The sequence below is a fragment of the Glycine max genome, chromosome 2, assembly GCF_000004515.6.
Source record: "Glycine max cultivar Williams 82 chromosome 2, Glycine_max_v4.0, whole genome shotgun sequence".
Lineage (NCBI taxonomy): Eukaryota > Viridiplantae > Streptophyta > Magnoliopsida > Fabales > Fabaceae > Glycine > Glycine max.
The window spans coordinates 10,503,800-10,575,888 of record NC_016089.4 but is presented as its reverse complement, the minus strand read 5'-3'; the positions used below and the strand labels follow the sequence as shown (position 1 = coordinate 10,575,888).

At 32.2% G+C, this 72,089-nt stretch overlaps 3 protein-coding genes across 3 annotated transcripts; all 3 read right to left on the bottom strand.

The window, feature by feature from the left end:
- Positions 1-613: 613 nt before the first annotated feature.
- On the bottom strand, positions 614-2,371 carry LOC100792464 (transcription factor MYB106). Its single transcript, XM_003520039.4, has 3 exons — positions 2,169-2,371; positions 1,670-1,799; positions 614-1,566 (listed from the first exon to the last, which is right to left on the bottom strand). The coding sequence occupies exons 1-3, from the start codon at positions 2,299-2,301 to the stop codon at positions 867-869; spliced, it is 963 nt and encodes a 320-aa protein (XP_003520087.1). The 5' UTR covers positions 2,302-2,371; the 3' UTR covers positions 614-866.
- Positions 2,372-36,613: 34,242 nt separating this feature from the next.
- LOC100790887 (transcription factor MYB106) lies at positions 36,614-38,249 on the bottom strand. Its single transcript, XM_014766454.2, has 3 exons — positions 38,044-38,249; positions 37,632-37,761; positions 36,614-37,506 (listed from the first exon to the last, which is right to left on the bottom strand). The coding sequence occupies exons 1-3, from the start codon at positions 38,174-38,176 to the stop codon at positions 36,861-36,863; spliced, it is 909 nt and encodes a 302-aa protein (XP_014621940.1). The 5' UTR covers positions 38,177-38,249; the 3' UTR covers positions 36,614-36,860.
- A 10,720-nt stretch (positions 38,250-48,969) lies between these two features.
- On the bottom strand, positions 48,970-59,102 carry LOC100790366 (protein SHORT ROOT IN SALT MEDIUM 1). The gene is made up of 21 exons (XM_003520037.5): positions 58,847-59,102; positions 58,653-58,743; positions 58,141-58,335; positions 57,423-57,716; positions 57,167-57,270; positions 56,246-56,920; positions 56,089-56,134; positions 55,311-55,403; positions 55,057-55,112; positions 54,522-54,639; positions 52,893-53,104; positions 52,745-52,808; positions 52,262-52,435; positions 52,123-52,153; positions 50,715-52,012; positions 50,547-50,621; positions 50,346-50,420; positions 49,697-50,245; positions 49,536-49,577; positions 49,398-49,460; positions 48,970-49,262 (listed from the first exon to the last, which is right to left on the bottom strand). Exons 2-21 carry the CDS (start codon positions 58,716-58,718, stop codon positions 49,173-49,175), a joined length of 4,320 nt encoding a protein of 1,439 aa, XP_003520085.1. The 5' UTR covers positions 58,719-58,743; positions 58,847-59,102; the 3' UTR covers positions 48,970-49,172.
- Between the last annotated feature and the right edge of the window lie 12,987 nt (positions 59,103-72,089).

Below are 72,089 nucleotides of genomic sequence, written 5' to 3'. Positions count from 1 at the left end.
CTCACAACTAGCAAATTATGGTCAATATATTTTTTTTTCATAAGCTAGGCAAAACATATTACACATTTTTTTCAAGGAATGTATACAGGTATACATAATTACAAATTTTTAAACTACATACACAAGTAAAAAGGAAATTAATTTAAACAGTTCAATTAAAAAGAATGAAAACAAATTTTGAATATCTAATCATCGTAATATTAAATATCATGATTTACCTGAAAAAATGTAAACACATTTACACCTATAAAATTATATATGCATGTTTCTGAAGCCCCTATTAATTCATCCGAATTGAAGAAAACAGGTAAGTTAACAGAATTGGTGGGGTACGTAATTTTTCTTTCAAAATGCATCTAAATCTGTACCCTGAATACTTGGAACATTTATGTAGGACTACATAGGTGATAGATTGAAAACAATGAATACATCTCTTTCATCACATGAATTTCCATTACAATTAATCACTAGGGACAACGCACGAATAAGGACTATACGTAGGGAAAGAGCTGATAGGTAACACCTCAAAACCTAGGCCATCGCAGAAATTTCTTTTCAATATTACAAACAAATGAAACTAGCTAGATATTAATTAAGAACAAAGAATGTTCAATTAGACTAGAACCGAAACATGAGAATACTACCATAAAAGTTCTTTATCCTGATTACAGAACCAAATTAAACTTCAGCACCTATCATAGTCCAACACACCATGAAGCCAAAAAAATCAACCTCATAAACAACACATTATGAGACACCCAACCCAACATGAAAAAGAAAACCCCACGAAACAGAAGTAACAAAATCACACACTGAAACAACAAGCAAAGCATGAAAATTGAACTTTCCAATATTTCCACACTCTTCTACACATTTCTTTCAAAAGAATCATTGTTTGGACCTTCCACGTCATTGGACCCCCTAAACAATTCTTGAATACTCTCACATCTTGTTGTTCTAAATGCTTCCACGGCCACGATAATATCATCATCTTGCGAGTTTAACATGTAATCTTCTATTATCTTTTGAGTTTGACAACTAGTTTCTGTGATGTTAACATTTTCCTCATAAGAGAGTGAGCTTCCCGTGTCGGTAAATCTTCCAATATTGGTAGAGACTGGCGAAGGAGTCTGCCAATAGGGGATGCTCAATGTAGATACCGGCAATACAGGGTCATGATTTGTTGCAAGCACGAGGGCATACATGTTATACACAGTGTTGCGTTTGGTTGATAGTGAATCTGATGATGAAAAACAAGGTTGAGTTGGGATTTTGCTTAAGATTAGTTGGGGTTGATGTGAGGAGTGAGATCCAGCTTGAAACACAGATCCTCTTGCTTCAGCTTCAATTCGAGCACTCTCCCATTGGGCCATGTGGTTCATATTTATATTATCCTCGGACTGGCCATGGCCACCACCGTATGCTTCAAAAGTATTGGTTTTTATTGGTTTGTGGGTAATGGGATCTAACCCCATTCTGATGAGTCTTTTCTTAACGTTGGTGTTCCAATAGTTCTTTATCTCATTATCTGTTCTCTTTGGCAAGTGAGCTGCTATGATTGACCATCTAACAATGAAAAATGGGGAAACATATAAATAAAATGGCAACTTGATTAACCATTGGATATAACAACAGAAAAATATGAAAACCAAACGAAATTAAAGGTCACTTGTTTCCTAGAAGGGCATGAAGTTGAATAATGGTGTGGTCTTCCTCCATGGTAAAGTTTCCTCGTTTTATATCAGGCTTGAGGTAGTTAATCCACCTAAGTCTGCAACTCTTTCCACATCTTTCAAGACCTAGATATAAATGGATGTAACAAATAAAATTAGGATTTGAACTTTGATTTTTCAACGGATTAAGAACATTTACACTCATTGCTAGCTAGGTTTTAAAAGTTTTTGGAGTATCTGAATATCGCAACTGCAATTGCAACCTTATCGTGTCTGCTACTGCAATTTAAAACATTGATTCATAGATTGAGAAAAAAGTATAAAAAAGTTGTATTACCCGCTTTGGCTGGCACTGAACGCGTGCATGTACGGAACATACAAAATTAGGAATTAAAATTTGATCCATCAAATTAAACTTGAAGTCATTGATGGATCAAGAATATTAAGACTCAGATTGATAAAAAAAAAGAAGCTATACATATGTTGTAATATTACCTGCTTTGGCAGGCACTGAACGCCAGTTTCTATGGCCATGCTTTTCAACATAAGCCACAAGCTTCTTGTCTTCTTCCGATGTCCATGGTCCTTTCTTCAACCCTACCTTTTCACAGCATGGAATCCTTCCCATTTTTAGTGACAAACTGATATAAGGAAACCCGAAAAAAAACCTTGAGCTTGTTGTTTAGCAGTGCCAGTTCAAAAGTTAACCTATAAAGAGAGGATATATATATATATATATATATTTATTTATTTGTATACTCACTTTTTTTTCTCATTTTCAAACTTTATTTTTTTTCTCTTAATTAATTCATCACATTATGTTTTTTTGGGTCACTACAATATTTTTGTTTCTTTTGGAGTATCCAACAGCTTTATCAATGATTAATTTTTGTTAAAAAATTTAATTAATTATCTTAAATCTCTTTTTAAGAATACGATTTTTTCATGTACAAGACTTGATCTTGAAATTTTATTTAAGAATAATAGTTTTAATTAATTCTTGTCATACTAACATGTTAGTTTTGATCACACTGGTTATGTAAAATAAATATTTATTCTATATAATACATATAAATACTAGTCTGATTTCAAAATTATAAAATTTATGATACATATTTTTTAAATAAATTAGAAAATTTCCAATAAAAAGTTTAAATTCTTATAATTTAAAATTAAACTAATATTTTAGCTTGCACATTAGTTACACAAGATAAATGTATATTATATCACAATAGTTATGTAAAATCAGGGCCACATTAATCTCCCTGGCAGTTCTAATACCCGGGCCACCCTCTACACCTGGGGCGGGTTATTGTGCTCAACTTTACCCAATGGTTATGATCACCCCAAATAAAATTCCTCGTGATTATGTCGATCTCATCGCAAACTCCCTATGGCACCACAAGTTTTGCATAGGATAGATTGGGATGAAGTTTAAAACAGATTTTGCTAAGGTTATCCTCCCCGCACAACCTAACAGATTCATATGATCCAACACATAAGCGAAGTCAGTCTTTTTAATTATTCCACATAGAAGCGAGAAACCCCCAGATAGTGCCCCAAATTCATGGTGTGGCCAAAACCAATAATCCCTTGGAACTTGTCCTTCTTGGCTTGAGATATGTTCTTAGAAGCAAGGAATTTTGATTTATGTATATTAAATTTATGGCCTGATGCTATGCAAAAATCATTTAGCACACTTTGCACTAGACACATTTGAGAAGGTTTGGCAAGATGTAAAAAGGAGGCAATCATTGGCAAAATATAATTAAGAAATTGTCGGACCATCTTTACAAATTTTTATAGGCTGCCAGGAATTATGGTGGACCTTGTCCTGAATCATCATTGCCAATTTCTCTATACACAGGACAAAAGAGGTAGGGAGATAAGGAATCAAGCACCTCATTATTCCATCTTAGAGCCAAAGTGGTAGAAGTGGTTAGAGACATAATGGCTTTGATGATTTGAGGGGGAAACCCAAAGTCTTGCAAAGTGATCTCTAAAAATCTCCAATTGACTCAATCATAAGTCTTTTCAAAATCAATCTAGATGACCTGACTTACCTTTTTTCTTGTGAAGAGGATGCACAATATGTTGGGCAATAATCACATTATCCCGATCGAGTCCCCCTGTCGGGAATAAAACTACTCTGAAGAGGACAAACCAGAGATTCCAACAAGGTCCTAACCCTATTGACCAAAACCTTTGAAACAATCTTTAGAATAACATTATACAAACTGATGGAGCGAAACTCTTTCAAGGTTTGAGGCTGATCATTCTTGGGAATGGGAACTATGACAGTAGCAGCTAAACCTTCATTAATGTGGCCAGTAGTCAATGGTTGAGCTACTAATTCCCAAACATCCTGACCAACAATATCCCAAAAAGTATGATAGAAGATGCTTTGAACCCATCCGGTTCGGGAGCTTCATAGGGGCCTGTAGAGAAAACAACCTTTCTAACTTCTTCAATGGAAACAGGAGCAAGGAGGGACATATAACCAACCTGGTCAATTTGAGGAAGGTCACTGATGATCAAGCTATCAGGCTGGCAATCAGTGTGAGACTGAAAGAGACTTCTAAAGAAATTTTGGACTTCATTTTTAAGAACAACTTCATCAGAATACCAAACACATCATTGATCTTCAGACTAGTGATCTTATTCATATGCCTTCTGATGATAGTTTGGGCGTAAAAACTCTTGGTACTTTTGTTCCCAAATTTCACACACTTCTCTTTGGACTTTTGGTACCATAAAAACTCCTTGTGATACAACTCACTTTTTATATAATGAGTTTCGCTCATAATTTTTTAGTTTCTTAAAATTTTTAATCAATAATTAAAAGTGTGATTTAGAGTATATTGCTATAATACTTCTCTTCTAATTAATATACAAAAGTATATTAAAATAACAAGTCACGTGTAGCTAATATATATATATATATATATATATAAAGAAATTGACAATTGTATTATCTAAGGAAACAAGGATAAAGTTGACTTTTCTTCTAAGGTAAAATAAAATTGTGTACTTTCACAGTTACGCTATTCACCTAAATATTTTTCAATTTGTATTATTTACAAAGTTTATGAAAGGTCATGCATAGGAATGGTACGGTGGTAGGTCATTGATACCGTCATAAGTATAAATATTTGTACCCAATGCAATGGTTAGAAAATCAGAAAAAAAAATGACCTAACTTTGAGCAGATTATAGACTGGCACCTCCATTCATTTGTTAAGTTTTCTTTAACAAATTGACTAGCGAGCTAACTCAGATTGCAAGTAATTGGCTCATGAAAATTCAACGGTTAAAATATTGAGACAATCCAAAAGTTAAAACACAAAGGCAACTTAATTTCTTGGTTTATACAGTAGAGATGATTCAGGTGGAAAAAAAAGTAGGCAAAAAAAGTTGTGGAAAGGTTGGAAAATATGGAGAAAGAAATTGTGAAATCCTAATATATATGTGGCACTGAAGATCAAACCAGCCGAGGAAGTAAATGAATAACTATTTGGTATACAATTACCTGAACACAATTTTCTTCTACTGTAATTCTTTTGTGGTTATATTATTTTAGGTTTAATTATTTTGTAAGTTCTCGTACTTTTATCAAATTTTCAATTAGACCCCTAAAGCTTTTTTTTTTCTTTTTCAATTGGGTCATGTATAATTACCTTCATGAGAAATTAACCGTATCTAGACACCAAATTAGAAGTATAGATAGTGGACTTGTGCTTTCAGGGTGTGTTATTTGTGTTGTTAGTACAACCAAATCAATTGTGAGAGATTTTTTTTGCAGAGTTTTAACATATGGTAACAACTAGTTCCATGCAAGCCAAAATTGTCTATAAAAATATACACAAGTCTCTTGTATACAAAGTGTATATACCTTTTAAATAGTTATGAGAGGGGTACAGGAAACAACGAGATCAGTACCTGCATATATGGACTACAAAGGTGATAGATTGAATATTAACAATGGATACATCTCTTTCATATCACATGGCTTTCCATGAAAGTAGCTAAGGACTACATATAGGAACAACAGATGATAATTAGCCAAATAATTTATTCAAAATAAATTAAACCAGATCTTTAACGCAACAAATGCTCAAGACTAGCACCTATAAACATGACAAAACTACAATATAAGTTCAGTATAGTGTATCCTGATTCTGGAACCAACCTGCAGCACCTATCATATAGTCCAACACAGCCTGAAGCCAAAACATCAATAAACAACACATAACGTGAGACACATCATGAAATTTAAACTTTTTTCTTTTATGACAAATGTTACAAAAACACACATTTTAGTGTTTTAGTAGAACTAGTAAAGTATGCAAATTAGTAATTAAAATTTGATTACTCCATGGATCAAGAACATTTAGACTCATTGAGAAAAAGGGTACAAAAGTCTGTATTATTACATGCTTTCGCAGGCCCTGAACGCCAGTTTCCATGGCCATGCTTTTCAACATAAGCCATGAGCTTTTTGTCTTCTTCGGGTGTCCATGGTCCTTTCTTCAACCCTACCTTCTCACAGCATGGCATCCTTCCCATTTTTTAATGACAAAGGAAATTAGTTTGTACTTAAATTGATGTAAACTCAATTTATAAGTAATAGATAAGAAATTTAAAATAAAAGATAAAAGACAAGATAAAGATTTAAATTAAAAAATGATAAAGATAAAAAGAGTTAAAGATAAAATAGATCAAGAAATTTTAATGTAAAAGATAAGAAAAATAAAAGATAAAGATGGTGATAAAAAAAAATAAATTTAGGATGCTCTTCTACAATATTTTCCTCATGAGCTTCAACTTCTACAAAGTTTTCTTCCCTTGTGACCACAAATTTAGCCACTTCTTTTGCTAGCTTACCAAATTCAATTTCCAGATTTTTAATTGTGTGTTGAGTAGATTCATATGTTTCCTTGAATTCCATCAACAAATTATCAAGATTAAAAATTCTTTCTTCTTCATATTGACTGTAGGATTGTAACTCTTGCATCCACTGACAATTTTTCATGGAATAACTCTTGCCAACCTAAATTTCCTGATTATGCATTGAGTTTTGATTGGCTTTGAAGCTAGCTTGGGATGTTTCCATGAATTGCATAAACACATTCTCCAGATTAAAAAGTCTTTTTTCTTATGTTGATTGTAAAGGTGCAACTCTTGTCCCCACCAAGAATTTTACATGGAGTAGAGATGTCTAACCCGTGATCGTGTGCTTTCAAGATGCTTAGTCCACCTATTTAAAATATCTTCCATGGATCAAATTCTTTTGAGGTTCCCCCTCCAAGCATAGACTCACAAGAATATATATATATATATATATATATATATATATATATATATATATATATATATATATATATATATATAAAACTGGTTCTCGTTATAAAGATAAGAAGTTAAAAGATAAAACTGATTGCTTTAAAATTGGAATATGCAAACAACCAAGTACAAAGCTTGTCCAACTTGTACTACTTCTCGTTATAAAGATCCAAATAAAAAAATTTCCCACAAGATTTTGCGATATTTTCCTCTAGCACCAAGGTTACAAAGGTTATATATGACTTCACAAATTGCTAAAGAGATGACGTGGCACAAAGATAGAAAAATTGAAGATGCGAAATTAAGACATCCAGCTGATTCAATTACTTGGATAACTCTTGACTCAAAATATCCATCTTTTGCGGCAGATCCACGTAATGTAAGGCTTGGATTAGCTAGTGATGGTTTTAATCCATTTGTAATTATGAGCTCTTCAAACAGTATTTGGCCAATAGTTTTAGTTCCTTATAACTTGCCACCTTGGATGTGCATGAAAGATCCTTTTTTCATGATGTCACTACTTATTCCAGGTCCTACGACCCCTTGAAATTATATCAATGTGTATTTACAACCTTTAATTGAAGAGCTGAAGGAATTATGGGAGAAAGGTGTAGTGATATATGATGCATCAACCAAAGAAACGTTTAGGTTATATGCATCAATTTTATGGACTGTTAATGATTTTGCGGCATATGGAAATCTATCATGATCGATGGAGCACTAAAGGGCGATATGCTTGTCCTTGTTGTAACATAGATACATGATCTTCATGGTTACTAAATGGAGAAAAATTTTCTTATATAGGAAGTCATCGATTTTTGCCACATGATCATTCTTGGAGAAATAATGCAAAAGCATTTGATGACAATAAAGAAAAACAATCCGCCCCTAAACCATTGTCCAAGGATGATATAATTGAACAATATCAACATTTTGACCAGGTTAGTATTTTTAATTGTTTACCCTAAATTTCAATTGACCGCCATTTACAGTGTATATTAGCTTATTAGTTGACACTCATTCAAATAAAATTATTTTAGCGTTATTTTAAATAAAATTTATATTCACTTTTAAATTAACGGCAACAAATTAGTTATATTAATTTATAGGTTAAGTTATCTATTATATTTATCTAATAAAATTATAAAATTAACATAACTATATTTTAACTTGTGAATTGCATATCAAATTCAATTCTTAAATTTTATAATACAACATATAATAACAATAAAAACAAAATTTTATTCCATTGAACGAGATTACCTATATAGATCACACAATATTATTTGGCTCAGTTGAAAACCAATTTTTTTTAAATTTTTTTATAATTTTTATAGTTATAATTAATTATATAATAAAAAGTAAGACTCTCTAACCAAAATTTGAATTTTTAAATTTTTTTATAATAGTTGAAATTATAATTAATTATATGATAAAAGATAACTCTAAACAAAAATTTAACTTTTCAAAAAATTTATATTAATTAGAATCATAATTAATTATATAATAAATAAATTTAAATCTTGTTAGCATAATAAAATTTTAAACTTACTTATTATACTAACTCTTTAACCATAATATATTGCTATTGTACTAATTCTCTTCCATATGTTGCTAGCGCGTGATAGAAGATAAGACTCTCTAACCAGAATTTGAATTTTTTTTAAAATTTTATAATAGTTGGAATTATAATTAATTATATGATAAAAGATAACTCTAACCAAAATTTTAACTTTTCAAAAAATTTATAATAATTAGAATTATAATTAATTATATAATAAATAAATTTAAATCTTTTTAGAGCAATAAAATTTTAAATTTACTTATCATACTAACTCTTTAACCATGATATATTGATAGCCTAATAAAATTGAAACTACCTAGTCAAATTAAGTTATATTAATTCAAATTCATTCAAAATTCAATTTTTAAAATATTGACAGATGAATAATACATAAATCAAATTAAAAGATACTAGTCGAGAATTCGTGCCTCTCTAATTTTTTTAAATAATAATATAAAAAATAAGAAGTTAAAAAATTAAAAAGATATAAAAAAAAAAGAATTAACAATGGATAGTTATAAATGGTAGAATAAGTATAGAAATGTGGACACCAAAGAGTGATTGCACATAATGTTATCCCTTTTTACATTGTTATTGATAAAAGATAATGCAAAATTATGTAATATTAATCATTTAAAAAAATAAAAATTTTAATAATTAATTTAGTTAGTATTTTATTAGGTGAAAAAGGATCATAGTTATACATAAGTTTAGTTAAATTATAATTTAAAATATTTAAAGATTGAGTATCATTGAATATATAGGTTACGTGAAGTCTGGTAAAATATATATATAATTTTGTATAAAATTCTAATATTTTTTTAAATGTTAGGTGAAGTTTGGTAAATATGAAAAAAAAGGAAGGAAAGATTCAATTGCCTAGGGGAAGAAGAAAAGTATTTTCTTTGAATTGCCTTCTTGGAAATGTTTGAAGTTACGACATAATTTAGATGTCATGCATATTGAAAAAAATGTTTGTGACAACATAATAGGAACACTGATGAATCTTGAAGGGAAGCCAAAAGAAAGTCTCGTTTTGATATAGAGTGTACGGGTATTCGGCCTGAGCTTCATGCAACCATGGTTGAAGAAGGTAAATCTACATTCGAACATGCATGTTACACTATGTCATATTAGGAAAAATGCACCTTTTGCCAATTTTTAGTGGATTTAAAGGTTCCTGATGGTTATTTATCCAATATTTCTCGATGCATAGATGTCCAAGATGAAAAAATATTCGGGATGAAATGTCATGATTCCCACGTGTTTTTACATCATTATCTCCCACTTGCAATACGTGGTGTTCTACGGAAGGAAGTTTGTGAGGCATTAATTGAATTTAGTTTCTTTTTTAGAGAGTTATGCTCTAAGACATTGAGTTTGGAGAACTTGGATTTGCTACAGAGAACAATAGTTCTAACTTTATGCAAGTTAGAGAAAATATTTCCTCCTTCTTTTTTTTGACATAATGGTCCATTTGCCCATTCACTTAGTAGATGAGGCAAGGATTGTTAGGCCAATGCAATACCATTGGATGTATCCTATTGAAAGATACCTATGTAGAGCTTAAATCATATGTCAAAAACAAGGCTTGTCCAAAAGGATCTATTGCTAAAGCATATATTGGCACAATAATATTTGCATTTCTATTCTAGGTACTTACATGGAGTTGAGACAAGATTGAATAGACCTGGAAGAAATTATGAAGGTGATTTAAATCATTTGAAAAATTCAAAGTTGAAAATTTTTTCACAAGTTGGCAAACCATTGCTCAGAAAAAAGTATGTTGAGTTAAGTTTAGTAGAATGCGTGTAAGCAAGGATTTATGTTCTTCAAATTGTGATAAAGTATCACCATTTATTAAGTAATTTTATTAAATTGTATATTTACATTTATTATAATTACATGTAATTCATCATATTTATTATATATGTGTTCAAATGACTAGACTACACAAAGAAAAATTAGAGAAAGCAAATTCTCAAAATGTGGAACAAAGGCATGAGAAGGAATTTTTGCGGGGGTTTAAAAATCATGTAAGTATGATTTTATATATGTTCATTATCTATAATCTATAACAATATATAAAGGGGTACCATTTTATGTAACCACCTTTTGATGTATACATTTTTATATCTATTATACCTTTTATTACTACCCATTTTTAAAGGTGATGAAAATACAGGTAATTTAGATTACTTTGGTGTCTTAATAGATATTATTGAATTGAATTACTTTGGTGGAAACAATGTTGTTTTGTTTAAATGTGATTGGTAGGATGTGTCCTCCAAGAGAGGACACTGGATTGACAAATATGAATTCTTTCTTATTAATAGTAATTGTAAAATGAGGACTAATGAGCCATATGTCTTGACAAGTCAAGCTCAGTAAGTATATTATGTTAAAGATACCAAAGATCCTAATTGGTTAGTTGTTGTGAAAACAAAGCCTCGAGATTTGTATGATGTGCCCGAGAAAGCTACACCTAAGGCTTGTCAAGAAAATGATGATATTGGCTCAATCCCTTTTACATCTAATGCCCTAGATAGTGATCAAGGATTGTCTTTGGATAGAAATGATTTAGCCCGACCCATAGTTGATGGAAAACTGGTGGTACCTTTAGAAGTCGTTTCTTGACATTTACTTTAAATAACAAATTATATGAATACAATTGAATTTAAAATTTTAATTTATATTTTTAGTTTGATAGAAATAATAGATGAAAAAAATGATTTAATAGGCTAATATTAAAAGATAGTTAATATTTTAACTACCCTAAAATCCACCACTACAAGGTGGTTAGTAAAGAAAAAATAGAAGAAAACCATGTGATTAAGATTTTACTCTAACAATATTTTAGTGGTTTATTTTTTCGCACATGGAAGTTAACGGCCCAAAATTTGTTGTTAGTGGTCTCGTGACATTCTATTAAAAAAAATACCCGTACAATCAAAATATAATATTTTATTCTAATAATATTTTAAGATCACAAAAAATTAATATATGTGTTTTAAAACTCCAATAAATAATTTAGAAGATAATAAATAATTTAAAGCTATTTTACAGCAAAAACTTAAAAATTCAAAGGTTAGTGATAATTAATTAATAGAAAATAAATTGAAATTGATGAAGTTTGAATAAATTATGTGATAACCAATATATAATTGAAAGATTTTAATATTTTATATTTTTTTGCATATAATAAACATTTTTAATTACTTATCTCAAATCTTAACACACTGACCATTCTACCATGTTGATTGATATTTGTATTTATGACTAGTAAATAATTTTAAAATTTACATTTACAAGATAACTAATATTTCATTGATTACATTTTATTATTTATATTTGGATCATTATATTTTTTATTATTTATATGATGTTATTTATGTTTTCTTATTTATATTTGCATTATATTTTTATTTATATGTTATTATTTATATATTTCATTTATATTTTTATTATCTTATTTATGTTTTGTTATTTATAAATAATAAAAAATAAATAATATTTTATAACTAAAAAATATAAATAATAAAATACTAATAATGCAATATTAATAATACAATATGCAAATTTATAACATAAATAGAATGTAAATAAATTAATTAATTGTCACTTAATTTACAAGAAACAGAGGTAGTTTAGTGGTTTGGTTTACTTCTCATAGTAAGAGGTTATAGGTCCAACTCTTCTTTCTGCTTTAAATTTTGAATGATGAATAATTTGTCAATTACTTATTATCTCATAATTATTTTAAATTTTTAATGATGAATAATTTTTTAATTGTAATTGAAAACAAGTAGACTAATAAAATATAATATTTATGAAAAACTCATTTCTTTTTCTTTTTGTCATAAATACCTTAATAATGTTGACTACTAGAATGTGCATTAATAACAATTTTAAACATGAAAATAAAATATGTAGATATTAATGATAAATATTTTTTTCACTAATAATAAAATTATAGTGACAACTTCTTTTTTGTCACTATTGTTAATAATATTAGTGACAAAATAAAATTTAGTCACAAATGATATATTATTAGTGACAATTTAAATTTTCGTCACAATTTTTTAGTCACTAAAAATCAAAATTCTTGTAGTGTTTACACTCTATAAGGTTGTTGTAGCATAAAAGAAAATGTGACTATATGCTATGAAAATCTTAATGAATGTTGGTAGGATACATGATATTTATGAATATGATTTGCAAATGCAGTGATATCGTAGCAATGCTATGAAAATAAAAGTATGTGACCCTAGTCTATGTGGGCAAGGTCCACCATGTGAGGAAATGTATGAAAAGCCATGTATATATACCTTATATGTCTCATGAATTATTTCATGATAAAGCTATTTCAAAGGATGTTGTTGAGCTTAATCGAGAAGAACATGATTGATTTGAAACATGACTATGATTTTGGGGGTATTATTCAGTTTAAAATTTTCGTGTGACTTATGTTGATTCCATGAGTTACAATATATATTCTAACAATTAATGTTGGGTAATCCTTGTCGGCAGTCTCATCTAGGTTGAGAGTGTGGTGTTGAATTATTTACGGTATAAAAATTCGTTGACTGCATGTCCTTTCAAGCTTCTTTCACAAGTGTTTTAAATAGTACCATATGCATATAGAGTCGAAATTTGGTTAAGCATGATAATGCATGTGTGTTTACGTGGATGGATGTGATTGTGTCATTTATGCCATGAACAAATGCTTTATTTGTGAATGCATGTCTCTAATTAATTGTGCTTCATTTTTGTATCGTATACATGAGTTTGGATATATCTCACTCCCTTTCTCATTGTGTTGCTTCTGTTTGGATTAATTGTCACTTGCAGCGGAGGTTCCCTTTGGATGTTGTTGATGATTCAAGAGGAGAGGCTTAGGCCTCATTTATAGTTGTTTGTGTTATGTAATATTGTATGAAGTAGTTCTCTAATAGATTGCAACATAGGGGTTGGACTTTATAGTTGTTCTTCGGACTTATATTTAATTTCAAACTCGTAATATTTTAGTTATAGATTTGAATGACATTTGGAGTGTCAAGATGTTTATTTAATTTCTATTTTTTATGCTATATTTGGAAAACAAAAGAATGCGATGCCTTTTCTCCAACCAGTGTGTTATGTTAATAAAGTTTTTTGATAAAAAAATATATTTCAAATATATTTTCTTGTCCCTTTTAATAAGAATAATTGCATATGGGATAAAGCGTATCACATATACTAAGCTTAACTTGCTCTTGAACTTAATTTACATTAATGTAAATTAGTATATGTAGAGACAAAAAAATGCATTTAAGTTTAACATAAAAACAAAAATTAAGTTTAAAGAAAAAACTGTTTTAAAATATCTATTTATGTATCTCATATTTCCATTTATTTAATTATATAAAAATTGAAAAAAAATATAAATAAAAACATCTAATTAATTAAATACCCATCAAATATTTAGTACGGTTATAACTATTTCGAAGGATATGGTACTATTCATTAAATACAACAATTACTATTTCAGTCTTTGAATGTACTATTCATTAAAAAGAAAAATAGAAGAACTGTCGAATTAACTCGATCTGCCCACAACAGCACCGAAGGGTCCATATATGTTCCCGCAACTATGCATAAATAAATGTTGTGGTTCTACTTCAAGGAGATTTCTTCGGTGGACCAAAATAACAAAGTGCAAAAATAGTACAATTAATGTCCTTTTTTTAAGAACAGTTAATGTTATAATGCAAGAATCACCGGGAAAAAAAAGAGAATCTCTAGTTTTAGCACCGTCACTATTCTACTCTCCAATTACTTCGATGAAATGAAGTAAAAAAATAAAATATTCTGCATATTAAATAATACTGTAATAGATAGTATTTCCTCTATCCCAAAATAAGTATTTTCCTATATTATTTTACATATATTAAAAAAACTAATAAATAAATAATAGAAAAACTAATATATTACAAAACTAACATTAATATTAATAACATTATATTAAAAAAATTAAAATAATACTTATTAATAAAGAGTATTAGTGTAAAAATAATTAATATTACATTAAAAAATTAAATACAACACTTATTTTGAGACTTATTTTGGGACGGAGAGAATAATTAAAAAAATATTTTTTTTATAATAAAAATATATTTATGATATACAAAAATTACATTTCATAATGCAAAAAACTAATTATTCATCATCTGAAATTTACAGTAATTTCTGAAAAATCAATGTATTATTTAAGGAATTGAGATTTCTGTTAATATTGGAATTAACCTTATATATTTGTTAACTTAAAATTAATATAGAAAGTACTTTCTGCGTCGATTGTCATAAAAACTTATGTAGAAAGTACTTTTGTAGATACGTTCATTATTAAGCTATATATATTGAGTGTGGACGTTGTCCTCACAATTTTTTAAATTCTTCGCAAAAATTTCTCGCAAGACCTATCTTTTATAATAAATAATTGATTTAAAATAATTAAAAGATTAAATTTATTTGAAAAAAATAATTAAAATTATGTTCTTTCATGTTTGAGTTTTTGCGGAAAATTCTACAGAAATTAAGACTGTATTAATTGCAAGCTAACAATATAGAATTTTGCTGTAAAAGTGAGCAGGCCGATAATCAATTATGATGAGGAATTAATTATAATTAAGCCCTGTAAGAAATCCTGAGAATTCTTATCACTCTTGATTAAAGTAAAATAATTATTTTAATCCAGCTCTTGATACAACTTCAAGAAAAAATTTAGACGGAGAGAAGTTTTTTGAACTTCACAAAAGTATTCCCAACGCGAGACACACTGATATGTTTAAAAGAGTCATGTACGTATTAAATAAAGTCCAGGCATCAAAATTTTATTTAATCCAAGATTATTAAATTCACAGTTTCCCTAAGAATTTTTCTAAGCCTAAATTTTTGTCATAAGCATCCAATTAGAACAAATTATCCTAAGCTACCCTAAGCAAGTAGACATCCACTAACCGACCCCCTCAAACCAAAGAGAAATCAAAACCTAATTATCTAGATGAACATGAACTAAATTCCTATCTAGTTATCCTTATTAGTAATAATTTCTTTTACACATATACTTTGCACTGTACTTAAAAACCACTTGAACCCCTTGTTTTTCTCTCCATAGTCATCCAACCTTAGGTGGTATGAGAGGGCAAATTCTGATTTTTGTTTTTTTTTGTGTGAAACTTGGAGGCCAAGTTTGGAATTTTGCTAATTTATTTTTATATCCCTACTTAGGTTATATTCTAACTTGCCTATATTAGTATTTAACAACACAAATCTACCCTAAACGCTATATGTTCCACTGAAATAACCCTATCCTTCTCTTCCCCGACACTCTTCATTTAAAAAAAAAAATACCTTACACTAAGAGTCCCTCTAGCACTAGCTACACTACTAAAAAAAAAGCCTTCTACATCGGTTCTAACGACCTTTTTACATCGGTTATGACGCGTGGTTGTAAACCGGGGTCGTTGAATCACAACATCGGTTTTATGACCGTCTTTGAAGGGCGGCTTTTCTACATCGGTTGTGTAGCTGCAACCGATGTAGAATGGGTAGGTTTCTACAGCGGTTCTAAAGCGAAAACCGATGTTGAATGGGTATGTTTCTACATCGGTTGGATGATAACCGATGTAGAAAATGAAAGGTTATTACATCGGTTATAGTTCAACCGATGTAGAATGACTAGATATGGTAACGTTGCTACATCGGTTATCAATCAACCGATGTAGAAAATGAAATGTTTCTACATCGTTTATCGTCCAACTGATGTAGAATGACTATTTAATTTTTAAGTATTATTTTGTGCAAGTTGAAGCTTCCTCAGTTCCATAGCACTACTATAGCAACAATGCTTAACTAGACACTCAGAAGTTAAAACAGAAACCTGAACTATTAAGTAATAAAAACCAGTTAACTGTTATAAACACCTTCAGAGTATATCAGTATATTCCATATACCTAGGCTTATTTTTTTGGAGGCAAGAAGTTTCTGGTACTCTGCTGCCTCTGATTTTGCTTTGGCAATTCTCTTCTTCTTATCTGCAATCCTTGCCCTATTTCTTTGGAGGGTCAGGGGAGTGACCAGTCATTGTATCTTAGGAGCTTTGCTCACCTTTTTCCCTACAACCAAACATATGTAACTCAGACTAGAAATCATCACAATCATGCCCAAAAATAATCTCCTTCAATGGGTCCTACCCATCAAACAACAGCATAAATATGCAAAACAAAGTTTTCAAATTTGAACGAGAAGTGATAGATCATAGGAGATAACCTCTTAAGATACATGTACTAATTTTTTAAGATTATAAAAAAGAATGACCTGAAGAAAACACATTTTTATCAGAAGTCCTATTTTTGCTACACACACAACTCTGAATGGATAATTTAGATAAATTCTTACTGCAAACAAAATATATATACAGGACCACAGATAAATTTCAAAAGAAATTTTCAAAAACCAGATAAGCTCTATTAAATTTATATATTTCATAGAATTATATAATTTTTTTGTCTCTATCAATTATATGAAGCTCTATAAGCTTGTTCAATGGTAATAGAGGCAATTAGAAGGTAAGACATGCATGTGTACTTTGTGAGAAACTAACCAACTAATTCATTTGCTGTGACTTTGTTAAAAAAAATAAAAATTGTGAAGAATGGCTTCTCTGCCAACACAACCAACTTTAGTCAATTAGGGTGTGTTGTTTGGAGAAAAAGAGGATAAAAGAAAATAGAAATCAACAAAGTGAGATTCACATTTCTACACTTTAATTTTAAATTTTTATCTCACTTTAATTTTTTTTTTCATTTCTTTCCACTAACAGACCCTTAAAAAATTGAAAAAATAATGTGGACAATTTAATCAACTCACTAACACTATTATAAGCAAGTGGGTTTTAAATTTTGAAAAGCATTACGCAATAAAAAAAATTAAATGTTAAACTGCAAATCATGAACAAAATCATATATGGGATTTACTAGATGAGAAAATCCATTGTTTAATTTCCTTGAAAAGCAATTATTACTCGGGTTTTTTTTCCTAAGCAATTAAGCAAAGAGATATCATTAATAAAAAAAAGCTAGAAGACTGTACAAGATTTACCTAGTCCAAGTCATAAGACAACATACAAAGTTTAGAAGCAAATACATCAGAACATAAAAAATGCAGTAAAAACCAGGATCATCCTTTACCAGTAAAAACCAGGTTCTCATCCAAACTTGGCCTTGTTCCTCTCTTTCTCTTTTCGTGTACCCGTTGCTAACCACGAAGCTTGATGACCATGACATGACCAAAAATAAAATATATCAGAAAACGATAAGGCCGAATAATACGTTAAAGGGCAAGGTTGAAGCTTGATGCTTCATGTTATTTCGCTGAGTCTTGTAATCAAAACCGTTGAGCTGATGCTATAACATAATTGCCAGAAATGACTCACCTTACAAGTAAGCTCTCCTTGGAAGCCACCAGCAACAAGAAGATTTGCAACGAAAGAAGGGCTAGGGTTCTAGTGCTGCTGAAGTCAAGCTACGGAAACGGCAAATAAAACGAAACGAAAGAAGAATAAAAGAGAAGCAAGCACAGGGTTCGATTTGCAACGAAAGAGGGGCTAGGGTTCGATTTGCAATGAAAAGAGAAGCAAACACAGAGAAAGAGGGGCTCAGCTCCTAGCCCCTTATGAGTACTTCGAACACGTGCAAGCCTAATTTTTTCCCCCAATTACGACAGGCTTCAACTTAAACCCGCTGTAAATATTTTTGCATATAACATTCTAAGGCGGTTTTTAATAACCGCCTTAGAAAGTGCGTCGTAAAATGTAAATTTTTTACCAATAATTACAAAAATGCCACCGCCCCAGCTTTTACATCAGGTCTACAATAACCGATGTAGATCAGCAGTCGTAAAAAGTACTTTTTTTAGTAGTGATTGATCTTACTTTTATTTTTTTTCACAAAAAAAAAAGAAAAATTATATATGTAATTTGTGAAAATTCACAAGAAGTGAGCCAGTTCACAAACAGTTGAAACATTACATAGATATATATAAGAATCCCCTGCACTCAACCTGCAGTGGTAAATACCTATAGCACATGTTTACTGATTAACATATATAGTCAATTCCCAAATCACCTATAAATTAACCATTGGCCCGCCAATAAAAGCACAAGGATTTATATAGCATGTATGTGTTGAACGTGCTATATAAATGGCTTAGTATACACTTGGATTGCTCTGAAAAGATGCCGCCAAATTTGCCATTGTGGCTGTGAATAGATGAGTCTGTCATATTTGAATTGGGATTCATTAATACTACCCAAGCACCCTTCAAAGCATTGGTGAATTTTTTTTATCCATACATATTAATTATTAATTTGGTAGTTTTTATTAACGAGAAACATTCAAACTCATAACTTCTTTTTTACCTTTTTCCTTTAACCATCAGATTGATCTTATAACACCGTGATATGTACTATTGACAAGGTACTCATCCCTAATATCATAATACAACGAGTCTTTGAGGAATTGAATTCTAGAATGGATTTCATAAGCCATAACATATATTTTTTATAGTAGTGTCAATGCAACGGTTTAAAACCTCATCAAAATAGAAGCATTCGTGTCTCATGAATCATGTATATATGTTAATCTCGAACCATTTATGAAGTTGCACATATGCATTTGTTTTTGGATAAGCAAAATGAACTTCATACCGAAAGATTCCCAACCTTAACCACAAGAGTGCCAGAGACTACACAAAATAGTTAAAGCAAACAGCAACATGGGGAAAGCAAAATCGAGGCAATAAAACGTCTCACCAGACTCTCTTGAAGTACGATCCTTTAAAGTAAAGTGGCAAAACAAAAGAGCTGTTGAAAATTGTGATCCAAGGATGATGAAGAGAACTTTAGTTTGAGATCACTGAGATCTTTTCAGGTGTGTCAAAAATGTTTTGGTGTGAGAGTTCAACTAACCAGCCATTGAAATGACTATTTACCGATGCAATATTTTCCTTAAGACAACTGACTTAAGGAGGAGATTTAATTTATTTTTCGATTGGGTTCCTAGTTCATTCCCAAGAGATTTCTAGAAGTTGTAAAATTGAAGTTGGCTACGTACATTACTCTTGTACAATATAGAAAGTGTTGTAAATTATGAAAGATAAAAATTCTAGAAATGATAAATTTGATTGATTGTGGTCGAGGAGGACCTTAATTATATTGTAAAAGCTCTTATTTATTGAGGCAATAGAATCAACCTTTTTCCTACATGATAACTACCCACTTCCTGACATTTTTAAGGGACCATGGCTCTGCCAATTGCTGGCTACCTTTGTTTAATTTGCTTCCCCCATTCAAATCTTCAGCCTGTAATTATTAAGCTTGATCCAAATCTTGGCCCATATTGAGCACCACTTTTATTTGGATGCAGGCTCTAGATCAGATACCATCTCCTGCAAACTTAATATATATCATTCTATCTAATGAAGTTATATGTAAAGGTTTCTAGGGAAGCTGAAAATGTTCTTTAATTTGCAAGTGAATTCTATTCAAAAGTACATTTGGGTTGAATTGAATGCTTGAGGTGGTGGGAAATTATTTCCACATTACGTAATAATATTCAAGTTAATTATCTTCAATTTATGAGTATGATTAATTCTGATTCTCATAACCGAATCCAATGGCAAGTTGTGCGGTTTGCAATGGTGAGGTCTATATATATGGTTAACCAGTCTTAACTGTTCTCAAACAAAAGAAGAAATGCGAGTGAAATGGTAGAATATATTGGTCAAACTGTATTGTTGACAGTGAATTATTGCTACTTGTGTTCCTAATTAATTAAATACCCTTTTGTTTGGTAGTTAATTTTTAACCCCTGCAGTGTGCTGACTGCAATGATATGCATGGTGTGGGGCAATTAGATATGTGTGTGTTGTCGTTGTTGTATAAAGTTTATTATTAAAAGAATATAATTTTGTGTTCATTACATTAACAAAATTATGGTTATATACCACAGTTACAAGAGAGATCCTAGGCTATAATAAGGAAACTAGGTGTAGGTTGGGCAGCAAGTTGCGGGTTGGGTAAGACCTATTAGGTCGGTTGGTTTGGGCCCGGCGGAGAAGTCAAATGGTGGACCACATAAAGGGAGGGCCTGTCATCCATAAAACCATAAGTGTGAGGTTGTGGAGTGTGCAACTTAACAAAAAGGAATTGGGTTTCACAAAAAATGACATGGCAACTTAGTATGATTTTACAAGAGGACACGCAATGATTAGAAGGATACTCCAAAAAAACACACGAGGAGGAATGAGCTTGAAGTTTGTTTATGGTAGTAAAGGAAAAAAGTGGATAGCATAAACACTCAAACACTCAAAGATGACAGTAGGAAGGGTCCTTTTGATAAAGAACCTTGAGAGGTAATTGATAGGCTAATTGTTTACTTGGAAGAATGTTGAGAAGATATGTTGTCATTTGCAAAGCATGATGCCAAAAGGAAGGTGGTAAAGATGCATGGACTAGTAGAGTACGAATAATGTTGTTAATGATATTGATTTTTCTCTCGACTTTCCCATTTTGTGATGATGTATGTAGACAAGAGAGACGAAAAACTAACCTATTTACTTTACAAAATTCCCCAAAGGGTCCATTATCACATTGAATGTTTTTTACTTCCTGTTCAAACTAAGTGTGGATGAAAGCTCTAAAAGATAGAAATGTGGAAAAAAAAAACTTGAAACTTCTTAGACAATGGAAATGTCCACAAAAAATTAGAGTAATCATCCAACAACAAAACATAATATTGATGGCCCGAAAAGCTCAAAACGAGAGATGTCCAAATATCACTATGGATAATATCAAGAGGCATAATAGTGCAAGAATGAGAAGAAACAAATGGTAACTTAACATGTTTTTCAAGAGAAAAAGAGTGACAAACATGAGAATTACAAGTTTGATTACACTCATTAAATTTATTTAGCCTAAAGGAGTAAAAAATAGGTGCTCCCGGATGACCCAAACAAGAATACCATGACGATGGTGCTAAAGAGGCAAAAGTAAATGGTGAAGTGGCTTCATTGGTGGTGATGGGATAAAGGTCGCCCTGATTCTCACATCTCATGAGATGTATCCCCATCTGGAAATCCTTCACAGAAAAACCAAAAGGGTCAAATTCAACATAAACTGAGTTATCAGCTGTAAACTTTCGAACCGACACTAAGTTCTTAATATGTTAAGGGGCATGAAAGACATTTTTCAAGGCAAAGGGTGGATTCAAGAGAGACAAATTGGTGTGACCTTAACCACGAATTGGAATTGAATGTCCATTACCAAAAATTATACCATGATTATTACTCAAATTAAGCCCAAAAGTGTGCATTGTTGATGTCTATCGGAGTAGGTGGAGCTGCTGTCATCGTGTAGGCTTGTGGTGGTTTTGGCCCAAGGATGCATGTCTAGCACTGTTGGGCTTTCTGAAAATTGGGTCTGACCCAATGTGAGGTGGGGACTGGGCCGTTGGATGAGGGGTATAGGCTAGGTTGAAGAACCCAAGGCATCCATGGCCACTATCGTTGTTTGGTAGGCCACTGTTTGTGCTCTGATTGCTGCTGCCAACCACTATTGCGGCCGTGACTACGACCGCCACCACCGTTGCTCTTGACGCCATTGCGATTACCACCATTGTTTTTGTCATTGTTGTTGCAATTTTGACCCTTTTTACCACCATGAGTATTTTGATTTTGATGGGAATTTTTTGAGAGGGGGTGAGAGTTATCAGTGTTGCGAGCCACCATGGCGGCACCCCTACCGGTTGCAACCTTCTTCGCGAGATCAGCTTCTTCTAAGGTGAGCATAGAGCGGGCTTGATAGAATGGTGGAAAAGGATCGCTTCAGTGAATGAGTGTGGCAACCCCATTGTAAGCCTCAATGAGGTCGGCCACCATTTGAAGAACAAGACGGTTATTCGACACTCGTGCGCCTACGTTCTTGAGTTGATCGGACAATTTCTTGAGTCGTTGACAATACACAGAGGCATTTGGGAAATCCTCCATGTTGGTACGGGAGAATTCTTGCTCAAGAGTTACAACCCAAGAATTCTTATTGTCTTGGAATATATCATGCAACCTATTCCACGCCTCCATTGTCGTTGCATCGGGTTCAAGAATAGTATGTAGCAGGTCATGTGAGATTGTTGCATAGATCCATTAAAGGACTGCAACATTAAGGGTCGACCACAATACCTTTTCTTCATCAGTTTTAGAAACCCTTTCCTTGCCTTTCTCGGGTGGGACGATGTGGTGGAAGACCTTGTGAGAACGTGCATGAATCTTGAACAATTTCGCCCACATCGCGTATTGAACGTTTTCCATCTCCGAGGTGATGGAGATATGGTTCTTAATGTTGGAGACAACAAGAGCTGGGTGGAATTTGTTGGAGTCAGTCATGGTGGCTGACGTGAGAAGAGAAATGGCAGCTAGAAGAAGAAAAGGAAAAGTTAGGGCGTGGCAAAAACAAGAGAGGATCATATCCTAGACTACGGATACCATGAAAGAATATAATTTACTGTTCATTTCATTAGTAAAATTATGGTTATATACCACAGTTACAAGAGATATTCTAGGCTATAATAAGAAAACTAATTATACACAAAAGAGATCCTAGACTCTAATAAGGATACTAAATACAAAAATATATTGACATATATTTTAATAATTCTAGTAATATTTAGTTAGTCTATCGTAATATAAGCATATGCCCTAGCTATATGAGAGACATTTTGTATATCAATTGTGCAGTGGATATGGTATTTATCACCAGGAAAGGACTATTGCATTTCATCCAATATATGTGGTCGACAAACTTCTGGTCTTTTACAAAGTAATTGCCAATTACTTTATTCATGGATTTGTCACTGTTGCCATCATAATAGGTTCATGTATTCATGGTCGTGCATTCATATATACTTTATATTGTGATATTAATATTTGGTAACCTAGAAAGGTGGTAGGGTTTCTTTAGACATGTCAAGAATTTTTGTATATAGGTTTGGATACTCTTTGTAACTTTCATATATTAATATAATTATCTTTTCTGATTAAAAAAATGTATAAAATGTTGCTATGATTTTTTTTACATTTTTTTATAATAGATATTTTTTCTTTTAATTTCTTAAAAACACTAATTAGTAATACTCTTGATAATATAGGCATCCTAGTTCTCTCACTTTTGGATCCTTATTAATTGCAAGTGGAAGATTATTTACATTGACTTTGGTATTGTAAATTTATCATCAACTTATATGCATGCATCATTGTTCCATTATCACAGACACACATGCATATAGGAAAGATTGTATCATCATCATTCATGACACACTTCTAATCAACATCATTCCTACTTCAACTTATGTGCAAGCTAGAAAGCCATTTCGTGGTTAAATGAAAAAAAAAATTTCTTATGCTTTGCTTCAGACTTTGCCCAAAATCTCACAATCCCATGGAAGCCAACATATATGTGAAAAATGTTTCAGGTGATTTATTCCTCAAGGGGGGCATTTTTTATATACAAGAATGTGCACCTGCTATTCCTCCTAAAATGGTGCCTCTAATCTATCCATCTACCAATTACACATGTGCCTAATTATTATACAGTTATAAATAGCTATTAACAAAATCACTCTGATTTGCATAGATTTGCACATTAAAAGATTACCAAATATAACTAATTTCCAAATATAGCTTAATACCCCCCCCCCTCAAGTTGGAGCATGGAGATTTTGAATGCCTAATTTGCCAAGGAAAGTTTCAAACTGCAGTTTCCCTAATGCTTTTGTGAATATATCTGCAAGTTGAGCGGTAGTAGGAACATAGCTAGGGCGAATATTGTCTTTGAGAATCTCATCCCGAACAAAGTGGCAGTCTACCTCGATGTGTTTGGTGCATTCATGAAACACTGGATTTTTGGAAATGTGTAAAGCGGTCTGACTATCACAGCGAATGGACATGGGTTTGTCATGGACAACCCCTAGGTCAGAGAGGATCCCTTTCAACCATTTTAACTCGCATGTAGTGGTTGCCATAGACCTATACTCAGCCTCAGCTGAAGACAGAGAAATTGTATGTTGTTTCTTTGTTTTCTAGGAAATAGGAGAGTCACCAAGCTGCACTAGCCATCCATTAACTGATCATCTGGTCAAAGGGCAACTGGCCCAGTCTAAGTTGCACCACCCATAAAGTTGTAAGTCACATTCACGAGCAAAAAATACTCCTTGTCCTGGATTACCCTTTAAGAATCGAACCACTCGGAATGCAGCTTCCCAGTGTTCTGTTCAGGGTTGTTGCATGAATTGAACAGAAGGTGGACATTGTATGACAGCTCAGGCGAGTGAAACATAAATAAATCAAACGCCCAACTAAACGCCGATATTGCTCGGGATCTAAAAGAAGTTGTCCAGTAGCAAGTGACAAGTGATGGTTCTGCTCTAATGGAGTGGCAACGGGTTTAGCACCAAGGAAACCAGCTTCAGATATAATATCAAGCGTATATTTACGCTGACAAAGAAAAATTCTGGTAGGATTTCTGGCAACCTCAATACCCAGAAAATACTTCAAAACACCAAGATCTTTCATATGAAAACAGGTACTAAGGTAGAGCTTAAAATGCTTGATGGCAGAAGAAGTATTGTCAGCAATGATCAAATCGTCAGCGTACACAAGAACCACAAGTTGAGTGTCTTTTCGATGCAAAGTGAACAGAGAGTAATCAAGATATGATTGCTAAAATCCATAGGATTTGAGAGCAATAGAGAGCTTGGCAAACCAACAACGTGGAGCTTGTTTTAACCCGTAAAGTGATTTTTGCAGTTTACAGACCATATCCGATTGTGAAGCTGAAAAACCAGGAGGCATTTTCATGAACACTTCTTCGTGCAAATCTCCATGCAGAAAGGCATTATGAACATCCATTTGGTGAAGTTCCCAAGCTTTTGTTGCTACTACTGCTAAGACAGTATGCACTGTGACCATTTTACTTTAAAACGTTCAATGGTCCCATCCGAGTGATACTTTACACGGTACACCCATTTGCACCCGAGAGCTTTCTTTCTGGGCAGTAGTCGTTGCATAGTCCATGTACGATTTTACTCAAGAGCTTGAATCTCATATTGCATTGCTTCTTTCCAGCGAGCATCTTTCACTGCCTCATGGAAATTGAGTGGTTCTTTTTCTACAGTAATAGCTGCAAGAAAATGTCTATGTGGCAAAGAAAAATTTTCACAGTTTACATAATGCGTGATAGGATATGGTGCACTTGAAAATGAGATTGAGCTGATGAACGAGTGGAAGGACTCAACTTTTGAATCGTGACGTAGTCTTGCAACCGAGTGGATGGATATTTGACACGACAACCACGCCCTAGTGGTTCATTCTCATCGTGAGTGTTTGGGATTTGTATATCTAGAGGTTCTGGAAACACAGTAGTATTTGTTACAACATCTTCTATAGTGTCAATACCCCATTTATCGTCAAGAATCTGTTCTACAGGCGATGGGATATGGTGCACTTAAAATGAGATTGAGCTGATGAACGAGTGGAAGGACTCAACTTTTGAATCGTGACGTAGTCTTGCAACCGAGTGGATGGATATTTGACACGACAACCACGCCCCAGTGGTTCATTCTCATCGTGAGCATTTGGGATTTGTATATCTGGAGGTTCTGGAAATACAGTAGTATTTGTTACAACATCTTCTATAGTGTCAATACCCCCCTTATCGTCAAGAATCTGTTCTATGGGCGACTCATTTTGATTGGCTGCTCTATCATCAATTTGATTCTCCAAATCAGCTTCATCAGTGGTGGAGATTGAGGAAGTTGATGTAGTTTCGATGTGATGAAATGGAAACTAGTTTTCAAAGAAAGTAAAAACTTGTGACACAAAGAATTCATGGGTCTCAAGGTCGTAGACTTTCCATCCTTTTTTCCCATAAGGGTACCCCATGAAGACACATTGACGATTGCGACTTGCAAATTTGTCTCCATGTGTATTTTAGTTGCGTGCAAAACACAAGGACCCAAAGATACGTAGGTGAGTGTAAGAGGGCATTTGGCCATGCAATACTTCATATGGAGTTTTTCCTTTTAAGACTGAGCTTGGAGTACGATTAATCAAGTATCTTATCGTTAACACACATTCGCCTCAAAATTCAATGGTTAGACTTCCTTGAAATCGCAAAGCTTGCGCCACATTGAGGATCGATGCTTTCTTTTGACCCTGCCATTTTGCTGAGGTGTTCCTGTACAAGAAGTTTGGAAAACTATCCCATGCTCAAGAAAATATTTTTTCATGCAAATGAATTCTGTTCCATTATCACTTCTCACAGTTTTAACCTTTTTGTTATATTGCCTTTCCGCCATAGCAAAAAAATTTGTTAGTGCCCATGATACTTCTTTCTTATCAATTAATAGAAAAACCCAAACTGCACGTGAGCAATCATCAACAATGGTAAGAAAATATGAAGCACCACAACAAGAAGGAGTTCTATAAGGTCCCCATAAATCACAATATATCAAATCAAATGTATTATAAGCTTGATTATTACTTAATGGAAATGTTTCTCTAGTTTGCTTAGCTCTTTGGCATGTATCACAAACTTTATTCTATGACTCACTAACTCTATTCCTACTACCATTAGAGATTAACTGAGTAGTTTGCCAAGATGGATGTCCCAAACGCTTGTGCCATACTTCTAGTTGAGTTATCCCTTCAACTCTGTAAGCCTTCACTTTTGGAATTTCCCGAAAAAAGTAGAGTCCATCCCATTGTTCACCCGCTCCATTCAGCATCTTCGAAGTGCGGTCATGTATCACACATAGATTAGCAGTAAACTGGACATTACAATTGGATTCATCTGATAATTGTGATATAGAAATTAAGTTGCAATTCAATTGAGGCACATAGAGCACGTTTCCAAGTGTTAAACCACCAGCAAGCCTTATGGTTCCTTATTTAGTAGATGTGGTAGTATGTCCATTAGGAAGTCCAACAGGGCACCCAGGCACTTTCCTCACATCACATAGGTGTTGCAAGGTTCCTTCCATATGATTAGATGCCCCATTATCAAGAATCCATGAATTGAGTTTAGTATTACCAGTCATGCTTTCATTTGGAGTGACCTTCGAATTGTTAAGTAATTCTACCAGAGTTTCCCGCTGCTCCTTGCTCAATCCTGTCATGCTAGAATTCTCCACATCTCCACTAATGTTGGATCTCAAGTTCTGTACAGCATGAGCATGTACTGGACCCTTCTGTGCACGTCCACTGTTCGATCCAATTCCTCCAGTGTGATTCTAACCTTTTCCTCGTCCACCTACCTTGTCATCATTTCTGGGACGGTCACCCCACCATTCTGGGTATCCAATCAACAAGAAACAACCTGCTTCATCATGACCAGATTTGTTGCAATTCATGCAAACAGATCTGTTCTTGTTCTCACGCCCTTTCACCCTTGTGCCTGTTTGAGCAACCAAGGCCATGACTTCTGTTCTTTCTTCTTTGCTTTGTGTGATAGTCCGTAATCTTTCTTCATGTTCTATAATAAAGTACATCTTGTTTAAAGATTCCATAGGATCTGTGGCCAGCAAGTTGGAACGGACTGTTCCATAGAGCCCATCATCTAGGCCCATTAAAAATATGTGACATCGTTCTTCTTCTCTGCATTTTTCAAGTTTTGTTGCAACACCACACGTGCAGCCTTTGCAAGTACATGTCAGCAGTTACTCATAATTGGCCAAGTCATCCCACAGAGCCTTCAGTTTTTCGTAATAAGTCATCATGGACAAACCTCCTTGTTTGCATTGGGCCAAGTCTGATTTCAGCTGTTGAATGCTTGGACCACTCACAACTGAAAATCTCTCCTTTATGTCATCCCAAAGCTCTTTGGCGGTTTCCAAATAAGACATGGTTGTTCGCAGAGAAGGTTCTATTGTATTCAAGATCCACGACACCAACATGGCTTGGACAGTCCACCAATCTTCCATCATAGAGGATCTTCCTTCATGTTTCGTTATGATTTTGTCAATGAAACCTCATTTTCTTCTTGCTCTCAAGGAAGTCTTCATAGCTCGAGCCCATTCATCATAGTTTTCACCCCGTAGCTGGACTTGCACGATCACACTTCCAGGGTTGTCGTTGGGGTTAAGATCATATGATGATGGCCTTTTCTTCTGAGATTGGTCATCTTCTCCCACGGAAGACTTTGGTCATCTTCTTTTTCTTCCATGGCTTTGATACCATGTCAGAAAGTAGGTTTTTCATGAGTTTAGCTCAACCCTACAAAATCGACTTGTAAGGTAAGGATTACTCTCTACTTATATAGTTTATCTTGGCACTATCTTTATTCGATGTGAAACTTCAACATGCCCCATTTTTCCTCATAGCTCTTCCGCCATGTGGAACTTTCAACACACCCCTCTATCTAGGTGTGACCACACCTCCCCTCACGCTCAAGGCTACCTGCCTAGAGTGTGACAATCATAGGGATCCATTTAGGATAGGCTCTGATACCATGTGAAAAATGGTTCAGATGATTTATTCTTCAAGGGGACCATTGTTTATATACAAGAATGTGCACCTGCTATTCCTCCTAAAATGGTGCCTCTAATCTGTCCATCTACCAATTACACATGAGCCTAATTATTATACAATTGTAAATAGCTATTAATGAAATCACTCTGATTTGCATAAATTTGCACATTAAAAGATTACCAAATATAACTAATTTCCAAATATAACTTAATAGATATCCTGTCTTTGGGAATTCCTACTCTTTTTTTTATAATGTCTTTGGACATATGGAGTAATAATGATTTGGTTGTGGTTTTTGGTTATTAATACCTATCACAGTTTTGGTTATATAGATTTCAGAGACATGATAATTGGGTGGTATAGCTTAGAACATTATATATATGTTGTCTGGATTTGAGTAATGGGGTGCAATACTTCTACTCAGGAGCTTCACCTGTTGGGATATATATATATTTTATCGATATTCTTAGCCTAGCTAATCAGTTTGTATTTGATAGAATATATTATCAGAATATAAGATAAGATATTCTATCATTATTCTTAGTTTATTTTTAAGCTTGTAATCCTTTATATAAGCTAATGATGCTTAACAAAAGGGGAGAGAAAAATAATCTTTCTCTCATTCCTTGAGCTAGCTTTTGGGGTTGAGTTAGGCCTCTCACATTATTCATTCTGAGATGGTGTCAGAGCCCTAGCGCCTTCCTTTGGCTTTCGCGCATAGGCCCTAGCGTCGTTCAGTCCCTTTCTTTTTCTTCTCCATCAGCATGTCTCACTCAAACTCTATCTTTCACACTGCTCTTGCTGTCTCCAACATCAAGAATCATGTCCCAATCATTCTTAAGATGAAAAAGGTCCAATACGTGACATGGGCTGAACTTTTCAAACCCCGGTGAGCCTTTTTGCTCGCTGTCTCTCTCAAATCTTTTCTCTTACCTTATCTCTCTCAAATCACTTACCTTACCTTCCCTCCATCTCTTATTTCTTCTTCTTCTCACCGCCATGACGAACAATAAGAGTTCTTTCCATTCGTCTCTTGCGATTTCCAATATAAGGAACCATTTCTCCATCACTCTTGAAATGGAGAATGTCTGTCGAAGAGCTGCCTCGTCATTCAACTTGTTTCGGGTCTCACAAGTGCATATCGAGGTGTAGGAAAGTTAATTCAGCAGAGTGATAATCAACCTCCACTTTATTAGGCTCGGTCGATGCTCACACTTGAGGAAGTCGGATCGGCAATGGTGGCTGCCTCACAATCCATTTATGACTCAAATTTCTCTCATTCAGACCAACAACAACGTGGGAAGTCGTTTGGATATCACAAGAATTCTGGAAAAAAAAATTAGTGGTGGTGGTCCTAGGTCCAGTTTGAGACAGTCTCAGTGTTCGTGTTCGTCGACCTCTCGCTTCGACTGTGAGGGTGTGATAGAATATATGATAAAATATTCTATCAGTATTGTTAGCCTAACTAATCAGTTTGTATTTGATAGAATATATTATCAAAATATATGATAAGATATTCTATCGGTATTCTTAGCCTAGCTAATCAATTTGTATTTGATAGAATATATTATCAGAATATAAGATAAGATATTCTATTATTATTCTTAGTTTATCTTTAAGTCTGTAATCCTTTATATAAGCTAATGATGCTTAACGAAAGGGGGGAGAAAAATAATTTTTCCCTCATTCATTGAACTAACTTTTGAGGTTGAGTTAGACCTCTCACATTATTCATTCTAAGAATATATAGAGAGAGGACATATATTTATAAATTATTGAATATTAAGCTAATTTAAATCATGTCAACACACCGTCGTTTTTTCAGAGGAATAACAAACTTCGCTGAACGATGTAGTTTTTTCTTTTTGCCGTCATTAATAATTAGCTTTTTATATTCAGTATTTTTTTTCCTTCTTAAAATACAAGTGTTATTAATATGGTTGTTGCATTATAAATATTTCAAAAGTATCTTTCGAAGTCAAATTTATGCATCTCTTAAAAGAATTAAATATTTCACGATATCTTTCAAAAGGGCAAAAATGAGCAAGGACTTGCAAATAGCTGGTTGAGTAATAAAATTTCACCTTGTTTCCTAATGGATAAGTAAATTTAAGCAGTGTACGGCTTATAAACAACCAACACGAAAAATGTTATAACAAATTATAATCATCATGCATGCAGATGAGTACAGAAGACGCGGTCCAAATCTATATGAAATGTCCTAGTCACTATAATAGGGAGTTAGTGCATGCCACTAAAGTTGTTGCTACGAACTATTATTTGCCACCAAAGTAGTTTTATTAATAAGATAATACTTTTCAGTTAAAAATAGTTTTGGCATTATATATATATATATAACACTTAAGAATAAGATATCAGTATTTTACGTTGTTATTTCACTCAATTTATTGTTATGCTTTTGTTAGGATAACCCATTTTTTTATCAATAAGCTAAATAATAGCATAAGAAATGCTCATTAGGCAAGAAAATATAATTTATTTTGTATGGAATGAAATGAAAAATCACTACACTATCATACTGTTAACCGTGAAAATTATAAAAAAATGTTTTTGATAAATTCCAATCTAAATAATTATATTTTCACGCTAGATTTTATTAATAAATAAGATTTTTTTATCATAAGACAGGATTCATATTTTCGTTGTAATTTATTTTTTATTAAACAAGTAATTATAGTTTTCAACTCAAAAGAATTAATTGTTTATATATTAACAAAAATAATAATCATAATTTCAATAACAATTTTCATTATGGTAGTTTAAAGTACTGTTTTAAATTATGATAAGAAACTAGATTGAAAAAGTAAAGTTTTAAGAAGAGATTGAGATTAGAAAAAGTTAAAGAATGAAAAGGAAGTGCATAAAAAATAAATCAAATGAAAATAAATTTTACTAAAAGTAAAATAAATATATACACTATATGACCTTCAAATCAATAGTCATACCTGTGTGTGGAGAAATAGTGTATGAGGATTTAATTTATAGTAATTCAATCCAAAGAAAAATGATTATTGAAGACCTTATTTATAGATTTTCAATCTATTATATGATTTTGACATGTATATAATATTTTTCAACTTCCTATTTCTAATAGCGTTGCTAGTTTTGGTGCGTCTTCTACAAAAATCGCTGCAACTACTTCTTTCAATTTGAATTCGAATTTCCTCTTGAGTGCTTCGAAATGCACATGTGGAATTAACATCGAAACCAATTTTTGTCAAAAAGAGTCTTTCCAAAAACACTTATTGAAATAATTACATTTCATTTTCGATAAAAACACTTATTGAAAATATATTTCAATAAATATTTATACTTTTAATCTTCTTAAATGCCATTTTTTAATGGTATTCAATACTGACTTGTCTTTTTAAAAGTCTAATCTAATTTATTAGCCTATTTAAAGAACTTTTTTATTTCAAATATTTATTTTATTTATGATACAAGATTATTAAAATATGAAATATGAAGTATAATATATATATATATATATATATATATTAATTTTTTATTATATTTCAAATGAATAAATAAGTCATCCTATCAGACTTAATAGGTTATTTTATAAGGTCAAGCTTAATCTATTTAACTAAATAGGATGTTTAAAAAACTTAAACTTAATCTTTTTATTAAACAAACCAAACCATAGACCTTTGTTAGTCGTTCAGCCAATTCTTATCCCTAATCACACTCTGTGCTTGTCAAAACTAGTTTCCTAGAAAATTACTTATCCTACACTTACGAAATTTTAATTAACAGAGATAATAGATGCCTCAAAAATATTGTGTTCGAGAACTTAATTTTGAGAACATAGTATTTTTGTTCTTTGATATTTAATAATGACATATTTTTCATTTCTAAAGTTTCATGTTCATGATAGGCATTAAATGTCTTGTATAAGATGTTTTAACGTGCAACGGATATCATGCTACCCAAGAAAAGCCATGATTAAAGCTTAAGACTTATAACCGCTCTTGCTCACTAATAATATGCCACTAACTCATTTTAAATTTAAAATTTTTAATCATTTAATTTCTCTTCCCCCATTTATAAGAGTGAGAAATCATTCTTCAACTCAACTTTAGTTTTGTTTTCAATATGATGTAGTAAGTTGAACATGCCTATGTTGATGATAGCCTCCTTTCTATTTTGGAATCAAAGTCTCCATGCTTTCGAACTATCCTATGGTCTTGTTTCTCCTACTTTGATGGATATTGCAACTATAACAGGTCTCAAACCTTGGAAAAACATATGCATTGGGTTTGTTTGCAGACAAAATTGACAAGAATGAGATAAAATTTATTGGAGTTTTAAATCTTACGGTGGATTTATCGTAAAGAATATGAAAGATTCTGAAGAGACCCCTGACAAAGAATATATTGTTTTCCTGATGTATTGAATATCTTCACACCTTCGATCTATGCACTTGTTCGCTTCAAATTCCCATGTATTTCTATAATCCTGCTCAAGCCTTATTTTGGGGAAGATTTGCCTAAGCAAATTTTTGCTAGCTTCAGTTTTCAAGTGATGGACGAAGTTGTCAAAATAAATGGACACTCCAGGAAAAATATGAAGCATATATAGTTGGCCCATTATGGATTGTCCAACTCTGGTTGAATACTATTTTGGCTAGGCATATCACCATTGAAAGACTCACTCCAGATATTCCCATTGAATTGGAGGTTCGTTTGACTTACTTGACTCCAAGTAAAGAATTTTTCAATTATGAAATTTATTTTAAGTATATCAAGGCTTTCCTACAGACAGGAATTTCAATGAAAAGTTGGCACCTTTTTTTAACATAATGAAAGGACGTAGCTGGCTAAAGCAAGGTTTGCATGTGACACTCCTGGTCAGCAATCGAAGTTAATCAAAATTTTGAGTGCTTTTCTAACTTGGGACATTATTTTCTGCCAATTGCCTCTCCAATGCCATTATATAAACAAATGGCATCTCCCTCTCAAATCCAAGGTGACGAAAACCCTATTCCAAAGGTTATTGAAAAGGGCACTCCAAAAGTGAAGCCTCAACTTCATCCAATTTCTTTCAAATCAAGCTTCTTGAACAGCTGGGACTTCCATACTTGGTGGAAAAATATTATTCCTAGAGACCTATTTCAATTATTTATTGTCTAGAGAAATTAATCAATTCTCATTATTTTGTGCAGGGTACTAACAAAGGAGTAAAGGTAAACACGAGCTCTTCTCTCAGTTATCAAATTCAAAAAATTTCTACCATGTGTGTTATCATCTTACTCGCCCTAATTTCAACTTTCTGGAAGCAGTTTTTGCCCTTAAGACAAAATTAATAGAGAAAAATAAGCATAATAATCGAGTAATTAACCCAAAAGGAGGAACAAATTTAGATAGGCTTTGCCCAAAAAATCTTCCCATTTTGCCGAAAGCCTCTTTTGGTATAAGTAAATTAAAGATTTATGAAACCCTCCTTAATTGGGTTCAAGAATTATTCCCCTTCTCATTTATATATAAACTCGAAAGAACCCCTAAAGATAAAACAACTTTCGCAAAAATTGACCGTGGTCACTATCTATCCTTTCAAAATTAACTTGTTCCAGAAGATTGGGTGGAGTGTATAACGATAGCACCTAATGCTAAAATTCCTTTTGAACGAATCTTTTTACTTATTTCATATTATTTACTGACTTGGACTATTTTTTATCTCAATATTTCAGAAATTCCTGCCAAATTTCCTAGTCAAGGGGAATCATAGAGGACTGGGATAGTGATGATGACAGTAAATTAAGGCGCTTCTAAGAAAACTTCTTCTCGAAAGAGAAAGACTCCTTCCATCAATACTGGAACAAGGTAAGCTATTTTTTCCCTCTAATTGAACTAATATTTTTCTTGTTCCTCATTATTTCGTTTATGATATTCAAAGAGGATCGAAAAAGATTGATACCGGTGAAAAAGATGATGATAAAGTAAAAAGATTTATACTGGCGAGATGATGAGAAAGATTGAGGGACTAAAAATATATTTTAGGTTAATTATTATATCATTTTTTTATTAATTTAATCATCATATGATTATATATAAAAAGAGATGTCATGTTAAATATCACTTTACATGGAAATATGAAAGCAATATGTTACCACTTGAAATTATATATGCATGTTTCTAAAGCCCCTCTATTAATTCATCTGAAGAAAACAGGCAAGTTAACGTACAGAATTTGTTCAGCTACGTAACTTTTTTCTCAAAATACATTTAAATCTGCACCCTGCATATATGGGTACATAGGTGATAGATTGAAAACAAGGGATACATCTCTTCTTCACATAGCTTTCCATGAAGCTCCCCCATTAATATGAAACTGAGAGTAAACATATGTTATAAGGACATTTATAAACACGTTTCAAAAAAAGGATATTTATAAACAAAATTAAATCAAATGAATTATTTAAATTATAAATTGATCTTTTGAAAACAGATGTTATATATAGTTATGTGAAGGTTTAATTATTAAGATAATTCTTAAAGTTACACAAACTATACATTACTCTCTATACTTAAAAATTATTTATTTTAATCCGAACACATTATTTTTAATTTTTTTAGTTGATACCATTTTTTTTAATCTCTTTTAATTCCTATTATCTAAAGTCATAAGGACTAAAAAGAATTAAAAATACTATATATAAGGACTAAAAGAGTTAATTTTTAAGTATAGAAATTAAAAGATAAAATTTGTATAACTATAACAATCAAATAAGTAATTAAACTTTATATTAACATATATTTAAATATAATAATAATATTTTTTAAAAAATAAGAAAGCTTTCTCAAAAATCCAAAGCTAAACTTACACGAGAAGCTACTATATGCCAAAGGGAAGACAAAAGCTTTATTGCCTATTGTTTACTTGACTTGCCAAGTGAAAGAAGTGTTGTGACTTCTTAGTTATTGGGTTACTAGCGAATTATTTGCCGAAAAGAAATTATGTTTTTATTAAGTTCTATAAATTTATATGTTTGTGTTTGTTTTAATATATCATTTTACAAATAGTGGATTGATAACTTAAGTTATAATCTTGTTAAGTTAATTATTCGAAATACCTTTTATGTGTTGGATTAGTTTAATATGAGTGGATATTTATTAATTACTTTCTTATTGTTTTATGTTTTGAGTTATTTAATTATGTTCTCACCCAAAAAAAAAACTTATATAATTATGTTATTTTGAATTTTAGTTTATGAATATTTTCTATTATTCTGGTCCCTCAAAATTATGGTCAAGTTCCGGCCGAGAATAAGAGGTGATAATCGACACATGTAAGTATGTACGTACAATCACGACCTTGGCTTTCATGAAAGTATTCTTTTTTTTTTTTTTGTTAAGTCAAATAATTCATTAAGGATAAAAGAAACTGGATCATAGGCACAACAATTAACGCTCAAGACTATCATCCAAACATGAGAAATTAAAACTAAACTTTAAGTATCTGTTTCCTGATAATTAACAGAGCCCGCCTTCAGCACCTATCATATAAGCAACACACAAACGTGAGACACATAATTATGATACTGAAAACCCCTCCAAACAGAAAGTCACAAAACCACAAATTGCACTTTTCATTTCCGTACTCTTCTACACATCTCTATAAAAAAATAAAAAAAAATCATTATATTAGACCTTCTCTACAGCGGATTCATTAAACAATTCTTGAATACTTTCACATTTTGCCGTTCTAAAGGCTTCCACAGCCATCATAATATCGTCATCTTGCAAGTTTGATACACTGCCTTCCACCACCTTTTGAATTTGGCTACTGATTTCTACGACATTATCATCATTCTTATATGAGAGTAAGCTTTCTGCGTTGGCGAATTTTCCAATAATGGTACAGACTTCAGGAAGCTTGGGAACGCTCAAAGTGGATACCGATGATTGAAGGTCGTAATTCGTTGCAAGCACGAGGGCATACATGTTATACGCTGTCATGTGTTCATTTGAAATTGAATATGATGAAGAACAAGGCTGAGTTGGGATTTTGCTTAAGTTTAACCTAGGCAGATTTGAGGAGCCAGATCCAACTTGCAAAATAGATCCTCTTGCTTCAGCTTCGAGTCGAGCACTCTCCCATTGAGCCACGTGGCCCATATTTGTGGTGTCTTTGAACTCATCATAGGCTTCAAACGAGTTGGATTTGATTGGTTTGTGAGTAATGGGATCTAAGCCCATTCTGATGAGTCTTTTCTTGATGTTGGTGTTCCAATAGTTCTTGATCTCATTGTCTGTTCTGTTGGGCAAGTGAGCTGCTATGATTGACCATCTGTGCTTGCAAATACAAACATACAAAAAAAAAAATGGCAACTTGATTAGTTTGTAAGCAATATATGATTAACCATTGGATATAACAATAGAAAAATCTGAAAACCAAATGAAATGAAAGGTCACTTGTTTCCAAGAAGAGCATGAAGTTGAATAATGGTGTGGTCTTCCTCCATGCTGAAGTTTCCTCGTTTTATATCAGGCTTGAGGTAGTTAATCCACCTAAGTCTGCAACTCTTTCCACATCTTTCAAGACCTAGATATAAATGTATGTAACAAATGAAATTAAGATTTAAAACTTTGATTTTTCAAAGGATTAAGAACATTTACACTCATAACTAGGTTATAAAAGTTTTTGGAGTATCTGCATTCACATAGCAACTGCAATTGCAACCTTTTCAATCGGCTGCATTTGTCCACAATGTCCCACAATATCAAGGATCGTAACAAAACCTAAATCGTGTCTGCAACCGCAATTTAAAACCTCGATTCACATAGATTGAGAAGAAAAAAAAGGGTAATAAAAAAGTTGTATTACCCGCTTTGGCAGGCACTGAACGCCAGTTTCCGGGGCCGTGCTCTTCAACATAAGCAACGAGCTTCTTATCTTCTTCGGGTGTCCATGGTCCTTTCTTCAAACCTACCTTCTCACAGCATGGCATCCTTCCCATTTTTAATGACAAACTGATACAAGGAAACCAGAATCAGTCCTTGTGCTTGTTGTTATGCCGCAGCAGCAGTCCAAAAGTTAACCTATATATGGATAATGATATATATGGACTCGTCCAATGGTAGGTCATTGATACTATAATAAGTATAAATATTGGTAAGCTATATAATACATTTATCTGTCAACTTTATGAAGATGGGTCAGGATCAAAGTGGTAGGTCCCTATACCGACGTCCTTTATTTTGCAGCTTTTTGTTTAAAAGAAATTTGTCCATATAGTCTTTACTCGTTTTCCTACTTTCTTGGTTGTTGAAAATTTGTTCATTTATGTTTAAGAGTTTTATTTTAAAGACTGCTCCATTAGCACTTTTTATTTTTCTAAATCTCTCTTCCAAACACATCATGTCTCCTATATGTAGTAATGTACTTATATTTTTCTCTTTACTTTTTTCTCTAATTAAGTGTCTAATAGCACCGTAAGTGACAATATAATTTATTTTTTGACAATTATAACCCACTCAAAGCAACTCAACAACAAAGAAAATGAGTAAAAGATTGATATCACCTGATGTGTGATGAGTTTACACAAGTATGAGACTTAGTCTGTTCTTCTAGAATGACTCCTCAAAAAATCCTTGAGATCCATTTGCATAATATTGTTTGTCAATCGTAATCAAAGTATATGATCTCGAGGTATCAAGAATAGAGTTTACTTTTCTCTCGTAGTGATGTAACATATGATTAGAATATAGGAGCTTTATGCACAAAGCTCGTCATTTATAAGGCAGAACAGGAAGAATCGATTATCTTCACTTGATAATTAATTAATTTTATCATTGGCCTGCTAGGCACAAAATAGATAAGAATAGTCGATCATTTTCAATGGTAATTGATTATTTTGTGCAATCGAATTTTCTCAAGTGCCAGATAATCTGGTATTATAAGTAAATAATTGATTATTTAATTTGTAGAACTGATTAAATTCTCAGAAGGGTACAAATATAACCGCTTATATATTGATCTAGATAGTAATCTACTAATTTGTTCTTTGTGATATTTTTGACTGTTTTTGAATTGTTTTCAAATCACTTTTTATTCCTAGTTAATATCTACTTCATGTTACTTGTTTAGATATCTTTTGAAGCTTTAATTTGAGCCTTCAAATCTTGAAGTGTTCTACCCTTTTCATGCATGAGACACACACAAGAACACACATTCTGTAAAGAAAACAAACAAAAATAATTACAATTATGACCTCAACTGGGAGACACTCATCAAATCACTCCAAGCTAGCAAATTGCAACTATACACAAATATGTTTCAGCTTCATCTCGGTCATTAATCATAGCTATATTTGATCATTAACTAGATCTTGATATATATTACCAATCTATTTCCAAAAGGTCCTATTGGCTATACTATATCACCCCATAATTATTTCAACTATATATATCATATATTCTTGTCTCTATTTTTATACTAGATATATTATCTATTATTAAGTTACTTAATTATCATATTAAAATGTAAAATCTTAACTAATTCCTGACCCAAATTACAAAATATACCATTATGTTTGCGGAACCAATCATCTTACAAAAAATTATATATTATACCCAAAGCATCAATAAATCAATGGCCCACCTACCAAGGCACAAGAGTTTATATATATAGCACGTGATGAAAATGCCCACCAAGACCACGTGACGTGAGCACTCCCCTTAAATGGCATTGAAAAGATTGATGTTTCCAAATTTAGGATCGTTACTATATATGAAGGTTGGTCCCCTTCATATTTGACTTTAGATTCAATATACCACCGACCACACATGATTGTAGTTAATTAGCATGATTCATTTGACAGCACTACTACTGACTAATATCATAATAGATATGTTCTGAGGAATATTCAAATCTAGAATGGCTCATAAGTTATGAAGGATGGAAACCTCATCTCTTGTATAAAATTTTGTTATGTCAGATATGTTTTTGATACTGATATTTTTTCAACACTTTACATTTTTTTATGAATTGTTTAATTTAAAAATTATATTTTGCTTACTCCAACACTTAAATTATTCTCTTTATGCAACTCATACACTTAAAAAAATATCAAATATTAATTTTTAAAAAATATATCGTCAATTTAAAATTTTAGGTATATGTTACTCATGTTACATTTCATTGGAGTCTCTCTATTTGTGTATGTATATAATATCTACGTATCTTGAATTTTAGACAATAATTATATCGAAATATTTGTAATCCGTATCAGAGTCCATTCTTTATAGCTCATAAGCCAGAACATAGTATATGTATAATGCCAATGCACCGGTTAAACACCTCATCAAAATGGAGGCGTTAGTGTCACAGGAATCATGAATGTTGCCCAAACCAATTACAATGAATTGAGCTGCATATAAGCTTATGGTTCTAAAATTAACAGGCGAAGTTGCACATAAGCATTTGCTAATTAAGCAAAATGGACTTCGTTGATTACACAAAGAATGCCAACTGTACGCACAAGCTGTGCGTCACACACGATACCCAAATAGATCGAGTTAGTTACATAGTTAAAGCAAACAGCCACATAAGTAAAGATCCATAAATCTAAGGCAAAAACTCTCACCCTACACCCTTCAAGTCCTTTAAATTGTAGAAGGACCACGACAACTACCGGAGTTCATTAAGGAAAAGCAATGGTATATATACTGATGGATAGGATTCATTGGTTCTGACGATCTGAACCAAATTAAGTGGTGGTTTGACTAGTTTCCATAAGATTATAGATTCTAATTTCAATATCGTCATTTTACATTAAAAAAAAAAAATCAAACCAAATCAATTAGAGAAATGTTAGTACTTCTTTCAGACTAAAATATAAGTAAAAAACATTTATTTATCATAAACAAAAATATAAGTAAATTTATTTAACTAACTTTTTTATATTTAATAATATCATCTTCAAAACACTTTTCATTTAAAAAGAAATTTATTCTAACAACTTTCTATTTTTTTTTCCTATGCAATGAAATGTAAAAGGTATTTTAAGAAATAAATTATTTTTTTACTTAGGACTATCAAAATTATATGATATAACTTATTTTCTTAATTAACTTGAATCAGGATTTTTTTATATTTCAGTCCGGAAGAGAAAATATACTTTCACACTCTCTTTTAAAAAATACTATTTATTATTAGCTAAAATTTATTTTAAAAAAATACAATTTTTTGTGAGTCCCATCTTATTTTAGTTTCTGTTTTATTTTTATAGTTTTTAAAAAAATTTAATCAATTAATGTTAGAAAGCATGTCACAGGGTGCATTGTTAGTAATCCTCCACCAATTATAATTAGTTTAGTTCCTGAAATTTTTTTTCAAGTCAAACAAACCCAAAAATTATGTCTTTCTTTGATAGTTGTATTCATGGATTCCCATACTTTAGAAAAAAGGGACTACTATTGGCCCCTACAACTTTTGTCGGTGGTCCCTACACTAAAGTGAAATACCTAATTTGCCCCCATCAAAATTGTGTGTTTCTTTTTGTTATTTTTTATTAATAGTTTAGTTTTTTTGTTTAACCTCGCATGGTTCGAACAAAACAAACTTCATACATTGTTGGACGTAATCCCTCTCATATGAGGGTCCCTCATATGAAGAGGATGATGTTGCAAAGAGACATCAGAGGCCGACAACATCAGACAAAGCCAGAGGCACAGCTACATGCAAAGCCACAGGGACCACATGCAAAGCCACAACCATTAGGCATCGTTGGACCTCGGAGGTCTAATTGATTTGTTATTACTTCGATCTTACAGGAATCATTTTGTTGGTCATGTATGGATTCATCATACTTCAAAATAAGACACACGACTTTAAAGTTGTTTAGGATTGTTCAACTTTAGTTTGTTTAGTTAAAAGACAAATAAAAAAATAAAGTCATAAAAGTTCTAAAATTTCTTACAACTTCATTAGAATAAATTTAAAAAAAAAAGCAGAAGTTACAAAAATTTACAACTTGTTTTAAAGTTGTAAGAATTCATACGACTTAATTTTATTTGAGAATTAATTCAAAAATTACCCCCATTTGGTTAAATAAAAAAATTTCCCCTTTTTGGTCAAAAAGGCAACAAGGTGTGCCCACCCACGATGAAAACAAATAAGTACAAAGCACCAAAAACTGCCCAGATACAACAAACCAAGCATCCCCAGTGTGAAGCAAAAAAACATTTTAATTTGCTGTAACCAAAATTAGCGATTCAGCAAAAGAAATGTTCCAACCCCACAGTTGAAAGCATACAGAACACATCAATTGAAGAATATAAAGTTGCCTTGTGGCTCTCTAATCGTCATGATATGAGAACAAATAGATTCACATTCAGAGCCCCATGCATATTGGTTGCAGACTCCTGAAACATATAATATGCGTAAATGCATGCATGTGAGCAATGGACTAGACCAACTATATATACTTTTAATTACGAAGAGATATATAGCTAGCTGAGATTCTCACATAAGAAATTGTATCATGCTGTTGTAAAGGCTGCATTCGAAACTATCGAATCTTAAGCTGATTATCATGTCATGTCATCAAACTGTACTATTTTCGGAGAGGAATAACAAATTGTCTTTGAAGTTGGAGATGTAGTTGTAGGCGTATTCATTATACAACTTTTTATATACAATCATTTTTTCTTCTCAAAGTACGAGTATAATTACTTTGGTCGTTTCATTAGAAATATTTCAAAAGTAGTATCTTTCAAAGTCAACTTTAAGCATCTTTCAAAAGAAATACTTCTTCAAGTGGATATTTCAAAAGGGCAAAAATGAGTATCAACAACTGTTTAAACATTAAGTGTGGACAATAGACACTTATAATATCACTTTTGTAGAAGGAAAACAGTTACAGATCAAATAATGCGGTACATTAAATGCATGGTTAATTATGGTCTTATATATATGGAGAAAAACAATACACAAGACGAGCAAGAGTTGCAAATTAATAGCTGGTTGATGAGTAAAGTTAGGTTTGCCGTGTTTCCTAAATCCTAATGGAGTAGTAAATTTAAAAAGCAGTGTACGACAGAAAAACTAACACGAAAAATGTTGTGGAATGTATATGAAATGTCCTATTCGCCATAACAGGGAGTTAGTGCAAGCCACTAGAGTTGTTGCTACTATTTGAATAAGACGATATTTTTTCCGTTAAAAATATTTTTGGGTATTATTAAGCAATATAATTACATTTAAGTGATATAAGTCATGTTTTATTTTTATAATTTTTTAAATAAAATTGGTTAAAGTAATTTTTTTTGTCTCTCTTTAATTTTGATCTATGATCTTCGTCCCCAATTTTTTTTTCTCGTCACTTTAGTCTTTTTTTTAAGATAAAACATTCATTTCATTCTATATATTTTAGAAATTTATAATTTTGGTCCCATCTTAAATTTTGCATATAGGTTTTATTTATTTTATTTTATTATAATTGAACCATAAATCTAACATATTTATTTAAAATATCCTCAATAAATAATAATTAATTGAAATATAAAAAATAAAATAAACAAACTATGAAATTTTTAGGGTTGTATTATTGGACTAAATTAAATTTTGAATTTTCTGAAATGTAAGAGCTAAAATCACAGTGAAAAAAATCATATAAATTAGAAATTAAATAGGAACCAAACTCCTAAAAGATCATGTCAACAAATTATGACTGCGACTGAAAACATTGTATATATTATATATCATTTTATATATTAAACGTGTATTTTTTATTTATATTTTATTATTTATAAATAATAAAACATAAATAAGATTATATAAATAATAAAAATATAAACAAAATATATAAATAATAACATATATAAAAAAATTATAATGATGCAAATATAAATAAGAAAACATAAATAAGATTATATAAATAATAATAAAAATATATATAATGATTCAAATATAAATAATAAAATGTAATCAATAAAATATTGGTTATCTTGTAAATGTAAATTTTAAAATTAATTACCTGTGATAAACACAAATATCTACTGACATAGTATAATGCTCGGTGTATTTTGTGTTAATTAATTATTACTAACATTTAGATTTTTGTTGTAAAATAACTTTAAATTATTTATTATTCATTGAAATTTTAAAGCACCTATGTTAATTTTTTAGTGATCTTAAAATATTATTAGAATAAAATATTATATTTTGATTGTATGGGTAGTTTTTTTAATAAAATGTCACTAGATATCACTAACAACATATTTTGGGCAATTAACTTTCATCATGTGCAAAAAAAACAGACCACTAAAATGTTATTAGAATAAAATCTTAATCACATGACTTTTTTTCTTTTTTCCTTAAATCCATTACTCTACTGACCACCTTTCAGTGGTGGATTTGAGGATAGTTAAAATATTATCTATCTTCTAATACTAGTCTATTAAATCAAATTTTTCATATATTGTTCCTATCAAATTAAAAATATAAATTAAAATTTTAAATTTGATTTTATTCTATTTAAAATAAATGTCAAGAAAAAAAAGTATAACCTTCACAAGAGCAATTATTATAGCAACCAACCAACATAATATATGATTAAAAAAATACTAAAAGTTTGGTGTACAAAAAATAATATATACAATACTAATAATCATCATCACTATTATTAGCTTCATCAATATAATCACTTTCTTCATCTTTTGCTAAATCAATAATTTTGTCATCACTTTCTTCTTCTTCGTGGTCAACAACTTCTGAAGGTACCACCCGTTTTCCATCAATTATTAGTCGAGCTAAAATCATTCCTATCCAAAGACAATCCTTGATCATTATCTAGGGTATTAAATGCAAAAGGGATCGAGCCAATATCATCATTTTCTTGACAAGCCACATGTGTAGCTTCCTCAGGCACATCATACAAGTCTTGAAGCTTTGTTTTCACAACAACTAATCAAGACATATATGGCTCATTAGTCCTCAGTTTACGATTACTATTAATAAGAAAGAATCCATATTTGTCAATCTAGTATCATTTCTTGGAGGATACATCCCACCAATCACATTTAAACAAGACAACATTGTTTTCACCAGACTAACTCAATTCAATAATATCTATTAAGAAATCAAAGTAATCTAAATTACCTGCATTTTCATCATCTTTAACTAAAACTCCGCTATTTTGTGATTTCAAATGCATATCATGATCTTTTATATTAAACCTCCAATCATTTATAAGATAACTTGTGTATAGAAAAACACGTGTATCAGGTCTACAAGCTAAGTTAAACAATGATTCATTCATACTTTCTCTCCTATTCCTTTTCAAGTGTCGCAGTCTGTTGAAAAAAATATAAGTGATCATATTCTTAAATTATATTATAATAATAATAAGAAGAAGAATAATTAACAACAACAATAAATAATATTATTATTATAAATAGAGAGAAACGAGGCACTCTATGCCTCTCTAAATTTTTAAATAATAATAAAATAAAATAAGAAGTTAAAAAAATATATATTAAAAAGAATTAATAGTGGGTAGTTATAAAGGGTAGCATAGATGTAGAAATGTAGACATCAAAAGGTGGTTACACAAAATGATATCCCCTTTATATATTATTATAGATTATAAATTATAGATAATGGACATATATAAAATCATACTTACATGATTTTTAAACTGCAAAAATTCCTTTTCATGACTTTGTTCCATATTTTGAGAATTTGCTTTCTCTAATTCTTCTTTGTGTAGTCTAGTCATTTGAACACATATATAATAAATATGATGAATTACATATAATTAGAATAAATGTAAATATATAATTTAATAAAATTACTTACTTAATAAATGGTGATACTTCATAAATTCTTGCTTGCACGCATTTTACCAAACTCAACTCAATGTACTTTTTTTCGAGCAATGGTTTGTCTACTTGTGAAAAAAAATTCAACTTTGAATTTTTCGGTTGATCTAAATCACCTTCATAATTTCTTCCAGTTCTATTCAATCTTGTCTCAACTCCATGTAAGTACCTAGAACAAAAATGCAAACATTCTTGTGCAATATATCCTTTAGCAATAGATCCTTCTATAGGTATCTTTCAATATGATACATCCAACGATATTGCACTGGCCCATTAATTCTTGCCTCGTCTATTAAGTGAATGGGCAAATGGACCATTATGTCAAAAAAAGGAGGAAATATTTTCTCTAACTTGCATAAGGTTAGAACTATTGTTCTTTGTAGTAAGTCCAAGTTCTCCAAACTTAATGTCTTAGAGCATAAATCTCTAAAAAAGAAACTAAATTCAATTAACACCTCACAAACTTCCTTCTATAGAACACTATGTAATGCAAGTGGGAGATAACAATGTAAAAACACATGGGAATCATGACATTTCATCCCAGACATTTTTCCATCTTAGACATTTATGCATCGAGAAATATTAGATGAATGACCATCAAGAACCTTCAAATCAACTAAAAATGGGCAAAAAGCGCGTTTTTCCTAAGATGACATAGTGTAACTTGGATGTTGGAATGTATATTTACCATCTTCAACCATGGTTGCATGAAACTCAGGTCAAATGCCAATACACTCTAGATCAAAATGAAACTTTATACTATCTTTTGTCTTCCCTTAAGATTCATTAGTGTTCCTATTATGTTGTCACAAACATTTTTTTCAATATACATGACATCTAAATTATGTCGTAACTTCAAACATTTTCAATAAGATAATTCAAAGAAAAATACTTTTCTTCTTCCAGTTCTCAGGCAATCGAATCTTTTCACCCTTCTTTCTCTTTTTTTCATATATACCAAACTTCACCTAAAATTTTTAAAAAATAATATTAGAATTTGATATAAAATTACATATATAAAAAAAACCTATTTGTTCAATGATATTTCATCTTTCAAGATTTTAAATTAGAACTTAACTAAACTTAAGTATAACTATGATCCTTTTTCACCTAATAAAATGCTAACTAAATTAATTGTTAAAAATTTCATTTTTATCTATAACAATTTATAAAGGGAATAACATTTTGTGTAACTACTTTTTTTGTCCACATTTCTATACATATTCTACCTTTTATAACTATCCCCTATTAATTCAATACTTAGCGAGCCCCTCATAGTATTAAACATATTTCTCTGTTAACCTTTTTACTTAATCTTTTTTCGTCCCTTTAGGAAGATAATGAGCTCAAAATCTTCAAGGAGTGTTCTCCTTACTTTTGTTATAAGGGACTGACTCGGACTAAAATGTCAGAGGCGGTCAACAATAAAAAAAATAAAATTCATCATATATATATATATATATATATATATATATATATATATATATATATATATATATATATCATAAAAAATATTTATAAATTAATATTCTAAAATATTAATTATAATAATATTCTATCAAAATACGGAAGGTCTTTCTTGCATGTCACACGAAAATTATCTATAATTGAATCTATATTAAATTTTTCAGCAATTTGCTTTTCAGTATATACTAACAAATAATACAATTAGTCAAGAATTTATCTTTCATTTTACTGTGAAGTGTAGTCTCGAAGATATTCGTATCTAAGAAAGATCGCTTTGTAGTCGTCATAAACACAGTGTAGACACATGAAGTCTGAGAATAAGAATTATCACCTTATACATGAGAGGATAAGCTTGTGCTTTTTTAGTATTAACCAACCAATGACATTGATCAGAAATAGTTTTCAATGCTCCAAAATCAGAAAGTTGTCTCACATGATCAAAGTACTCAAGTTGCATCCTCAATTGTATCATCTCAGATTGTGCAATGTCTTGTGGATAAAATTTTGTTACCAATTGATAAATGTCATCAATTATGAATTATGTCTTCATCTCTCTCGGATTTAAAGCTGAATTAAGAATGAGTAGTTTGATAAAATATAATATTTAAATACTTCTTTTAACAAAAGACAAGATTGCTATCGATTTTATAGTTTAGAAAAAAAATTAAGAGATAAAAACAGTTATATAATAACTAAAACTAATAAAATATAATCTTAAGATAAGATTTCTCTTAAAAAAAAGATACAATTATTATAAATTTTATAATTTAAAAAAGCCAAGAATAAAAGATGATTGCATACTAAATAGTAACTGAAATTTAATAAAATGTAATATTTAAATAAAATTTTCAAAAAAATATAAGATTTGTATTGATTTAATAGTTTAAATAAAAAAAATAAAGTCAAGAGAATTGACAATTTTCTCCCAATCCTTATATGCAATTTACGCACGTAATACACTTTGCACTTCAATTTATGCTCGACGACATTTGTATTATTACTAGTATTTGTATAGTTTTTGCTAAATGCACCCCACTTATTCTTTTTTTTACAGTCGCACTCATTAATTTTAATTTTCAGAAAAGAAGTCAAGAGGGCGCCCCCCTCAGTAATATGTCGGTCCGCCCCTGTATGTATCCCATATATTTCCACATTTACATTCATGAATAACAATGATAATGTTAATCTGTAGCTAAAAATAATTTAAAAACAAGCTTCAAATCAGCTACAACGTAAACTCCAACTGATTTCGTAAAAAATGATTTCAATTTGGAAAATCAAAACATTCTAAAGGTTTGGTTTGAATTTGAAGTTGATTTAGTTCTTTCAAAAATACAAGCCATCCCAATTCCTCGAAAGTTATATTTCCAAAATACACAACGAAATTCGAAAACTCAGGCGACGAATAAAATAACATAAAAGTTACGCGATAAGATGATGTTAAAAAAAGTCAAACCTGTAAATATAATACTTGGTTTATTAAAGGCCAAGAAAGGTTTTACCCTCGCTAAAACCAAAGACTACCATCCCTTTCAACAATCAAATAAAACAAATTCAAAACCGGACCTGTCCAACTGTAATTTTACAAAAGCAACTTCCATTAATCCCAACACAGGCAATTCCAGTGTTCCATAGATAATGAAAATAGACACAAAAGGGACATCAAATATCACTCATCCGCACTAGCTTATTATAAAGAATTCTGTCATCCCTCCCAGTGTTGCTCTCCAATAATGCACTTTGTACTAGTTCCTGTTTTTATAGAATAATAATAGATTAGAATGGAAGGTCAATGAAAAATCATGGGAGGCAGAAGATGAATATGCTCAACAAATATCTTGAGGCAATAACATGACAAACATCAACAAGCTTCAGAAATTTTCTCACCTTGACATCCCTGTGCGAAAAGAACATCCCCAGATTATGGAGAATTATTCTCATATCCTCAACCTGGAAAGAAACAAATATTAGTCATCATTCTTGAGGAAGGCTTGAAACAAACAAAACAAAGACCACGGTCCTTACCCTGATGTACCCAACACGATTACGATCGAAAAACCGGAAAGCCTGCCATAAATGATATCAAAGAATTATTTCTTCATCCAAAGCAAATTGTAGACAGATTATAAATAAATTATCAAACAGAAGCTATATAACAAAGTGTTACATAGTGTACAAGAAAATACCTGCAACAATTCTCTGTCCACAACAACCTCCTTAACAGCGGGAGTTTCTTTCTTAGTATCGTCCTTTCCTTCCTTTTCTTCTTTTACCTGTGCATCAGCCTTGGATTCTTGCACCTCATCTTTAACCTTAATCTCTTCTTTAGAAGTTTCATCTGTTGTTTTATTATTGGTAGTTATATTTTCAGATTTAGTATCTGCTTTCACTTCTTGCTCAGCATTATTATCATGGGATGCCTCATGCTGGGGACTACCATTTTCCATTTCCTCATACTCTTCAGGATCCTCTTCTGGATCTTCTTCCTCGTCTGATCCATCTTCCATCTTCACATCATCCTCCTTATTACTAGAGTTTTCATTCTCAACAACAGCTTTCTCGTCATCTACTTGGGTTGGATTTGATGTGTCCATATTTGTGGGCTCACTCTTCACAGAAGGATCATCTCCCTTTTGACGCTTTACAGGGGATTTTTTTACGTCATCCTTCTCTTGCTCATCATCCCTCTGCCTCTTCTTCTGATTTCTTTTGATCACAAATTTTATGCGCAGTTTCTGGAGAAAAATGGTAAACCAAATTTTAAGTAGGCTGCCTTTGAAGAATCAAGACAGATATCAACTATACAAAAAAAAAAAAAAAAAAAGGTTAACCAACCTGAAGAAATGTCAAAATTCTAGAACCCATTTGAAACTGAAGCATTTCATAAAATGATTCGGCAAACAATGAAAGCTGCAAAACCAATAATCCAGAAACATACAACATAAACTTGGAATCAGAAATAGTCCATAACTACATAATTTGGTGACAGAAAGTACTGTTACAATGGAGAGCAAATAAAAAAACATGTGAGCATACCTCAAGATTTGATTCTTCAACATCTTTATCTGTATAATCCAGCAATGAATCCAGTGACAATGACAAAGAACGTATCTGTACCAGAAATTACAGATTAAACTGAGTACATAATATAGTAAAACATACAAATAGTGCATGCTTTTTACAGTCAAATTAAAGATAACATACTTTAGAATCTTTGGTCCATTTTGTTTGAAGAATAAATCCAGGGTGACGAGGAGGTTCATCAGACTTCCTCTTGTCTTTCACTTCCTTACTAGATTTGCTTTTGAACCCCTCGTCCTTTCCATCCCTCTCTTTTGTTACTTTCTCATCTTTTGACTTGTCCCCCTCTTTTACTTTCCCCTTTACATTGCTAACATCAGAGGCTTTCTGCTTGTCTGTCTTTGCCCCACTTTTTTCACCAGTTCCTCCTCTTTCTTCCTTTTTATCATCTTTGTCAGACTTTGTTTCTGTTTTACTGGTATCTGCATTGTCTCGCTTTTCAGGCATGGGGGTCTTTGATTGTTTTTTAGGGACAACCTTCCCAGTTTTCTTCACCTCTGGCGTCACTGTGGTATCTGCATTGGCAGTCTGCTTGCCAGTGCTCTGTGTGTCATCTTGTGCTTGAACTGCCACAACACTCCCTTCATCCTTTTTGTCAGACGGTGTTTCTGTTTTATTGGAATCCGCAGTTTCTTCTTGCTTCTTAGAGACAGGTGTTTTTATCTTTTTCTTAGGAACTACCTTCCCAGGTTTCTTCACCTCAGTCACTACAGTATTTGCATCCGCAGTCTGCTTGCCAGAGCTCAGGGTACCATCCTGTCCTTGATTCTCCACATCCTTTTTAGGTTCAGATACAAGAGATTTAGAAGCTTCACCCACCACCTTCTTTTTAGGTACCCGCTTAATAATCTTTTTTTTCTTTGTTGTTTTCACAGCAGGATCACTCGCAACTGCATTTACTATTGGATCTGGCTTGTTTTGAGGTTTATCTTCAGAACTATTTATTTCTGTATCTTTGCCCTCTTCACCATCAATTTTCCCAATAGACATATCCTCAGCAACTAAGTTTTTTACGGGAGTTTGAACCCCAGTAGGATCCACAGAAAATTTGCCATCCCGATCAGTAACATTGGATGTTGTCACTTCCTCAGCAACATCCTTTTCACCTGCTTTGTCTGTTTGTTTGGTGGCAGCAGCATTTGCCTTAGTGGCAACTTTCTGTTTCACAACCCTCTTTATAATCTTCTTTTTCACAGACTTCACACCACCTGTGGTTTGACCAGTGGCAGTTTCCCCAGCTAGCTTTTTTTCAGCACTTTTGCCTTCTTCACCAATGTCAGAACCTTCATTTTTAACGATGTTATTGTTATTCACTCCAGTTTTTCCTTCAATTTCTTCCTTAACAGTATTATTATCCTTTTCTTTTTTCTTTACATCTGACTTTCCTGATGGAGTAGAATCTTTCCTTTTATCTGATTTATCTGTAGTATAATTAAAAAGGAAAACCAATCACAACTAGTTATATATAGCGGGGGGGAGATGAAAAAGATCTCATGTCATACAAAGGAAAATTAGGGAGTAGTACACTCACCTTTAGATTCTTCCTTGTTATCTCTTGATTTCTGAAACATAACCAAAAAAATAATATGAGAAAATATGGAAAACAATTTACCTCTACAAAACCATCCAACAAATAAATCTCATAGCAACCCCAAGCAATAAATACAGACCTCTTTTTTCAAAGAAAGTTGACGTTCTCTTTCAGCCACAGATTTCTTGTGGGCAAGCCACTTCTCACGCCATTCATCCAATGAAGGGAGGCAGTCAGACAAATCAGGAACATAAAGAACAGTGATTTCCTTGTGGCTAAAGAAACCATCTTTGCCAATTCTATCGTAATGTATCTGGGAAATTTTACAGCTTTCAGTAACTAAACTTTTTAAGTGAAAGACAAGTTTTTCTAAATGGAACCAAAAGTTATAAACATAACCTTAGATAAAAGGAAATATTACCAAAAAAGAAAGGAGCAAAACAACTACGTATAACAAACAGATTAAACCAAAAGAAAGTTACTTGCTTTGATGTATTTTTTTAAAAACAGGTATATGCTAAAAATGAATACTTAACATGTGGAGGCGGTTTAAACAAAAAGATAAAGGAACAAAAGTAAGTTAGCTGAAAAACCAATAAATAGTATTAAAAATAACTGATACCTCAAGAAAAGGATTCCAATGTTGGCAATTCTGTAAGTCAAGTTGAATAACATCATTTGCATATCTGTAAAAAGGGGAAAACATTCACAAGTCCTGGAGTGGAAAGTATAAAATATTTAACACCAATAATCACATCATAAGCATGAACCTGAGGGCAGTTTTGATTAAAGAGTTATTGTCAATCGATGGATCACCCCCATCAACAGGTTCCCATGGACCACCAACTGCCATGAAAGAATGATCCTTCTTAAGAACCCCAAATCTAAGGAAATTGCAAAAATGAGGAATGCGATCATCTACAATTTTATCAGATGACAGCTCCTCCAACGCAGACCTACTAAGTCCATTCATCAAGATTATCTGAAACAAATAGACAAAAAAAAAAAAAAAAAAAATTGATCGAACAGTAGAAGCACCGAATCCTTCACTAGAATATAAACTTCATATATAAAGATTACATCTATGGTGGACCAAATATACAGCAGCAAGAAACCAGTACAAAGGTCACTGGACGCACCAGTGAGGAGAGTAGATTGTGTGGTTTTTAGTCATGTGAAAAATAGGAGAGGGGGACTCAGAAGAACATTGGGGCAAGTTGTTAAGAGAGATCTCATGGTAAATAATATCTCAGAAGATTTGGTCTTTAACCAAGACGAATGGTGCTGTGTGATCCACATAACCGACAACTAGTGAGATAAGGCTTTAGGTGGTAGTCTTGGACCATTTCAGACACAACTTTCTGTAAAACTATCTAACAGTGAATTTTTTAAATGGAGCCTCGTGTGCAACTTTTTTTAAAAACCAGGGCATGAGTCACTTTTACTTAAATTCAGAATTTATTTAAATTTCGAAAAGTGACAGTCTAATATTTTCACTGGTGAAGATTTTGATGTTATCATGGATGTTGAGACAACAGCAGACAATAAACTATTACACGGTTACCACATATCAGGATGTTTCAAAACCTAAATTCGTAAGTGTGTCCATTAATAGGGCTGAGGAGTAAAAGGAGGGTGGTTAAGGATTTTAACAAAAACAGCATGGATTAATTGATCCAATTGAGGACAAAATAGAATAAACATTCTATAAAATTAGGATAGAGCAATTTTAAAAAGAAAAATTAAATTTACCCAACCATCTGGCTTCTCTATATATGCCATTTTTGTTTGCAATGTATAATAATTGACTTCTAGGAATTTTAGGAAATAAAAATCAACTACCTTATATGGCATTCCAAATTAAATCAAATGAAGTTTAGAACTTTAGTCAGCATAACCAATTAGGCCAGGATTCTTAACATCCAACAAGTGTAATCAAAACATACCCGTGTTTAAACAAAATATCCCATGGCCTTCAACTCATTATATCCATCCAACTTCTCTCTAAAAACTACATCGTCCATTGCCCAACTTCACATGGATTAACATGGTCAAAACACAAGGTTATTGACCCCAGGCTAAGCAAGAATGCAAACCCATTTTATAAGTGAGCAACATCTTGTTAAAATTTTAGCATGGTTGAAATTGATCATCTTCCCCAAAATCAATTCTCTCTATAACACTTAAGAGTCCTCTAAGTAACAACAAATTCAGAATGCCAAAACCAACTGTTTGATATCAAACAAATGCTTCAAAATGAAATACAAAAATAAGAAAAAGCAATTGGATGATCCATAAAATAACAAAACCATAATGAATATCATTTAATTCAATTCAGTGCAACACATGATATAAATAGAGAGAAAAACGTAGATTACAAACTTCACCAGTGAACCTACTTTAGCATTCCAAACTGTATTTCCATGTTCTGAATTTGGAAGTTGTCCCACCAGAAGCTTGTTGGAGGAGTCTCTAGGCTCAGTGGCATTTTCTTCTTCAACAAAGTCATGCTCAAAACTGCTCAAAATCATGGTTACCTCATTACAGCCATATATAGGCTAGGAAATGCATAAATGATTAAGACAAGCTCAAAATAGGAGAAAATAGTTTTTAAAAATGGGATCACTTTAAACTGTCAAGAAAACAAAACTCATTTTTTGAAACCAAATATAATGCAAATGTAACCACAGTCATCCCACCCAAATATATTTTCCTCTCAAAACCAAAATCATCAACACCCAGCTAGTATTGCTAAGTGTTCAAGATACTCAGACTACACAATGAAAAAGTGTCAAATAATTAAATTCTTCACATTATGGACAAGGTAGAAAAATAAAGAAAATCAAAAGTCTCAAGACATAGTACACCTTTAGAAGCATAAGATAATATTTTGTAATCATGTAACTGACGTGACACAAATGAAGATAGAGGTACCTGACAGGAGTATGAATAGACAGTTTAAGGTTTTCCTTTGGCCAGTTCACAACAACCTAAGAAAATTTTGCAAAATAATTTCAAATCAATATCAAGACCTTCTCATCAAAGAAGCAACATATACAGAAATTTTGGATTAGCTAATTTGGTATTTAAAGAAGATTTTGGTCAGGCTTCTGAGAGAGCTTTCAAGGAACAAATAATAAAGCAAACATTTCCCCAAATAAACAAACATGGCAATAGTAACAATATACCTTGGAGAATTCAGGAGAGACAAAGAGTCGGGGGTATCGCTTATCTAATAAGAGGTAATCCCTCTCAATGTCTACCAAGCGGGATGGGAATACCTGTCCATGCAGTTCAGAAAATGTAAAATTAAATTAATCTGATTTCAGATCCATGCAACAATATAAACAGTACAAAAACTGTAATCTAGTCTCAATTTCAAGAAATCAATTCACATTCATTGCTGAAGAGGACTATAATTGCAATGCAGCATCAATAAGAATAAGAATATTCTAGAAAAACTATTTTCCCCCTCTGTATTTGATTCATCTCCTGATCCGCTACTAGAAAAACATCCCAAAAATAAGAAACAGGGTGGGTAACAATAGAAGGAACAAAAAGGAAGCAACAAACTACCAGATGGAAGAACTGCAAAGCAACCATATGGATTGGACAAAAAGGAACAGGAAAGAATAATTACGGCCCAAAAGAAAACAAATACCCTGAGGATGCAAACCCAAAAAGGACTGACTGTAAAGACAAAAGGAACAAAGGCAACTGAAATGGCCCATCATCATTGAATCGAATTTTACATGAACAGGTAGAGATCAGGAGTGGATTATTAAGATAAAACAAAACCAACAAAAGGATAAAGTGTAAAATTATTAGCAATTTACAGGAAATATAATCAACCCAGTACTACCGACAGATCTCCAGAGGAAAAACAGCAGCACAACTAGCTCCTTGACGAGGAACATTCTTATAATGATGGAGGAACTAATATACTAAGTTTTTATTTCCTTTTACCTTGCAGACATATTCTCTCCGTTTTTCTTTAACAGGTGAATGGTGCCTTCAGCATAACAGAACATTAAGTTAGTTAGAAAAGGCTGCAAGATATACAAGCAGCTAGATATTCAGAACCAGAGCAGGACGCAGAAATAGAAAAATCATTAAGATCCACCTATGTAATGCTCCATGATGTGGGGAGTCCCGTCGTGTAGATCTCCCCTCCTTTGTCAAAGATGACCCACGGGGATCTTTTGAAGTACCACGGGGATCCTTGGAGGATCTCGCTGGAGTTCGTTCAGGCTTAGTTTCAAGTGCACGTTTGCGCTCTCGCTCCCTCTCCTTTTCGCGCCGCTCCATAATGCGATCCCTTTCACGTTCCCTTTCTCGTTCTCGTTCTCGCAATCGTTCCCGTTCTTTCTCCTTTTCTCTGTCCCTCTCTCTCTCACGCAAGCGCTCCCGGCGACGCTCTTCTTCCCTTAGCTCAAATTCTCGTAAATAACTTGCTCGGTCATCTTTGCGATCAGTATGCCCACCATGTGGCAGAACATTTCCAGGATAGTCCAACTCCATGGCATTCCCATGAAGACCTTTTCCACTGGCATAGTCCCTGCCAGGAGGTAGGCTCACTCCATAACCAGGATTTGAAGCATTCTGAGAATACAAGATATCATCCACATTTCTCCTAGGAGCTGCTCCTAATATTGATGGCGCATGTTGTCCACTATATGAAGTAGCACTTAGCATGGATGAAGCGCGGGGATCAGAATCCATCCTTCCTCCATAAGACACAAGATCTTGGGTGGGGTGACGACTAGCAGCAGCCCTTGCTGCAAGATAATCAGCTTGTCTGCCAGAAATGTGTTGCTACTTAGTGTAGAGAGAAATATTATTACCATTTAATATAGCTAGGCACTGTTGATCAACTTCAGCCAAGTTTCATCAGAAATTCAAAAGACAACTCAAAGTGTTTTACATATTACTACCACAATGGATAGATATAATATATTCATTAAAATAAGTTTGTTAGGATTGGCAAAAAAGCACTACACAAACATAAGAAAATGCACATTCTTTCAGAAATAAAATAAAATACCTAGCACCCCCATCAAGTGATGCAGCCTGCAGAGACTGAGCTTTCAGTAATTGCTCTTGTCGAAGCAAAGCTGCCTGATCAATGCGATCATAAATTTCTGATTGCTGAACATAAAAAAATGCAATATGATTATTTTGTTAAAAAAACAAAAAATAAAGCATGCAAGAATGGTAATTTTCTTCCATTTGTTTTGCAAATAGATACTCAGAAAAACTAAGAAAGCTGCCACAATTTTTTTCTAGGAGCAAGTATACACCTGACGTTGATGACTAAATCCAACAGGATCAGCAGCATATCTTCCAGCTGGGTCACTTGTTAAGTCCCTACCAAGGTAACCACTCTGCCGTTCACCATATTGTCTCCTATCTAATCCAGAATATTCCAAACCTTTGTCACCATACAATTGATCAGATTTGTGACCATATCCATGGCTTGAGGACGAGACATAATCTCCAGATGCAAACTTAGGTGAATCAGAGACACCCAAAGCATAACCTCCACGACCATCTAAAGCTGATGATGCAGAACCCTTGGTACTCAATGAAGGGACCTATACAAAAGTTCAAAAAATATAACAATCAATTTACCACATGTAGCACTGTAAAGAGAATATTATTTGGGGTATCAAGGTCAAGAAGACAGGTTAAAAGAACAAGAAGTTCTAACAGAAACAGAGATAGTGTGAAGTTAAACAGTGCTGACACACATAACGTAATTACTTCACCCAACTTTCAAGCCCTTGAATAAAAAATTATTAGTACATTAATCATAACAAGGGCACAAGTTTCCCTAGTGCTGGGAATAGTTAATTAACATGATGCACAATAATCACAAGGCTAATCCAAGAAAACGGATACTTAAATCCAACCACTTTCACATCAAACTATTAGGCATTAACAAACTTCCTGTTAACCAACAACACATTTTTATATTCCAAATAAAATATATTCACCAATAATACTTAAAATACTGACCTGTTGTGCACTGCTCAAAGCAGCTGAGCCATAAACAGAACTATACTGTCCCCCATACTGCGCAGCAGCCGAAGGCCTATACCCACCAACATCAACGTCCTGAGAACCACCTAATATTGTTGAATGCCTAGAAGCCACAGAATGCTGACCCGCATCATGCCCTCCAACGGAACTCCCAGAATAATTGGCACCCAGCTACAACCACAAAATCCAAATCAACACCATAGTCTATAAAGCTATTACACTCAATGTTTGAAAATCGCAAACTTATGAAACACATGCAAAAAAAAAACACTCTTTTGGAGGGGATGCAAATATTTAAACATAAGAAATTCCAATGCCACCAGAAATTGCAAATATTCAAAACCCATGCTTAAAAAATAAAAACATATATGTTAAGAACAGAAAGGGGGGAGGGGGCAAGGGAAATGCAAATCTTGAGTTATAAGAAATTGCAAAGCAATTATAAAAGTGTTAAAAAATTTCAAAAACAACAAAATTGAAACACTTACGTTCTGGCCATATGCGGATTGACCAGTGTACGATTGGCCGTAACCGCCGCTACCTCTTGAATACATGTTCCTCCTTCACAAGCGACCAATCCTGAAACCAACGAAAATCGAACAATTCATTCACCAAAACAACAACAACAGCAACAACAAGGAAACAAATTAGGCATTTTTTGTTCTATCCACTTTCCACGCACCGCTTGCAGAGAAGGAAATCGAGACTCGCGGATTCGAGTGACGAATTGGAAGATGAGAAATCGAATGGGAAAAAGGCGAAGGTTCGAATTGAGGAAGATAGCAGGGAAACCCTAGAAAGAGTGAAGAATGGAGTGAAACGGTGTGTGGTGTTTTATCTCGATTCCGAAGGCATATGAAATAACCCAAGTTTTACGAAAGAGAAAAGACAAAAAATATGAGGGTTTTTTGCTTTATGCTTTTTGGAGGGGTTAACTTGATGGGCTATGTATTATGGGTTTGTGAGGTTATATGGACCAAAATTTGATACGAGTGCTTATGTAATAATGGATATTTCTTTTCACAACTATTTTGTTCTCCTTGCACTCCCCATGTTTTGGGACTTTTTAAAGTACCCAAATTATCCTCCCGTGTTTAAAAATAAAACACCTTTTTCTTCTCTCTCCCCCTTTATTTAGTAGGTCATGCATTGTTCTTTAGATGGAATTAAATTATAAGAGTTGACGAGTATTAATATGATTTATTTACGGGTTCTTTCTAGCTAGTTAACTTGCCAACCTGTCATTTTATAACTCAACAACTTGCCACGGTGGGCCTACCCTCCAATTCACCGATCCACCTATAAGTGGGATGAGTTGTGTTTCTCAACATGTTTTCTTTGACGGGTCAACCAACATGTCTCGCCTAAGATGAGTTAAAAGTAAGTCGAGACAGGATTGCTTGCTTTAACCACCCCCTGCATATGTGAATTAGGTGAATGGTGAAGAAAAGTCTCTATTAGGCAATATGACAACAAACAAATGGTAAAACCAAGGACCATATTACTAACACCAAAAATTCAAGATGATATCATCAATATTATCAAATATATCTTCTATACAATAAACATCTTAAGGTCAGTGTAGGGGGAAGAAAGTACACATGTAATCTAAAGAATGGTTCGGGCAAAAATTCCTTCTAAAAAAGTTGCTAGTTTGGGACATGTGGACTAGGTTGTTAGCAAATGCGAACTAAAGGAATTAAGCATATAAAGGAATAAATGCTCCATCCCATTCACTCGGTGGATTTGAATTAAAAACTAGAGTTTTGAAAGAGCTATGTTATTTTCCTGAAGGTTGTAAAGAAAAACAAGTTTTTTCCCCAAATATTAAGTGTAAAGAAAAACAAGTTTTTTACTCATTTCAATATTTTGTTGTTGATGAAAATTGAGGTAATTATAGAACATGCAGACACGAATACAAGCTGGACTGCTTCCAATTTTCCACTAAGGTGATATAGTTGGATAATGCTTCGATTTCTTCAAATGTATGATATTGTACCAATTTCTATCCACTTTTCGTGGAATACTTGAAACAATTCAGCTACGACTAAGCACAAAGTACGGCTAATGTGGTCCAAGATATGGGTTTGATCCATAATTGTATGTCCAAATCCATGGCTTTTCTAACTTGTTTTTTTTTGTGTGTGTGTGAAAAAGGTGATCACAAGGGATTCTTTAGGCATGATGGATACTTATTCAAAGATAAAATATTGTGTTTGCCTAAAATTTCTATGCAAGAACTCATGATTAGAGAAGCTCATGAAGATAGCTTAATGAGACATTTTGGGGTTGAAAAGACTTTGGCCATTTTGCACAAACATTTCTTTTGGCCTAAAATGAAACATGATGTTATTAAAACATTGTGCCAAATTGCATTATGTGTCATAAAGCTAAGTCTAAGGTCATGAATCATGGATTGTATACCTTATTGCTCATTTCCACCTTTCCATGGACCAACATATCCATGGATTTTCTGCTTAGTCTCCCAAGGTCCAAGAGAGGCAAGGATTTTATTTTTGTGGTTGTTGATAAATTCTTCAAGATGACACACTTCATTCCATGCCACAAAGTTGATGATGTGTGTCATGTGGAAAATATTTTCTTCAAATAGGTTGTGCGCCTTGTTGAGTTACCTAAGAGTATTGTTTTAGATAAAGACTCCAAGTTTTTGAGCCATTTTTGGAAAACTATGTGGGGGAAAGCTTGGCACCAAGCTTCTTTTCTCCACGACTTGTCACCACTAAATTGATGGGAAAACCGAAGTGGTACATAAAACTTTTTCTCAACTCCTAAGGTGCCTCATTGAAGGTAATTTGAAAATTTGGTTATCCCATGTGGAATTTTCATACAATAGGGTAACCAACTATACCACTTCTCTTTCTATTATTGAAGTTGTTTATAGTCTTAATCCTTTGTCTCCTCTTTTTTTTTATTAGCCCCTTTGTTTCCTTTTAATTTGATTCATTTGCCTAATGTTGATTCTACGTTGAATAGAGATGGACTTTCCAAAGCCTCTTTTATTAGGAACTTGCATGAAAAGGTGAAGACTCAATTTGAAAGGAAGATGAAACAATATGCTAAACAAGCAAACAAGGGGGAGGAAAATATATGGTGAGGGTCCATTTAAGGAAGGATAGGTTTCCTTCTCAAAGGAAATTTAAACTTCAAGTTAAAGGAGATGGTCATTTTCATGTTTTGGAGTGCATAAATGACAACGCTTATAAAATTGATTTTCCCCTTAAGTATGGTGTGAGTAAACTTTCAATGATAGTAATTTATCTTTTTGTGATGTAGGTATATTTGATTCAAATATGAAAACAAATTCTTTTCAAAAGGAGGGATGATGAAGGGTTACAAAATGATAAGGATCTTAGGTTAGGAGCAATTGTTACTAGAGCAAGGTTGAGAAAGCTAAAGGAGGACATTAATATGAAGATGAACTTATATATGGAGAAGGAAAAGGAAGGAGTCTTGAAGATAATAATTGTAGTCAAATCTTTGATTACTAGTAGTTGTTTTTAAAACTCTTTGTTGGACTTTAAAAACTATGTAATTGAATCCATGTTTGAGTATTAGCTTTATTTTAGTTATCTTGGTATTTTAGATTTTTAGTAGTTGCCTTGGTAATTTCTTTAGTTTGTTAGTTATGGGCCTTAAGCTAAGTGCTCATCTTAGCTAGAGGTATAAATATATTTCTTAAACATTTTGTAAAGACCTTTTGCTTGATAATTAAATTTTAGCTTGTTGCTAATAGACACAGTGATTCTCTTATGTTCTTCCTTGGAACCCTTTATTCTTATAAAAAAACAATTCTTTGTAATAAATTAACCTTAACTCGTTAATTATTTAAGAATTGTGACGTTATTCTTCCATTCCCTTATCTTGATCCATCTTTTTTAAAATTTTGTTAATTTAAGTGAATTCCAACTAAATTCCCAAATTAATGATGTTGAATTTCGATCCACATTAGGGATTGTATCTGCATGTGGTAAAGGTTTATCTACATCTTGAAAATGAGGGATCACTTTTTCTACTATAGATACAATCTTATCACTATAAATAGCATAAAGTCCCTAGTCTAATCTAAACACAAAAAATTAATACCCATTCCATCATTTGGGTATGTGTTCTAAGGTTGAAAGTTGTTTTTAATCAACAAAAGAGACATATACTAATAATGGGTACATGCTAGGGATATCCTCCTAACACTAACAAATACCACAACATCAAGTACATCATTTTTCACTACTGCTACATATTGCTACTATTATCAAAAGACACTTGTTACACCCAACCAAATAATATATATCTGTTGGCCTATGATAAACTTTGTACACCACAAACAACATGATAGTATATTTAATTCAATTAGAATTACTAACCTCACTCTTTCCACAATTCAGCAGATGAATTTGACAGCACTCATAGTTTCAATTGCAAAGAATACTTCTAGCCTTTAACACACTCACTTTAGATGGAATGTGTATTGTTTTCTGATGTGTTTAGACTAGGGACTCTATGCCTGTTTATATGTATCAGATTATATCCATCATAAAAATTGATCCCACGATTTTAGGATGCAAATATATTCTCAACAACTTTATAATTAAAATTGAAATGTTGTTGTTACCATATTTGACCAAGTCAAGTGGTTAAGAAAACATAAGAAGTGGATGAGAAAAAATTAGGACCACTTTAATTTAATTTCAAAATTTAAAAAAAAAACTAACATTCTCCCACTTGGTCCAATGTTTCTCACACTTTATGATATCTACAATACTGATAACTTTATGTTCACACCTAAGATGCTAACCACATGAATCATGGCGGTAGGCTCTCTAAAAATGATTATTACCTTCCATGTATCACAATGTACTCACTCTTAGTAAAAACAACAATTTAAATGAATGAACATGTTCAATATTTATTGAGTCCAAAACACATGTCTTTCTCAACAAAATTGTATACAACAAAATGAGAAGGCAAGCAAAATAACTAAAGTTTCACTACAAAAGGGAACTTTATATGACAGAATCAAGTCCCATTCTTAACATGATCCTTAAATGACTTTGTTTGCATGCCTTTTGTTAATGGATATGCAAGCATTAGTTCAGCACTGATGTTTTCAATGATGATTTCATTCTCTTTGACATGTTCCCTCATGGCTAAATACTTAATGTCGATGTGCTTACTTTGACTTCCACTTTTATTGTTTTTAGTAATAAAAACAACAGTTGAATTATCACAATATATTTTTAACGGCCTAGGAATGGAATCAATCACTTGTAGACTGGCCAATAAACTTTTTAACCAAATATCCTATGATGTCGCTTCAAATAATGAAATAAACTCATCCTCCATGGTAGAAGTAGCAACTAATGATTGTTTTGCACTTCTCTGAGATATTGCTCCATTAGCCATCATGAAGATGTATCTAGATGTTGACCAACGAGAGTCAATGCAACCAGCAAAATTTGAGTTTGAGTAGCCAACAACTTCTAAATTGTTAGATCTTTTATATATAAGCTTGTAATTTTTGGTTCCTTGAATATATCTTAACACTTTCTTTTGCGATTGTCCAATGCTCTATTCCTGGATTACTTTGATATCTCCCAAGCATTCCAACCACAAAAGCAATGCCATGTCTTGTACACACCTGTGCATACATAAGGCTTCCTACAACGGAAGCATATGGAATGTTTCTTAAACATTGATTCAAATTGAATCTATCACCTTTCACAATAGGTGCCATGTTAGGTGAACAATCTTTCATCCAAAATTTTTCTAGAACTTTATTAATATAGGCCTTTTGAGATAAGCCGAGAATCCCTTGAGATCAGTTTCTATGGATCTCTATGTCAATGACATATGTTGTCTCACCCATATCTTTCATGTCAAAATTCTTAGAAAGGAATTGTTTCACTTCATGTAACATCCTAAAATCATTGGCTGCAAGAAGTATATCATCCACATATAAGACTAAAAATATTATTTTACTCTTATTGACCTTGTGGTATATGCATCTATCCATATTGTTCTCAACAAAACCAAATGATGAAATGACACTATGGAATTTCAAATACCATTGATGTGGTGCATGTTTTAGTCCATATATTGATTTCTTGAGCTTGCAAACCAAGTGAGCCCTATCACTAGAGGAAAATCCTTCAGTTTGTGTCATATAAACTTCTTCTTCTAAGTCACAATTTAGAAAAGTCATTTTCACATCCATTTGATGTAATTCTAAGTCAAAATGAGCAACTAATGCCATTGTGACACGTAAGGAATCTTTCATGGATACAAGAGAAAAGGTTTCTCTGTAGTCAACTTCTTCCCTTTAAGCAAATCCTTTAGCAACCAATCGAGTCATGTGTCTCTCAATGTTACCAAATGAATCCTTCTTGGTTTTGAAAACCCATTTACATCCAATAGGTTTTACCCATTAAGCAACTTAACAAGATCCCATACTTTATTATTAGCCATAGATTCCAATTCATCTTTCATAGCATCATACCATAGCTTAGAATTACAACTGTTAATTGCTTGCAAAAATGACTGAGGATCATTTTCAACTCTAAAGTCATATTGAGACTTTTGTAAATACACTTGATAATCACTAGGAATTGCAAGTTTCTTTATTCTAGTTGATCTTCTCAATGTTACATCCATACCTTTTGGATGTTGTTCAACAGGCTGCTCAACATTTTGTGTTTGATGTTGTTCAATTTCTAGAATATGATCAACTTGATGTGGAGCTTGTGTTGCTCGATTTTGGTGACTATTGCCAAAAACCACTAGCTTATAACTTGATGTAGGAACTGTTCCCTCATATTGATTTTTTCTCAAGACCAATGCCTTGAGTTAAATCACTCCCACTAGCCACGTCATTTTCAAGAAACTTTGCATTTCTTGACTCAACAATTCTAGTGATATGAGTTGGATAGTAAAATCTATACCCCTTACACCTTTCAGCATAACCAATGAAATATGCACTAATGGTCCTTGGATCCAGCTTCTTTTCATTTGGATTATAAATCCTAACTTGGATCCAGTTAGGCAACCCCAAACACACATATGTTTTAAACTTGGCTTTCAACCTTTCCATAATTCAAATGGGGTTTTAGGGACCGCCTTTATTGGTACCTAATTTAGTATGTACACAATTGTCTTAAGAGCCTTATTCCATAATGAACGAGAAATTTTGGAATTGCTAAGCATACTTTTTACCATGTCCATCAATGTTTGATTTCTTCTTTCGGCCACACTATTTTAATTCGGCAAGCCATGCATGGTGTATTGGGTCACAATACCATCCTCTTGAAGAAACTTTGCAAAAGGACCAAGTGCTTGTCTTTTCAGTGTATTTGCCATAAAATTTGTCTCCTCTATCTGACCTCAGAATCTTTATTTGTTTTCCACATTGTTTCTTTACTTTTGCCTTGAAAACCTTAAAGGCATCCAACACTTCATATTTATTATTAAGCAAGTAAAGATACATGTATCATGAGTAATCGTCTATGAAAGAGATAAAATACTTTTGGCCATGCGAGTCCATATCGAGACAACAAATGTCAGTATGTATAATTTCTAATATTTATGAACTTCTCTTGGCATTTTTCTTTGTCTTGTTAGTTTGCTATCCCTTTATGCAGTCCACACAAGTGCTAAAATTAGTAAAGTCAAGAGTCTCAGCTACTCCATCATTCACTAGCCTTTTAATTTTTTCTATAGAGATATGTCCTAGTCTCCTATGCCATAATTTCGATGACTTTTCATTCATGATACAACGTTTAATACCAACGTTTTCTTGTGTAGCCATCAAATTATATGGAATTGTGTTAGATAAACTAATTTTGAACAAATTGTCATTCAACACACCATTTCCAATAATAGTATACTTAAACAATAAATCCAATCCAGATCCTAAATTAAGTCTACATGTGTCAATAGTCGTCACACGTGAACGCATCCGATTCTCAAAGTAGATGAGTCGTTCACCTTCATTTGGATCCCTTTGGCTTGAGAAGCCTTGCATGGTATTAGAAATATGAATCGTAGATCTAGAGCCAATAAACCATGTATCATGACAAATATCAGCCATCTTAGATTCAAAACATACAAAGGAAAAATAATTACCCTTCTTTCCAAGCTAAGCCTTATGTTTATAGCCATCATTCTTCATGTGCCTTTTCTTTTTACAAAAAAAAAAACACCTAGACTCTTCTTAATTTTGGCAATAAGAGGTATATGGTTCTTTTCCTTCCTTTCCTTCTTCCCTTTATCTAGAGTCACGGTAAAAGCACTTTCACCAATCTCTAGAACAAGTCTCCCTTCCTCTTGGACACACATGGTCAGAAGTTCATTGATTGACCATTTCTCTTTATGTGTGTTGTCTCACACCTACGACTCCAATGAACCTCATAGATGACAACTTAGACATTATGGTGCTAGCCAAGGCCTTCTCATAACTTTCAAAATGTTCATCTATGGTTTTCATGAAATCCTTGACCTTTTGGCATTCTAGAATTAAACCATGGATACTAGCAGAGATATGCGTCTTGATGAACATAATGGAAAGACAGTTAGATCTTTCCCATAGTTCATATAACGCGACTTCTTCTAAAGTACTAGAATCCGTAAGCTCAATTGGTTCATCCCTATGGAAAACATAGTTAAGGTCAACAACCCCTAAATGGAGAAGAACTTGTTCCTTCCATTGCTTATAGTTTCCCTCGGTCAATATGGGAACCTCATTTTTATCATCGGAGATTATCAACTGTAACATGTAACCAAATATATAAATCAATGCTTGTAATAATTTAAAATGCATGTGAATCAATACGTCATCAAAATCTACATGTGGGTTAAGATTCTAACACAAAAAAATTCACTTTATTTTTTTATGATGAAACTAATAAATTATCATTGCATCTCCTAATACATGTGGGTTACTTAAGAGACAAATTTATTTTATCCTAATTGATCATGAAAATTATAATAAATTCTTGTTGGAAAATTCAATACATTAAACACATTCAATTACAAGTTATCATATTAATCATCATGTGATTCCTGTAAGTATAACGTTAAAATGGATGTTGTGGTTACTCCATAAAATATACCATCACTAATATGATATGCAGCAGCGGAAACACATGTAACAAACAATGCATATTTAAACCAATAAAAGCATAAAAGATGAAGGTTATATTTTTTGTAAAACAGAAAAACAATATAATGCCAAAAGGAAAATCCTTTTACAAATGGAAAAGACAATAAATGCTTTTAATGGAATTAATCATGCTTGTATGTTTTAGAGGAACAATGTACAGTGGATTAATAAAACATAAAATATATAAACAAAGGTCATATATATTTAATGTAGCGTAGAAGCCTCATAGTAATAGAAAACAAACAATTTGGCTTTTAAATAAAAGAAACATTGCAATCGTACTGTAAAAACTACCGGCACATAACACATGCTTGTTATGAGAACAAGAGTTAATATTTAAAGACTTAATTGGAAACCATAGCAAATAGCTAGACATAGGCAAACCTGGCTCTGATACCAAATGATAAACTTTGTTCATCACAAACATCATGACAATATATTTAATTCAATTAGAATTACTAACCTCCAACCATAGCTCTTTTCGTAATTCAACGATGAATTAGACAACACTCATAGTTTCAATTGCAAACAATACTTACTAGCCTTTAACACACTCACTTTAGATGGAATGGGTATTTTTTTTATGTGTTTAGACTATGAATTCTATGCCTATTTATATAGATCAAATTCTATACATCATAGAAACTGATCTTACTATTTCAGGATACTGCAAATATACTCTCAATAACTTTATAATTAAAACTGAAATGTTGTTGTTACCATATTTGACTAATTAGTGGTTGAAAAAAATATACGAAGTGAGTGAGAAAAATTAGGACCACCTTAATTTGATTTCAAAATTTAGATCAAAACTAACAGCCTAAACTACATGTGCAATGGTCCCAATAAAATATTATCTTGCAACACCACTGGTTCAATTGGCGTCATCTGCCTAGCTTTGATGCGAAAAATGAACAATTGTTATGTAGAACCCAACACATTCACAGCATACCTCTGCACGCTATTACAACCAGGCATTTGACTAGCTTTAACCATTGAACATAATTTGTCTTTCTAAAGTTGAAAGTATTTTGTGGGTTGAAAACTTCTAAAGTGTGTTTGGATGAAGGAATTTAAAATTCTGAGAAATTTTAAATTCTAAGTATTTTAAATACTTCAATTGAAATTCTTTTATTTTTAAAATTTTGTGTTTGGACAAAAAAAATTAAAATTGTGAGGGTGAAAGAAAATGAATACAAAGAGAAGAAACAATATGGTTGGTGTGCTTCCAAATAAAAGAATATTGATGCGGCATGGAGAGTCGTAGGGGAATTGGGATACGACGACGTACACCACCATACCCAACCACAACATTCAGTCAACGACGCAAGACATGACCCAGGTCCTTCGCACCGGCGAGCACCTCCGTTGCGTGATAGGCAGTGACGGATGCTCCCCTGACTAGCAGGTGTAGTTCTACGTGTCCCCCTACGCCCGCACTCGATCGAAGCTCCACAAGCTCAAACGGTGTTTCTTGAAGAAGAAAATCATTAGCGTGAGGGAAGAGTTGCGAGTTCGAAAATGAGATTTGGGGAACTTTCAGGTGGTGGAAGAGAGGATGAATGTTATAAAAGAAATACACGAATATTTTGAAAGGTTTTTCTTCTATCAAGAAGAGAATTTCAATTTCTCACATTTTAAAAGAAAATTAAAATTTCATATTTTTAGTTGTTTAAAATTCCGTTTTAAAATTTTAAAATTTTAAATTCTTCATAAAAAAATCCAAATAATAAATTTTAAATTAAAAAAATTTAAATTTTCTAATAAATTACTTTCCTCAATTAAAATTTTCTATCTAAATACACTCCTAATTCTACATTTTAAGCTATATGACTGGAGATAAGTGATTTTAATTATATAAATATATGTTCATGCATGACTATGAGATGTATTTAAAGTTTTATTATTAAAAAAACGACTTATAAGTTAAATTATTTACACCCTAACAAGACGAAAATGAATCAAATGAAGTGATATGATTTTTTTCTTCTTTTCTTACTATGTAGTGATGGTGCTAGTTGTTTTTTGGTCTTTTATTATTATATGCATGGATAGATGATACTTACAGGAGCAATGTATTTGATACAATATAATATCCATAGGTATTAATAAGTTGTGAACAATAATTAAGCTTTGAATGACTATCCATAAATAATCAAAGTCTTAAATGTAAGTAAAAAAAAAAATCAACTAATATAGACTTCATTCTCATAAGTTATTCAAATTATATGACAGGCTCAATAATTCATATATATGTACAAAAAATGCTATGGTTTATGTAGGTACCGTTGTTTTCATTCTAAAAGGAAAAGAAAGAATATTCTATCAATTTTCCATTGAACACACGATAAATGAAAAGATTAAGATAAAATACGATCATCCCTTGTGCATGCTAAACAAAAACAGCGGAAACTTGAATGGTCCAGTCAAGGTGAAGATTCACGGAAAATTCTTTCAGGAGGAATGCCTTTTGTCAACTGCCAACTATCATATTAAATTTAATTTTCTTTATTCATAAAAAATTAAATTAAATATATATTTTTCATCCATACTAATAATAAAGGAAATACCTCAACTACTAAACAAAAAAGGAATAACCCATTTGATCTTCACATTTCATTGGATAGTTTTATCCTTAAATAATTTCTTAAACTTTCAAAATTTTCTTCTAACCTACAGTAATTTTCCAATACTTTTATATTGCTATTTTTTTTATTTTATCAATTTTTTTACTAACAATATTTAACTTTTTTTTTTGTTTTTTATTTATCATTTAAAAAAAATTAGAGAGGTACTCTCTTACCCTATTAGTACTAATAAAGCTTAAACCTCTTGTCCAAATGAATGTTATTTTTATCCTAAAATTTAAATTCATGTGTGTGCCTAATTTATAAATGAATGTTTTTTCTAAGTCAGATATCATGAATATCTCTTAATTTATTAGTCAAAAACTAATTAAATACAAATTCTTCTATTAAATAAATTATTACTCATTTAAACGTAATAAAATCTTATATCATTGTGTCAATTCTTTAAATCTAAATGAATGTTATTTATATAAATATACAACAAGAATTTGACTTGAGTAATTATTTTAATTTCATTTAATAAAATTTGACTTAAGAATTATAAAGTAATAAGAAACATTTTTCTAAGAATAAAACGTGAAAAAAGCACGGGAATAGTTGGATGAGTGCATATGAGATTACTTTTAATAATAATTTTTTGAGAAATATTTTTTATGATTAAATATTAATTGTTAGTTTATTAAATTTTGTTAAGAAAAAAATTGAATGTGTCATTTTTTTTTCTTAACTATTGAATCAATCTTATATATTTTTTTAGAAACATTGATTTTTAATGTTCAATTAACTGAAAAATAATTGGATAATTTTTTTCAAAAATAATATAAAATAAATTTCTTCTGTCAAAACAAAAATTATCCATTATATTTCCGTACTGGAAGAGAAAGCTAGCTAATTATAATTAGAATTGCCATGTGTTGGGTTTGCATTGATTTCAAACACGATGCTTCATACTTGGGCAAATTTCCCCAGATGGGGGTATTTTTATAAAATATTTTCCTAAATGGGGTTGTTTTCAAAAATTTTACGAGGGGGGTTATTTTTTACGTAAACTGCATGGAACTCTTAGCAAACCGCCATTGGCAATGGTGAGTTTGCTGAGCATCTCCCACGTGGCAAGGAAAACGCCAGTACCATTGGTGAATCCATAGAAGCTTGAACTCGCCACCCCTGCTGGCGAGTCTATGCATAGTTTTGGAAACCGCTAGTTTAACTAGCGGGTTGGCTTTGCAGGGTGCTCAATCGTAGCCTAGGCGGTGCAGCTACGCTGTGGTGCAGCCGTGCAGGTTGCAAGCGCAGCAGGAAATCGCCAGTCATGGTGGCGATTTGCTTTGTTCAATTTTTTTTTCTTCCCTATAAAGCAATGCAGGAGGCCATTAGTTGCTTCGTTTTTGAATCTTCATTGCATTGCTTCTTCCTTCTCCTCCCTTTGCTGTTTGCTTCCTCCATTGAACTCATATTATTTTGTTGCCAAGGGCTGTGTTATTGGTAAGTATATTGTTAACTGAACATTTTTTTTTTTTTGTGATATATATGTTTAAGTATAATTGATATATTAATATTAATTGATACATTTTTTATATGTTGTAGGTGAAGTTTTTGTTCTTCTTTGGCCTACACCTTTTGGTTGCTTTTCTTAGTACGTATTTGAGGTTAGTTAATTTATTTTTATCTTGTTTGCTATATACTTTTATGTTATATACATATATGTTAAATTAATTTTAGTTGAGATATTAATGTTATTTAGGTTAGATTTTTGTAAGTTGTAAATTATTAGCTGTGTTATATATATATATGTTAGGTTAGTTTTAGTTAATTTATAAATATTATTTTAAGAATATTAGTTAGGTTAATATACATATGTTAAGTTAGTATTAATTGTGCTTTAGGTTAGTTTTTGATAATATTATTTTGTTTAGATTTTATAAATTAGTATGGTATTATTTGTTTTATATATTGTGTAGATTTTGGTTAATATATATATATAGTATGTTTGTTTAGTTTAGGTGATAATTTTAAATTTTAAGTAGTATCCTAAAATAATAAAATTATTTGTGTTATACATACATTAGTTGTAGTTAATTTGTTAATATGAATTTGTTTAAATTTTTTTAATTGATATGTTATTATTATTTGGTTTAGATTTTTTAGATTTGTATGATATTATT

Coding starts and splice junctions, on each gene's coding strand:
- LOC100792464 (XM_003520039.4), bottom strand. CDS start 2,301: ATGGGAAGGATTCCATGCTGTGAAAAGGTAGGGTTGAAGAAAGGACCA. Junction 1,800..2,168: donor TTCAGTGCCTGCCAAAGCAG/GTAATATTACAA, acceptor ATTTATATCTAG/GTCTTGAAAGATGTGGAAAG. Junction 1,567..1,669: donor CATGCCCTTCTAGGAAACAA/GTGACCTTTAAT, acceptor TTTCATTGTTAG/ATGGTCAATCATAGCAGCTC.
- LOC100790887 (XM_014766454.2), bottom strand. CDS start 38,176: ATGGGAAGGATGCCATGCTGTGAGAAGGTAGGTTTGAAGAAAGGACCA. Junction 37,762..38,043: donor TTCAGTGCCTGCCAAAGCGG/GTAATACAACTT, acceptor ATTTATATCTAG/GTCTTGAAAGATGTGGAAAG. Junction 37,507..37,631: donor CATGCTCTTCTTGGAAACAA/GTGACCTTTCAT, acceptor TTGCAAGCACAG/ATGGTCAATCATAGCAGCTC.
- LOC100790366 (XM_003520037.5), bottom strand. CDS start 58,718: ATGTATTCAAGAGGTAGCGGCGGTTACGGCCAATCGTACACTGGTCAA. Junction 52,154..52,261: donor AACTTTCTTTGAAAAAAGAG/GTCTGTATTTAT, acceptor GTTATGTTTCAG/AAATCAAGAGATAACAAGGA. Junction 52,013..52,122: donor TAACAAGGAAGAATCTAAAG/GTGAGTGTACTA, acceptor ATTATACTACAG/ATAAATCAGATAAAAGGAAA.